Source organism: Lepidochelys olivacea (genome assembly GCF_965140295.1).
Source record: "Lepidochelys olivacea isolate rLepOli2 genome assembly, chromosome: 12".
Lineage (NCBI taxonomy): Eukaryota > Metazoa > Chordata > Testudines > Cheloniidae > Lepidochelys > Lepidochelys olivacea.
In genome coordinates this window covers 11,323,024-11,395,112 of record NC_140422.1, presented here as the reverse complement: position 1 = coordinate 11,395,112, position 72,089 = coordinate 11,323,024, and the positions used below count along the sequence as shown (strand labels likewise).

General features: G+C 41.4%; 1 protein-coding gene across 1 annotated transcript; it reads left to right on the top strand.

Moving 5' to 3' along the window:
- Positions 1–18,225: 18,225 nt before the first annotated feature.
- On the top strand, positions 18,226–68,743 carry MMP2 (matrix metallopeptidase 2). The gene is made up of 13 exons (XM_084644762.1): positions 18,226–18,570; positions 22,944–23,170; positions 25,110–25,258; positions 27,398–27,526; positions 29,774–29,947; positions 43,400–43,573; positions 48,274–48,447; positions 49,859–50,014; positions 53,268–53,397; positions 59,386–59,522; positions 61,814–61,973; positions 65,884–65,993; positions 67,897–68,743. The coding sequence occupies exons 1-13, from the start codon at positions 18,418–18,420 to the stop codon at positions 67,998–68,000; spliced, it is 1,977 nt and encodes a 658-aa protein (XP_084500888.1). The 5' UTR covers positions 18,226–18,417; the 3' UTR covers positions 68,001–68,743.
- The last annotated feature ends 3,346 nt before the right edge of the window (positions 68,744–72,089 follow it).

The window sequence follows — 72,089 nt, the reverse complement described above, 5'->3', positions numbered from 1 at the left end:
GCAACTTGAGACCAATAGAATAATAGAATATCAGGGTTGGGAGGGACCTCAGGAGGTCATCTAGTCCAACCCCCTGCTCAATGACAACAAGACCGTACCCACCCAAACTACTGGGAGCAAAATTCCACCCAGTTATTTCACCACAGTTTAACACTTTATCACCAATTCCTGGTCAGAACAAAAGTGGGTTGTTTGTCCATCCTGGAGTACTAATAATTCTGAGGTTCTTATTCGTCAATGGGCAATAACGAGGCAGGAAAGGCAGATTCTATAGAGCTGACAATAATGAATGCAAACATTTTTTGGCAGGGGGAGCCACACAGGTAATCCTATAGAGAAAACTTAGCAAACATCCACTGTCTGGATCTTGTTACAAAAGAGAGAAAGCAAACAGGTAATAGTTTTGGCCTGAAGGAGATTGTAAAGATAGCTGTGTCACTAGTGGTATGGAGGGAGCTACTGCAGATATTTCAGAGTGTGGTGTCTCTTCTAAAAATATGGTGCCACATAACTAACTGAGGACAGGATCCAGTAACCTACCTGACAATTCCTATTGAACCCTATTATGGGGGTCATGAGGCATATTACACCCACTTTTCTCCCCTTTTCACGTCTTCCCATTATCCAGAGTTTTATTACAGAAACGTATTGATATCGAACAAGCTGACTTGGCCAGCCTGGCTTTTACTGTACATTAGAAGTGAAATGCAGAGTGAAGGCAATAAACATTACATCCAGAGGCAGTATCACAAAAGAGAAAAACAAAAACTCTGTATCAAAAGAAGCTCTGAAAGAGGGAAACAAGTGTAACCATCACTACATGGAATAGCTTTTTAAAAATGACTCCCCCCTCCACCTCCAATAGAATGACAAAGCCTGTAAATTATATGCTGTGTAAATAATTTAACAGTTGGGGTGAGCACTAGTCGCATGACCGTCAAGTCAAGATTCAGTTCCTAGGCCACTGAGTCATTTGGATAAGTCACTTAATGGTTCCATGCCTCAGTTTCCTCATCTGAGAATAATATTTAATTTAACTCACAGGGGTGTTGTAAGGGTTAATCATTTACATGTGTACAGAATTTTGTGCTCCTGGGATGAAAAGTGTTATGTTAGTCTTGTGACCCTACGACCCCCTTGATGCCAACTGGCAAAGGCTTCACTGCTCTGTAACAGAAGCGCCTATCAGGCCTGACAAACTCACTACACCTAAAACTTTTCTGTCTAGCATTTATTTATAAAGACTGTCATGTGAGATTTTCAATGAAAGTCAGGATCGTGGGATTATTATCATTGTAAATGTATGTACTGATTATATTTTAAAAGTTGTGTTTATATAATCTACATTGTGAAAATATGTCTTTATCGTTTGTATCAAGGGGTTACTCCCCAGCAGAGGCAAAGAACTGGTTTTGCCAGACAAAGGGATGTATATTCATGTCTGCCCCAGTTCACATGTAGATTTAGCATTGCAAGGCAAACACAATGGGAGCTACATTTACATTTCAAGTCAACAGAAGGATGTGAAGACAACTTAGAGCCATCATAGTGGAGAACAAACAACAAGGGGCCATCCTCACTTTGGCATCATAACAATGAGGTTTGGGAAATATAAGGAAAAGCAAAAAGCCATTTGGTATCTATTTACTGAAGAAACCCCTTGTAGGGTGTGGGGTACTCATGAAAACTTGGACCAATAACCAATAGCTGTGTCAAAGACTGAATCCTGGGGAGAAAAACTACTTTATAAAATAGAAAAGATAACCATTAATAAGTGTAGACCTGGGATTGTATTTTATATTTTGTTTTATATCTGTAACCAGCTCTGTTTTCACTGATTATCCGTTCTAAGTTTCTCTTAAATCTTAATCTTTGTTAATAAATTTATAATAAATGTATCATATTAATAAATTGTTCTCACTATAAATATATTTGGTGATGTGCTGTTAGAAAGGACCTGATCCTGAATTGTACCACTCAGGCTGTGTGTACACTGTCTCTCTGGGGACAGCTTACTTAGTAATTATTGTGTCCAGTGGCAGTGGCTAGCTACCACAGGGAGTGTTTCAAGGACTCAGGGGTTGGTGTGTACTTAGCACTAGGCTGCACAAAAAGGGTGAGGTTGTCTGCGGAGAGTTGGAAGTTAGTGCTTGGGGGACAAAGGCTGTTGGTTGTGGGGAGCTGAATGCAGGCAGAGCCTTTTCACACTAAGGGCAAGTAGTGGCAAGGTCTCTCACAACCCAAGTACTCCTGGGGAGTATCACAAGTATAAAATGTTGTTTTTCTTACTCATGTGGCCTAAGAGGTGTCTTCTTCCCGCTTCATGCTACTTACACGCAGGGCTATTTACGTGACTGAACTTCACCTATTAAAGCTCATCATAGGGAGTGGAATTTACTCTTTCAGCTATGACAAATATATTTTCTTTTCCTCAAGCAATAGACCCCAGTCCAGTAAAGCTTGTATGTATATAAGTAGTCCTCTTGGCTTGAATAGGACTATTCATGTCTTTAAAGTGTAGCACATGCTGAAGGTATGCAGAAGCCAGGCCTGCTTTCAGCCACTGGCTTCTCCCTCTCCCCACACAACGGGAGCAGATGTATAGGAGGTTCCCCTTTTGGTTCAGCCAATCACCGTTTAGGCCCATCTGGTAGTTCCTGCACACTTGCCAAAATAAAGTAAACTCATTCCCATGGCAGAGGAACACTGGAGTTTGAAAGAATGTTTAACCCGGCTTCGTTGGAGAAACTGTGCACGAGCAGTTTACCATTACATAGCATTGTCCAGAAACAGGGGTGGGGTGGGGTTGGGTGTGTACAATCAGCTTGTCGTGGCTCTGTCACTGCCATTCTCAAAGGGTAACCACCTTTCTGTATACAGAACTATAAAATCCCTCTTGGCCAGAGGCAAAGCCCTTTCACCTGTAAAGGGTTAAGAAGCTAGGATAACCTTGCTGGCACCTGACCAAAATGACCAATGAGGAGACAAGTTACTTTCAAAGCTGGGGGTGGGGCAGGGGTGAAACAAAGGGTCTGTTTGTCTGCGTGATGCTTTTGTCGGGAACAGAAAAGGAATGGAGTCTTAGAACTTAGTGAGTAATCTAGGTAGATATGCATTAGATTTCTGTTTTGTTTAAATGGCTGGTAAAATAGCTGTGCTGAATGGAATGTATATTCCTGGTTTTGTAACTTAAGGTTTTGCCTAGAGGGAATCTCTATGTTTTGAATCTAATTATCCTGTAAGGTATTTACCATCCTGATTACAGAGGTGATTCTTTTACTTTTTCTTTAATTAAAATTCTTCTTTTAAGAACCTGATTGCTTTTTCATTGTTCTTAAGATCCAAGGGTTTGGGTCTGTGTTCACCTATGCAAATTGGTGAGGATTTTTATCAAGCCTCCCCCAGGAAAGGGGGTGTAGGGCTTGGGGGGATATTTTGCAGGGAAGATATCTCCAAGTGGGCTCTTTCCCTGTTCTTTGTTTAACACGCTTGGTGGTGACAGCATAAGGTCCAAGGACAAAAGGTAAAAGTTTGTACCTTGAGGAAGTTTTAACCTAAGCTGGTAGGAATAAGCTTAGGCGGTCTTTCATGCAGGTCCCCACATCTGTACCCTAGAGTTCAGAGTGGGGAAGGAACCTTGACAGGTGGGGTGTGTATAATCAGCTTGTCGTGGCTCTGGCACTGCCATTCTCATAGCAACCATTGTCAGATGAATAGGTTAACATGATGCCGTGCTGAAATCACATAGTGTACCCTCTGTTGTCTTGTGCAACTCTAGTAGATTGTCACATAAAAAGAAACATCAGGATTTCAGTGTCCTGTATCCAAATGTAATTTTTTCTAAAAAAAGGGTATTTTCAAATTGGGGAGCAGGGATTATTTTTTCCCCTGGGGGTTATTGGCTGAAATCATGGCAGATTAGCTCCCTTTTTGGCACTGGGTATTTAAGACAGGCTGGGTGTCTGTCTCATATTGATGGCCTGAATCGAAGTCAATAGGAGGCTTGACATTGACTTTAGTGTGCAATCAAGTAGAACCCTAACAGTGCACAGTCTTATTTTTGTCTGGTCATCGGGTTAATTAATTCATACATCGAGCGCTTTCCTTTTTCTGCCCTTCAAACACATCTTTCATCCTCACCCTTTCCCCATATGGATACTATGATGGATACTACCAAGACAAAGAGAATCTGGTTTCTTCAAAGACAACTTTTAATATGTAGCACACCAACCAACACACTAAACAGTAGTTACTCCCCACGTACACAGTACAGGAGGCAAAGTTAAGAAACAGAAAAGGAAACTTACTGTACTTAGACAAACCAATGTTGCTGTATCAACAGAACAGGCTGGATGTTTTCACTCTGCTTTTTTATCTATCATAGGGCACATATGTGCACAGAGAAGAGTACCCATTACTTGTTTTACTCTTAACAGAAAACATGGATTGATCTGGTCATGATCACACTTGCCCAACCAACTCCTTTTGCCCAGCTATTCAATTTCTCTACAGCATCAAGAAAGGGCGAGATGAAAGACAGACATCTAGGCAAAGTAAATCTTCATTTAGATTCCTAGCTAAACCCTTAGACATTTTATTCTTTGGAACAGAAAAATTGGTGTGATCCAGAGCTGCCACAGGCTTAAAATCAGAAAACAATTCAGTTTGAATCAGTGGAGTTAAGCCAATGTAAAACTGGTGCCCGGGAGACTAGACTCAGGCCCACTAACTGGAAAACATAGAAGTAGTGTAAGGCTGATCAAGTTGCCTTTGGAAGCAGTTTAGCCATTTATTGGTCCTGTATTAATAATAGTCAAGTATGAAAGAAATTAACAGCTCATAAAAAGCATAGGAAGGGCAATAAAAATGTTGATAGACAAAACACTGGAATTTAATCTTTTTACAGACACATTCTCATTGGCCATTTAAATGCTGCCTTTATTCAACTGTTCCTGTTAACAACTAACACAAGGCATCTGAAGAAATGCAGGTGGTGCCACTGGTTCACATTTTCCTTCTAATGGATGGTTTCTTTTGAACTCAATACCTCTGAAGGCTGTTAGGCTTTAACCAGCTACTCCCCTTTGGGATTCCCATTGCTTCCCTATAGTTTTCCCCTCTACTGGCTTCCAAAGGTCATAGTTCTATCACGTCTGCCTCCTAGAACTAAGACCTATAATGATACAGGTCTTGCTCATGCTGCCTTATTGGTCTAGTTAAAAGGAAACATGCTGAATGTTACAGATAATAATACAGAAAAGAAAGTCACTAAATAAAATTAAGAGACCAATTTTTCAATTGCATTCACAAATTGGGTAATTGCATAGAATCATAGAAATGATGACCTATTCCAGTCTTTTCTAGTCCTACTAGTCCAATCCCCTGAACTGAGGCAGGACTGCATATGTTCAAACAGGGAGTTTCTTGTGTGTATACAGTTACTTCAATTGCTTGCAAAATCTTGGTACTTCTGCACACAAATTGCACCTGCAATTGCACATGGCTAATTTTGAAAGTAACCCAAATTGCCTGAAATGTAAGGACTGCTAATCAGACAGGAAGACCCCATAAAAATTTATTTTATTTAAATTTAATTTTTAAAAAAATCCATGCAGAACTCTAAATGCCCTGATAATAACTAGCCTTGTTAATACTAATACACAAATACATTAAGTCTGTCAGGCAAGCAGCCTTAAATAATCAAACTGATGTAACAGTTTACTTTACCCAGCTGATAAAAAAAAAAGTGGAAAAACTCTAGAAAAGCCTCTCACCCCAAGATCATGCCCACTTGTTAAGACACTTCTCAATTTTTAGTTTTAACAGCTGGTTGAATTACTATGTGAAAAGTTGGTAATATAAAGCAGGCACACTTTGTAACTCTCTCCAAGATTTATTAATATCTTGAATACCCACTCTTGCTATTCTCTCTTTTCCAGGGAAGTTATTTTTTATATGAAATAAGCTAGAATTTACTACTTGGATATAGGTAAAGATGGCAACTACGGCTGGTTGAATGTTATTCAAAAATAGTTTAATAAATACACTTTCCGTCAGCTATTGAATAAATGATTTGCAAATAAAATTTTTCCATTTCTGTGGCTAGTAAATAAACTCTTCCTGAATTTGCCAACATAAAGTAATTTCCCCTCACTATTCAATCACCTGTAAAAGCTGGCCTACACTGTTAAAGACCATCTCTGCCTTATTTTGACTTATTATCCAATTTTCCTGAGCTCTGGTAAATTGTAACGTGTTTAACTTGCTAGCTTTTGTAAGTTTACGGGTTTGAGTATGTTTGTTTGTTTGAGGGAGAAATAACAGAAATAGGTTTCTCTATGTAGTGGGGAGAATTTAGCAAAAATAAATGACTGTACATCAAGTAAGACACAACCAGCCAATTAATAAAAACCAGCAACACCAAAACACCTTTAAAATAATCTGAAATTTTAAAAATCAAACCCACAAATCCTACCCCAAGCAGAGTTTTCGGCCCATAAAAGGGAAGTGGCAGAGAGTCTGTGCAGCCCACTGGGTCTTCACTATTGCTATTGATTTTATGTGGAAGGTGCTCAGATACTGAAGTAATTGAGCAGCAGTACAAATCCCTTAGATAAGAAGTTTCTTAAATTAAGAATTTCTGGTTAAATGGGAGTTTTATTTTGAATAAGAAAGAAGAAAATGAGTGGCAACAAATTAAATGCCTTCAAACAAACACGTTCCCCAGCACAAACTACTGTATTTGAAACAGAGCAATGGAACCTTAATGTTACAATGTTTGCTAAGCTTGGTTATAACATAGCCATCAATAAATATAATTGATTAGCAGTCAGATTGCAGTCTTTAAGTTACTCACCAACTTCCACTCCATCTTCTGGATGAGAATGGTAGCAGTTGAGGCATTCTCAGCTTTGCCTCAGCAGAACGTTGCTGCAAACATCTGAGTCTCAATCAGAGCAAGGCCACATATTGTCATTTGTCCTTAGAAGGGCTGAACTGTTGCAGGGGTGACCTGTTTAGAAATGTTGTTAACATTAATTCCTGAATGACTGTTTGTGGTGGTGTTCAAAATCTGTGTCTATTTAAGGATCCAGCATGGAAAGTAAGTTTGTGCTCATGAGAGAGAGGCAAAAACTCCTGCTGATTTTAATTTGCTTTGGATTGGAGTTCTAAGTAATCCTGGCTTCATTGTCTTCAGCAAGTGACCTCACTCTTGTGTGCCTCAGTTTTAGCATCTGTAAAAGGAGCATTATCTTGCTGATATCTTGCACAGGATTCTTGAGATGATTATTTAGTGCGCTTTCATAGCATTTGCCACCCCAATATTAATATATAAGCGCTAAGCAAACCTGTGCAAATTTCTTTTAGAACAAGCAGACTTTTCACCTGTATGTGAACTCTGTAAAGAAAATAATAGAATCCAATGACTACAGGCTCTCAGTCTTTCCCCTTTCACAAAGAGCATGACAACAGGGACCTCTTTGCTTTAAGAAAAGCACATTCTCTTCTCTGAATCTAGCCTAATTAAAAGTCATTTGCATTCAGGGTATATGCTAGTGGTCAGAGGGAATCACTTTCCCCATCAAAGATTGTGCACTTCAAATCCTTTGCTATTTCAACCACTATGCATTTGATTTTAATTAAAGTTCTGCCATGAATTATAAAAGACCAGATCTCCACAGTCATTAATTAAAGCCCCTTGGTGTCTGCAGACTAACATTATAATGACGAGTGAGATGGACAGTGCCTATCAGCAAGCGGCTCTACAGCAGCGACAGCAAAGCAAGCAGAACTATTATTGTGACATGCTCGGGACTGCGCTTTCCAATTGTGACCGAAAAGACATCTCCCAAGAATATAAACACACCCACAACGGGGAATAGCGACACTTTGGAATGGCACATGGCGGGAAGTACCATGCACATCTTCAGACTAAATAAATAGGTCACTCAGTGATCTACTCCTCAGGGTGAACCTAAGAAATTAGAAAAAGCAAAGTAACAAAGGCCCACATTATGTGGTTGTGTATCTGATCCTGCAAGCACTGGTTGCTAAGTCTAATGCTCACTACTGTAAGTAGCCGTCATTTTAATAGGAGTACAATTGCAATGTGGCTTGCTGGCTAAGGGCTAGATTCTTCCATGCTTACTCACATTTAGGCTTGACTGAATTAGATTAATTTTTAATCATTTTAACAGGTAATAGCAATGTTTATTTGTAAGCATTTTTTTTTCTATTTTTATTCATTTAAATGCTCACACTGGGTCTGAAGCATTTTTAAATTTTATTTATTTAATTTTCAAAGTTGTGGGAAATTTTGGAAGGGGTCCAACAATGGGGAGGTCAGACAATTCATGTTTAACGATGGTAGATGTTGGGATTCAAAAAATTAAAACTTTATAACCATTAACACACAAATTGTAACATCCCATGTCAAAGTGCACAAAGTAAATATCCTGACATCAAACGCCAATAAGTTCTCAAGCAGCGTTTTTCTTACTTTGCCTAGCTGTAGCTTTCATCAGTACTTTTTCATCAGTTTGTGTGTGTATGGTGAAATCAACATTTACTGATAAAAAAAAAACCCTAATATTTCCAAGCCTACTCACATTGAGTAGTACCTTACTCTGTTAGTAGCTCCAATAAGATCAAGGGGATTACTCACAGAAAAAGACATGATTCAATATCAATAAAGGTGGTAGAATCTGCCCCTAATATTATTTATGATTATGCTGTGTTACGCAGGCTTAGGTAAATCTAGTAACGTCAGGACTACATTCTTCTGTCAGGCCTTAGGGGGTGATGTATTTCTTTTTAAGGCAACTGAATTTGTCTTAACATAGAATTTGATTTTAAAGACAGCTGCAATCAGCCAGAAGCTTCTTTCTTTGCCCAGGTTAAGAAGCGGGACTCTTCACAAAGTGTTGCTTAATGTGAGTACAGGACACAGAATCTGGCGTTCAGGTTTCTAGATATTGTTTTCTTATGTTGACGCCAATGAGGCTTTGTGCACTAGTAAGCAGTAATCTCAGTGGTAAGGGTTTGCCTGATCAGGTCTTTAAAAGAAATAGGGCTAGATTACAGCAGAAAATGGTAGTATAAATTGCAGGCACTAATTCCCATGATAAACTTATTTGAATATAGGTTTCAGAGTAACAGCCGTGTTAATTTTCAAGCCTACCCTGCACCCTGGGTACGTATTCTCATTGCTAGCCCATACCTGGGTCCATACTGTCCTAGGTAGCTTATAGGTATACCTACCTGAGCTGAAGTCACAGCTCCAGCTGCACTCGAGAATACCTAAAAACTAAGGCAGGGGTGGCCAAGCTGAGCCTGAGAAGGAGCCAGAATTTACCAATGTGCATTGCCAAAGAGCCACAGTAATACATCAGCAGCCCCCCATCGGCTCCTCCCCTCCCCCCACTCCTAGCGCCCCCTGCCCACTGGCAGCCCCGCCGATCAGCATCTCCCCGTCCCTCCCCACACCTCTCAATCAGCTGTTTCATGGCATGCAGGAGGCTCTGGGGGGAGGGAAAGGAGCGAGGACACAGTGGGCTCAGGCCCATGTTGAAGCCTGTGCTGTCAGGTCTTTACTTTTACTGCTATTTCTGCATGCTAGATTTAAGCTCACCTGGGTATGCCCACCTGAGCTACATCCACCCTTCCCACGGTAGTGTAAACATACCCTTTGTTTCACATAGCAGCTTATCTAGCAGCAAAGTCAGGCTGCTTTTCTTTAAATGAGGGTGCACCTGTATGGTAAAAAGGATTCAATTGCTACCCTGGCTGGATTCTGAGATGACGATGATGTACATATCAATATTCAATCTCACAGTGCTGCGCAGTAGCTGTTCAATTTATTATTTCTTTAATTAATTGTTCTTATAGAAAAACGATTCTTCTGGATAATTTCATAGACTCACCCTTGCGTTGTGTCCCCTTCATGGGGTTTTTGAAAAGTTTCCACCTCACAGACCTCATGATTTAATATTTTTAATAGGCTTTTGCACTTACTGGACTTCTGGGCCATTTGTAAGTAGGGCCTGTCAGCTTATGGTAAGTACGCATCATCGAAGAGACATGATTGCTGTTGCTTCTGTTAATAAATTAATGACCTACTGTGCATAACATCTAAATTATCAACAAAAAGCTCCATGCCCTTTGAACTCCCTGTTGCTTTATCACACTTGTCCATATGATGGCACAGGAGCTACATATCCTGTAAAACAGAGACTTAAACGTAACTCCACCCACCAATAGATCCCTATGGAGGAGGCATGCCCTATGCTTCATAATTAGGGGTTTGACCTGATTTTCTACCCGTTATGGATTTCTACCTCCTTCCCTGGATTTTGCAAACCCTAGCTCAAGACTCCTTCCCATCCAGGATTAACCCTGCTTCTATAGCTCTACCTCTGACCATAGTCGATCCTAAACTGTCAGACCTTCCCCCAGGCCCTTTCCCAGTGAGAGGGAGCACTCTCCTGCCAAACTGAGCTCTTTCAGGTACTTATACCTCCTAGGCCCACCTCCTTAGTCCAGGAGGCAATCAGTTAATCACCTCCCAGTGTGGAGCATCCCTAAGTAGGTTCTCTCTGGCCTTGCAAGTGATGGGGATTAAGCCCTGTCACATACCTCCCCTTCTTCTCCTTACTCAGTCCTCACTGGGCCACATTAACATCCATATTTCAGACTGTTCTGCATTCTCACAAGCTCCTTCTTCATCTGGTCCACTTCCACAAGCAATTGCTCCTTTTCCTCCTGGGCTTTCCATTTGGTGTCTTTCATAGCATCAAGTTCTCTTCACTACTCCTCTGTGGGGAAGGGAAGGAGGCTTCCCATGTCCTCTCCTCTGAAGGCTGCATTTGTGCCCCACCCACAGCTTTGTTCTCCTCCCAAGTTTCAGAAAAGGCCTCCACCACCAACTCCTGTTCACTTAGGATTGCCAATAGAGTCCGCCTAACATCACCTGGATCCTCTCGTGGGCTCTTCACTGTCAGCTCTAGGCGCCCAGGGGTCATTTCCCTGGGCACTGACGCCTCAGGGAGATTTGCATCAGTGGACATAATTATTTCATTCCACTCTCCTTTATCCTTGCCCAGATGGGTTTGCTGAGCACTTGTCATTGTCTCCAGTAACAGCTGTGCTGCAACCTGCCTTCTAGGCATTCATGCCCTCTGCTTCCCCTACATTTCTTCTTTTCAGCATCTCCACCTCTTCAAAGGGCAAAATCTTTTTATGGGGCCCATGTCTCCACAACAAAAGCAATTAAGTCTTGTCTATCTTCCAGCCACTGGCAGAGTTTCTTTGGCTCTTCCCCTGATTCACCTCGGCAACTCACCCCAGCAACTTTTCCCCCTACTTCACCCAAGGGAAGCTCTTCTTAGATGTCCCATCTGTCCATTCCATAACATCTCCTTGGCTGAGTCTCCAGTCCTTTGGGTCCCGCCTGTCTACTCGGTGTGGTAGCCATTGCTGTCTCTTTCCCAGACGATCTGTGAGCCTCACTGAGCTGCTGAAGCTGCTTTACAGTCTCAGTCCTCCCCAGAAATGGGTGTATGAAATTCAGTGTTCGTATCTGTCCCTCTACACACCAAGGAAGAAGGGCAGCAGCACCAAAAAACTTCCTCCTTGTATTCTGATTCTCTCTCTCTTTTCTTCGTTCACGGTCCATCCCTTCTTTCCCCTTATTCCAGGTGCCATTCAGACACCATTTCTGGTACCACGTGTAAATGTATTTCCTGTTCTGGCAGCTGCTTACCCAGTTTCGAGGATAAGGCCCAGTCAATCCCTTCTCTGGACTCCCTTGCTCGGTCTGCTGAGGCTCAGCCTCTGACCAAATCAGACACAATTAAGCCCCCTTCTGGGGTTTGGTCCTAAACCAGAACTTCCTTTGCCCCTCCTGGGTTTGGCTTCACACACACACACGGTCATTCTCCCATCCTGGGCTCACCTCCAAACCCAAACAGTAAATCTTTTGCCCCTCCCTGGCTGGACCCCCTTTTTTAGCTTTCTGGCCACCCAAGCTTTATTCTATCTATTTAGTGATTTCTTATGTGTTCATTGCTGTCACATCTTGGTGAGCAATCTAGACAGAATGCAAAATGGATAATAAATCAAAACATAGGGTGACGCCTTGTCATTGCTGAAGTCAACAGCAAAACTCCCATTGACTTTGGGGGGGCCAGGATTTCAGTCATAATAGAAAAGGCCTTAACCTTTGATTAATTGAATTGCCAAAAATTCATTTCTAATTCAAGGACAAGCTGACAAACTGATTCCATTCTTGTCGTTTGGACCTAAATTCCAGAAACTAAAGGAAAAGAAAAACAGCAACTGCTGTTGCTACTTTAAATGCTGTAAGCCAGATCCGGTGACAACCATTGTCTTTTCCCTCCGGTTTCCAATAGTTTAAAAAAGACTACCTTGTGTGGTAGTCGGAAGCTGCACATTTGCATGTTGGCATATTCAGTACAAAAGCAATGGCTTGAGCCAGTAACAGTGCAGGGAGAAAAGAGTTGCAAATAAGAGGGAAAATGAAGGGATTGAGAAGTTAAGGCTTATTATGTGTTGGAAAGGATCTATCACACAGCAAGCAATACACATTCTGTATTTAGATGAGCTCACTTGGCTTCCGTGTATACTGGTTTTGCTCCAGTTATTTTTTTTAAACTCACATTAGAGCTGCTGTCGCTAATCACTGTCTCCTGGAGGCAGTTCTCCCCTAACAGATAAACTGTTAGTATTAAGTTTTCCTCTGTTGAATATTCCTGTGTCAGCACTTGTCAGCCACAATGAACTTGCATTGTTCCTGTTACACTCAGGATAAAGCGGACTTCAGACATATATTAGGCATCATAGAGACAGCGGCAGTGGGTAGATAGATGGATCATATGCAGCTTGGAGAGGGTGGAGCACTGGGCTGGCAGTTCTCTAGTGGCCCTCTCAGTGCTAGATTCTGGCTGCGCTTTGTGCTAGGCAGTGGAAAAAGAGGTGGTGTACAGAGTGTCGGCTTCTCTTCTCTGCCTCAGTCAGCATCCATGCCTGGCCTTTTCCTCTGGCTCCTTGACTTCCCTGGTCCTTCTGAGCTCCTTCTCCCTGGACAGGGGAAGGAGAAAGAACTGAGGAGCAGGACCAGAAGAAGTTATAGAACATGATCAACATGCAGCAGAAGGAGCCATGTAGCAGCCACAGGGAACAGGGAAAGAGCTCAGGAGCAGGGAAGCTGGTAGCTGGGAAGTGTTCGAGAACACAGTTGAGCGATGCAAGCATGGGGGGAGATTAAGTTGGCAGGGCAGGAGGCAGTTCACTAGTGTAGCTGGACAGGACCCTAGAGGTTCCTCTGCTGCCCAAGAATTGCTAGTCCTGCTTTTCTAGCCTTCCTGCTATTGTTTCCCTAACTGTTCGGGAGCCTCTGTCCTACTAACCGGCTTACCCTGTGTTCCAGGGCATTCCCCTCTCCTTCCCCTATCTACCTGGGAACTTAAACAGCCCTCATTTCTGTTATAAATGAGCATCTCTCAACTAATTACAATGTAACAATTACAAATAAAGTCTCAAATGTTGCTCCTCTTCCTACAGCTTCTCCTCCTAGTCCCAGTCCAATCTAGGCAGCTTTCCCAGTCCAGCCCCTTAAAAGAAGAGGGCCTGCCACTGTCAGAAGCCTCCCGCACACATATCTACCCTGTTCCCAGCATTGCCTGCCTCACTGTGACTTGGATTTCTCCCCACTCAGAGCTATTTCTTCCTGGAGGAATAGGATCGGCCCCAGAATCCTGGATCTGAGAAGTGGAGCCACCTGGTGCAGGGGGAGAGGAGGAAAAGGGAAATACAGGATTTACTCTCCCCACTACCCTAAATGTATGATTTACCTGAAAGGATATTGCGGCTAGTGTTTTGTTACTTTGCTTCCCAGGAGCCTCCCATATTTTAAAAAATATGGTGAGAGGATAGGAACCACAGAAGTGGGGTGAGGTGAACCCTACTTGTGATTTATAATGAGGCACAATGGGATGAGCTGAGATAGGAGCATCCACCTAAACATCGTGTTTCCTTGTTCTTCTCAGCAAGTTTCACCATATTCAGTTCAGGCAATACTGAGGTTCCACCAAGTTCATCTCTGGTGTTACCCCACTGATTCCAGTGGTTTTAAGAAAGGGATGGATTTGGCCCACTCTACAAAAGAGAAGGGTGCTGCCATAAATAACTATTTACTATAAATGCAACCATTTTAACATTCTGATTTTTGAATTATGTGGGCCCATAAAACACAAACTTTTAAAAACCACAACACATTCCTAGGTTCCAAGGCCAGAAGGGACAATTGTGATCATCCAGTCTGACCACTTGCTAAGGAAGTTAGATTGGAATTTAAGGAGGCCAGAAATAAACAAACAAGTGGGAATTTGGCCAGAATATGGCAAACACTTGTTGAAAAGCATTGCCATAGGATTTTTAACAACAAAAGTGGCTTTTGTCTTACAGCAGTTCTTACAACATAGCGAGTGCCCTTTCACACTATTCTGGATCACTACTGATTTCATACTGACTTAGAAGGAAGAATGTCATTCACTGAAACATTAGCATCATCTCCAAATACCCAGTATTCTTCTGTTTATTAAGGTTCCTAATTTAACATAAGTTGCTGAACAGCTCACCAGCTGAAGTGGTGAAATGTATCTGTTCAACTAATGTCAAAGGTTAGAAGCAACATTTCAGAACAAAGTCTGTGACATCTTTGTTGCCATGTTAATTCAAAGAGGGATTATATAGGGGAATTCATTTCAGTGGGAACCTTCAGCAACACCTGTTGTCAGTGCTGTTGGGAAACAAAAGGGATTTTTCAAACTGCAAGGGATCTCACATTACACTCATGAGTTTCCTCATTCCTTTCTGATGCTATATTAATCAAAATGCAATGAGAATGCCTGAGCACTCATGTTTCAATGAGGGTTATGAGGGCAACTAGAATGTGCCAGGAAATATTCAGTTTTAAATGGCTGGCGTTACAATACCCTTAGAAAATGAAATACACTAAGCTATATTAAATTAATGTTAAGGGTTCCATGAAAGTCAGAAAATCCTTATGTAATAAGACTATCATAACACCCGACCTATTGCAAAATGTATCTGTAGATGGAGGATCTCATAATCCTGAATCACGGATCCTAAAATTTCTACCAACTTAATTAGGGACAAATTAGCAAATGTAACTTGGGATTTCTTAGTTGTTGTTCTTTTATAACTGCATAAGGCCAGATATAAATAGGACCTGCCATTACAAACAGAAGACAAAAGCTGCCCTCCTCAATTTAGCATAGGGCTGTGGAAAATGGGTCCATATTTTTTGTATTGGTGTTTGTGCAGAGTTTAGTGACATGTCCTTGGAGAATGTGGGCATTCAAGGAAAAGTTAAACTGGGAGGTGTAGTTCCAAACTGGACCAGTGGAGGGAACCGTTCATTGTAACTCCTGTGTGGCAGACCAACTGCAAGGCATACGGAAGCATGAGAGGAAATGAAATGAAGAGGGTGTGGAAGATGTAGAGAGGCAAGTGGCCCTCTCAGCATGGCTGGAGGACATCTCCTGAATTGGGTAAATTGTTGGACAGTCAGAGAAGCCCTGTCCAAAGGAGAATTAGGGCAAATCAAGATTCAGAAGAGCTCTGTATAGAAAGGGGAGCTCCAGTACCCACTCTCAGATATTAGCAGGCTATGCAGGGATCTCCTCCCCTCAGCCCTGCTCCACAAAGACCACATGGCAGCAGCTCCTGGACTGCCCTTCCCCTTGTGGTGGTTCAGCACTTCCTCCTATGCTTCTATTCCTCCAATGGCTGCTCAGCTCCTGAAGTTTGGTTTTTCCTGAGGGAAACTAAGCTCATTTCATGACAGTAGCACTCACTGAGACAGAAGCTCCTTCTATGGATTTCACATGGAACCCCATGACCACAGTGAGATACACATGGCAATTTCCTGCATATCCTTGGGAGACCTTATTGAATTAAGTTTAAGTATATTTGGGGTCCATTGTATTCAATGCAAAAGTTATGTATTATTGTGGGCCAGGATTTCACATAACTTTTCTAGGGGGAGATGTGATGTGAGGTCTGTGAGTTCAAAGACTATACTAAAAATATGCCAGAGCAGAATGGACTTTTGAGACACTAAATGTGAAGTGGATTACCTGAGGACTACCCAGGGAGAGATTAATGCAAATTCCCCACCTGTGGTTATACAAAAACTCAGCCTTTCGAAGCTACACCCTGAAGAGTGGGTCATTGTCTGCTGATCAATGGCCAAGATCAAAGGCCTGAGCTGTATAAAGAAACAGCTGCTTCGTCCAGCCTTTGTTTTGGCTCTGAATATAAGGTCGTTATGAACTTGTAACTACAAGGAAACCACGTGGGTTTTGGAGGACTGGCATCTGCCAGAACCTGAGGTTGGAGTTGGGATGACCTCTGGCAAGCTTATTATTGTGTCTACAGGTTATTTTATTGTTTTAATATGTTTTCTCTGTAATGCTTTCACCTTAAGAATAAATGTGCTTGCTTAGGAAGAGCTATGTGGTGACCTGTGCCTGCAGGCAATACACTGGGCATAAACTCTGGAGAGAAGAGAAAGTGCACAGCTGGGAATATCACAATGTAAAGCAGGAAACTCTGCAGCCTGGAAAACCCCTGTATCGTAGGGAGAGAGTTGCAAGTCTTGGCCCAAGAGAGGTGGCAGCTGGCCACAGGAAGCCTGAGAGTGGGTGCCATTGGTGAACCACAGAGGGCAAGTATAGGTGCAGTTGCCCTGAAACTGTGGCCCGATTATAAGAGGGTTGTGTTCAGAGACATGGTAAAAGCCCCTTATTCTTTCTGTTGGCATGCAGTTAGCACAATGGCTTGGCAATAGAGCAGATACAAAATGTCCAATACAAAAACTTTTTGTGAACAAATTCCCATTTTTCAAACAGCTGCACTTGGCAAAAAACACAAGTTCCAGGACATCCTGCAAAAATTGCATTCAGTCGTAATTAGTATGATGCCAATGCAATCTCTGTGGTGCCATTTGGATCACAGGAGCACTGGTGAACACTTTGCAGGCTGTTTCACATTGAACAGAACATATTTTGCGGTTTTCTGTTGATTAGAGTGCACACGGTATGCAGTATTACCAAACCCAGGCATTCAGCATCATGAGTCAGGCCCCAGAAGCCATGAGATTAAAAAAAACCTCACGATTTTTAAACCAAATTATGGGTTCTTTTAGGTTTTTTTATTCCGAGCCTTTAGAGGACACTTGGGTCACATCTTCAAGTTTTTCTCTGCAAGCATGAGGCCTAGAAATTTATTTTTATTTTAAATAAAAGCTGAGATTCACACCTAAGCCTGTCACTCCAGGAGCTGGGTCTTTAAGAAAATCGTTGAATATCATGAGACTTGTGATAAAACCATGAGAGTTGGCCGCACTGTGCATGAGATAAAAATGAAAAGTACCCAGGAGTGTGGCCAAGTGAGGTTGCACTGGTAGAGTTACACCGATGGATAAAATCCCTAGCATAGACAAGGTCTGGATCCCACTGCATCCACATGAGATTGCTATTGTATCTGCAAAATCAGCCTGAGTGTAACTGTACTGAGAGGAGGAGAGAATGTACTTTGCTTTCAGCGGACAAAGCCACATGTCGGTTATACAGGTTATCCCAAAGGAGTGTTGATCAAAATTTTATATCACATACTATGTGTTCTGTACATGCCAGAGAGGGAGTCCCAATGAGTCCTGTGTGCATAGATCCATGGTTCATGTAGCCTGACCAGGAGTGTAACAAGACTTCTCTCTCCTGTGTTGGTGTACAATCTAACTCCAAATGTAGCCCAAAATGTTTACTAAAATGCACCCTAATGTATTGAGACACACAGGACTGAAGCATGTTTGGGGCAAGAAAATAGTTTGAACAAAATGATGCAAATACCAAACTTTAAAAAAAATCCTTAGGCTTTTATTTTTAAAATTTACTAACCATGCATATGATACCTCATCAGCAATTAATCTTCAGTCAGATTTTGTTCCCAGTTGCACTTGGGCAAACCTAGGGCTTGAATGTAATTAAATGAGGGCAGAATTTGGCCTTTTGTCTCTTTCAGCCTAAATCACTATATCTGCCTGTGGCTACCTTAAAATCACAGCAAATCACATCTGGTAACTGCCCTTTTTCTCATGTTTCCACTGGTTTTCAGACTTCCTCTTGTGGTAGCTTGAGACTGCGCATCTGGATGTTTTAAACATACAAAGGAATTGCTAGAGCAAGCAAAAGGGGAAACGGTGCAGAGAGTTAAGATGTGCCGATAAGCAACTGGTGGACTGTGCAGCTAAAGTGACCGACAGTCCGTGAGGAGAAATCTCTTTGCAAAGAGGGTAACTCGAGTTCAGGCAAAATGAAGACTCACATTGTTTTTAGCCTTTTTGCCTTCATTTTTAAAGTACTCGTGCTCCAGTTATATTTTTTTCACCAAATTTTAGCTGCACCTTCCCCAATCATTAAGTTTCCTGGAGACAGCTCCCCCAAAACAGACAAAGAACTAGCAGTGGTAAGTTTTGGTTTTTGCTTCAGATTGATATTGTTGTTCTCCATAGCAGATGTTTCTTTCTGGTTTCAGCTGAGACTAGGGAGTGACTGACTGTAGCCTTTTCTCTCTAGAGTCTCTGGAAGGGAGAGCTGGTTAACAAGGATATCAGCTTTCATATGCAAAAGCTAGAGCCAAATAATGTTTCCTCTCTTAAAATTTTTAAAGCCAGAATGGAGAGTCTTTTTTCCCCCACTCTGAAGTCTGAATATGTCAGAAGAATACTTTCATTAATTGCTGTGACTTTCACTAAAGTGGTAAAAGGAGGGGAGGGGGGAGGGAAATAGATAAATTTAAATTCAAAGTAAATAAAATGGAATAGAAAAATATAGGAAAACACTTACATAAACCTGAACTTATTGTTTGCAGTTTCCACAGCTTTTCAAAAGTTTGTTTTCCCTGTTGTTTACTATGCGTTGCATAAGCACAGCTTTAAGGGACAATTATAGCTAAAAGCTGTTCTGAGCTTCAAAGAAGATAATGACTAGTTCTAACTTTGCAATATACTTTCCTAAGCCAAATTCAATCCAGAACAAAGGAAAGAGTTTGGGATTTCTGAATTTGACACTAGCAAGTTATGGATATGTAGGATTGTATCCTAACCTTATTGTAACCCTGTGGACCTTCTTAAAATGATATAATGGGGAAATCCATTTTCGGGGAGACTGAGATAGATTATCCTTATTTTAGCATATAAATTATAGACATTTCTCTTCTTCAACAGTAAATCCATTTTAAGGAAGATTGAGATAGATTATCCTTATTTTAGCATGTAAATGATAGAAAGTTGGTCCCTCTTTCTTTAGGAGTTGATGTGCATCTCAGGGAAACTTGCCAGGCAGAAGGGAGGTTTGGGGACAAGGGGTGGAGAATTTCCAAAAGGGGGTGGAGATGTTAGCAAAAGCAAGCTAACTGACCCAAAATAGCAATTTCCAGTCTTGGCTCTCACAGGACAAATCACCAAAGGTTTTACTGACCTTGGCAGCATGACAATGGGTCATATATTTCTAACGGTACCTCAACTGTTCTTAAATACTCTCTCCATTTTGTTAGACACAGTCAGGCTTTTATTGAATAACGGTAATCATCTCATCTGCATTTCATTCAGCAAACTGATTTATTGTGTATATTCCAAGGAAAATCACCGGCTGCTTGAATGTGTGAGTTCTTCTTGGTTTCTCTTGTAGTATTCCTAGATAATGCTACATGACTAGGTTTTCCTTGGGCCTTGGATCTGAGTAAACTTACAGCTCAGAATCAGAACCTAGATCAATATTTTGCAGCTGGACTCTGTTTCTATGATGGCCTGAATCAAAACCCCAGAGAACCACACTTCCCTCCTGACTTTGAGAGAGGTGAATTTTGTAGCTCAGGCCAAGATATAATTTACATTACTAAAAGCCTGTTCTCATAGAGAAGCTGGCTGTGTTCATTTCTCTTCAACCCTAACTCCATTGTAGGGAAGATTGATATGGGTTATCCTGATTTATATTTTAGCTAGTAAATATTTTTATTGTGCCTCTTTGGTCTTATTGTTCAGCTATGTCCCAAACTATAGTATATGGGAACAGAAGCACCCTGCCCCTTCAGACTGCCTATAAACTTTTGCCCCATACACCCTAGTTTAGAGACCATGGCACATATTTGAGAGTTAAGGACAGAGGCATGATCAGGATATTTACATGCCAATATGAAAATCAGGATAACCTATCCCAAGTGCTGATATGGGTAAAATGTGGTGTTGAACCATTTCACATGAAGCTAATAGGCCCCATTAACTATGCTCTGGTGGAAGGAACCTCATGGTGGCAGAACAGCATGAAGAATTTGCATAAGATTTGTTTGTTAATTTATATGCTGATGCAATGGTCTCCAGAGCAAAAATGCCACCTCAGACTTGTGTCTCATCAAATCTTATAGCTAAGCAGGGTCAAACCTGGTCAGTACTTGAATGAAGCATCTTCAGAGGAACCCAAGTTGTTGCACAAAGTTAGTATATTGCAACCTTCCTTCTGAGTCAACAGTGAACTATTTCCTTGGCACGGTGATATGGGGTGCTGAGTTGGTGGACGTGCCAGCTTTCTGATGAGGTCCAGGCCCTGACCACTTTTAGTCATTAAAAAATCCCTTGCTACTTTTTACTGTTGTAGGGATGTTTGCCCTGGTATCTTGTTTAAACTCAATTAGAATAACTGTATTCTAGCTGCCATGTTTTCTGTTGGTTTAGGATGGTTCTTCACTTTTTGAATACAGCACATACCCTGCCTTCCATTCTACAATGTGTGTCAGGAATGGCTGAAATGATCCTTTTATACACGCACACAGAACCTGCACAGGGATTTGCAGACAACAGACTTCAACATGGAGTTCCACTGAAGTCAATGAGTCTGTTTCTACACAAAAGTAAAGGTTCCCCAAGGATCACTTTGTGAGATCAGGGCGATTAGTTTGTAGCTAGTTTGTCAAGGCATTTGGGATCTTTGGATGAAAGTTATGGTCTAAATATCAATTAGTCATTATTATTATTACAGATGTACCCAAACCAATATCCTCAATATGTATCTGAACACCATCAAACTTTAATAGGGATATCCATTCCCAAATTGGAACATAGTACCTAATCCAAATCTCATAGTTGGTCCAGTTTCTGTTATAAGCCAAACCAGTCCCCCAGGTCTGAACACCTTGAGCTGTGAAGATTAGGTAGGGCTTTTGAAATCGATCTCTGGATCCAAATTTTGAAGCTAAGCCCTCTAATTATAATTTAAATTAACAGCCTTTTGTGTACCCACTTCTGTTTGCTTTGCATCCTATAATAGCGTGCACTGTATGTATTAGAAATAGTTTAAAGTCTTCTAAAAGCTCCAGGGGGGGAAAGGAGAGTATTTTGAAAGGGGAAATGAAGGATCAAGTTTTGAAACTCAGAATAGGACTGCTACACAATGTTTTATGTATTATTTTATGGCAGCTTCCACAATATGGTAGGTGATTTCCAGACATTCAAACAGGGATGGTCTCTGCCCCAAGAAGCTCACAGTGAGACAGACCAGGAAATTATGGGTTAGGGTAAGGGAAGCATAAAATAGGGATTTGCTTTTTTGGTTGGTAGGTTGGTTAGTTAATTCTATGCATATACACATTTGGGGGAGAAAAACACATACCTTAAAAGGATAATCATAACAACGATGGTATGCCTAATTCTTGTGTTAAACAGAAGTATCCAGTTAATCAGCATACAGATGAATGGTAGGACTTCTTAACTGGGATGATTGCTAGGAAACAGACTGAGTGTAATACACGTCAGTGATTAGACACAACAGGCCACAAAAGGCATGCCCTCATCCATTTTAAATGGAAAGTTATTTCCAAGTGATAAGCGAAGCAAACCAGTACCTTACATGCCTTTTTGTTCTCTTCATGTGTTTTAACCGTACAAGGGCTGATGAATGAATCAAATTTATGAAAATAGAGTTGTTTCTATAGAACAATGTAGAGGAAACACAGTGAGAAGGAAAAATGGGTAAGTGCTGCCCTTTGTGTTTCTTTACAATTCATCATGAAGCCTGAATGTTGTTTCTTAAAGAAAGACTACTCTGTGGCCTGTTTGTTACCATGGACCTATCGGGAAGGTCAAGGTTAGTCTTTCCTTGTTCTGTTAGAGGAGGTTTCAGAGATGTGGATTGTGCGCTTCTCATATTTGATTGTATGGGGGGAACAGTAAGTGAAGCTTTAGCAGACTTCTTTTCTTCTAACTGTTTCTCAAGCATTTGAGTTAAACAGAGGAACAAAAAACAAATCTAAAACCCCAGTCAGTTCTAACAGTCTGAATAAAAAGCACTTTCCCTCTTAATTAATATGGTTCCATTGGTTCCCATTGATATCATGACCTCAGAGTTCTTCAATCATCCATAGACTCTTCCAGGAAAAAAAGGATAGACTAAACCTGAAACTCTAAAGTATAAAACAAGCAGGTTTATACACAATAAAGAAACCCATAAAAGATGAACCCATCATTTCCTTTGTAGTTCATTTTTAATGCTTTGTGCTCTGCTTTTTATAAAGCAATTCATGAAATAAAGACAACAAAGTGTTCCAATATATTTCTAATAACTGGAACGACTGCTTAATTTAGCAGTATTTTGTGTCCCAGGAGGTCTGTGTCAACTAAGAAGATTATCTGATGTTGGTTGTTAACATAGTAATTTTAAAAAAACCTTACAAAGTATAGACAGAAAAGTTAACATGCAGTGTCAATAATTGTAGGGATGTCTCTCCGGTTGCAGAGTTTTGAAATCTTTGTTACTCTGTGTGTTTTTTTTCCTTTTCCTTTTTTAAAGCAATACCTGAATACATACTATGGGTGCCCAAAAGACAACTGCAATTTATTCGTGCTGAAAGATACTTTGAAGAAAATGCAGAAATTCTTTGGGCTGCCTGAAACAGGAGATCTGGATCAAAACACTATTGAGACGATGAAGAAGCCCCGCTGTGGTAATCCAGATGTGGCTAATTATAACTTTTTTCCAAGAAAGCCAAAATGGGAAAAAAATCAGATAACGTACAGGTAATGCCTTAGCAATATTGCTTTTTCACAAACTTAGGATGCCTTGAGAATTGAAGTGCTGCAATGTGGCATTTAGAAATGGAGGAATTTTCTGGTGGCCTGAGCTCCAGACTTTGAACCAGGGATCTCCAAATTATAATCCCTTTGTGTGTGGACAACCACTGGAAAATGTCTGTGAATCCCCAGAATTTAAAGTTTAATGAACATTCATCCAAAATGTGTGCCATAAATTCAAGGAGAGAAAGGATTGTCTTGTTGTTAAAGTGGAGGAAATCTGAGTTTTATTTTGTTCTGCTGCAAACTTCCTCTGAAATTTTGGGCAAGTCATTTAATCTCACCTCTGTCTGTACAATAGGCATAATAGTATTCCTGACTGCACTGGATAATTATGGGGATAAACCCAACAGTGTTCAGAAACTATGGCAATGAAGACCAGAAGCTACTAAAACAAAGGCATTAAAATTATTTCCTTTTTACTGCTCTTTAGTGTCTAATCTTAAGATTTTTCATCCAGTCAGGGACCTGAAGGAATACCATGTGACTTTAGTAACTCATCGTAAATAAGGAATAATGAGTAGTCAATAGTGGAAGTGAACAGTTTTCAAACAACATGGAGGCTGAACATTTTTCACCCAAGTGTGAATACTTATGAATGACAAGGCCCTTACAGATCCAGACTGGTTCATGAAAAACTTGCAAAGGTGAGGGAAAGAGGGAGAAAGGATTAATATTCCTCACAACAATTTGACCAGCTTTATTTATGACTGTGAGGCATTCTGTCTAAGAAGCAGCAAACGTATTTCATGGATGATAAAACCACAAAGAATTACGGTCCGATCCTGCTCCTGTTTAAATCAATGGCCAAACTCCCACTGACTTCAGTTGTCCAAGATGAGGCTCTTAATGAGGGGATCAGAAATCCTCACAGATTCCTCCTAGCTGCTTTTCTGTGTTCATCCTTCTTTGGCTGGGGGCGGGGTGGGTGGGTGTCAGAGCATCCTTCATAGTGTGAGTAGCCCAGCGAACTCTGGAGAACATTGTGGTAGATTTGCAGGCCTTCTTTTGCTGTTGTGCTCCAGATGATATCATCCCACTGCAGTAATCCCAGACACAAAGCCAATCCAGTAACCACAAGAAGCCGCACAGTGTTGGAAGCTTTTCTTTAGCAGGAAGATCATTGTCTGAAATGAGATGCATGAATAAGTCCCGGTCAGCATAAATCAAGATGAAGAAAGAGGTGCACTTGTGAGCTGTCCCTCTATTTTATGTGCTTGTGTCTCCCCTTCTCAGTCTTCTCGGTCTGTACCGCATCCCTGATGGCAGGGTTGCTGGGCATACCGGCAAGGAATTAACTATCATTTAGTCGACCCAGAACATGACTAAAAACAATAAGGTGATTTTTAAGCTTAAGGGGCAAAGTACCCATTTTTGGAGCTCCAAATTGCTTCTGGTAGTTAGGAGGCTCCCAAAATTCTGATGACTCAGTGCGTGCTTGTGTACACATATGTCTAATAGGATGATATGACTGGAAGGACCTTTAATTCTAGTGACGCAAAATATTGTCAGCTATGGCTCTTCCAGTATGCCAGCTCTGATATACAATTCATATTCTTAGTTCAGAGTGCATTAAAAATGTAAGTACTGCAGACACAGGTCAAATCACCGCTTATGTATGATGCTGTTTCCTGCAGTGTCCTCATTCTTAAAGGAAATATCAGTAACTCTCTGGCAGATTATTAGAGATTGTTCCCAACAAATTCTCAATACCCCTGAGCGTGGGGAATGTCCCCATCTTTTTTGCACAGTTGGCACCTCCCTTTACCAAAGGACTTAATTTCACTGGTACTTTCAATACTTTAGACAGCAAGCTGTAAAGATCAACACATTTATGTGTCGTTTAATTTCTGAGACGGTGATTTTTTTTCCTTTTACCTTTAAGGATTTTAGGGTATACACCGGATTTGGACTCTGAAACAGTAGACGATGCCTTTGCCCGAGCCTTTAAAGTCTGGAGCGATGTCACACCACTGTCATTTTCCCGAATTAATGATGGAGAAGCGGACATTATGATTAATTTTGGACGATGGGGTATATTTTCTATTTTTACATATGCCTTTGGTTTTCTTCCTTCCATTAATCCTCAGTATTGGAATGACCTACCTTCAAGTGAGCACTCCAATGAGCTTTTCTGGCAAACCATGACCTAGTTTCCACTTGGTTTGTACAGACTATGTCAGATTTCACAAAGGGGCGTGCGTGTGTGTGTGCATACACATACACCTTTGATTTAGCTGTTACAAGAGAATTGCTAGGGGACAAAAAGTATTTCTTAATTTAAACTATCAGTAATAGAAACTGGGAAATATTGGGCCAGATCCTTAGCGGATGTGAATTGGCATAGGTCCACTGAAGTGAATGGAATGATATTATACTGTTAATTTATAGATCTCTGCTAGGTTTTCAAACGTCTTCAAAGGTTATTTGCAGAGGGTAGACTATTCTAATACTCCTAGACACTACAGATGAATTGGGACATGGCATCTGAACTTCACACTTAGCCTCTATTTACTTTTATGGGCTGAACTGAGGCCCTTAATCCAAACATAGTTAGCTTTGGGGAGTTCCGAAATCTAGATCTGAACAGCAAGTTGATCCAGACTTGCTCCAGTTTGATTTGTTAATTTTACTTCACACAGAAAGAGCCTGGGTTTCATAAGGGACCTCTGGCATTTTAACCAACAAGCTGTAGAGAGCCATATACTTTTTAATAAATATATTCACATGTTCAGTATTTTGGGAGACGGCATTTGGAACCAAAGGGAACAGCTCATGGAAAAGCTAAACTCTCTGAGGAGGTCTGTGTTTCAAGCTTGTTTTCTTTGCTTAAGTTAGTGATGGGTTAACCTCAGAAGGCTCAGAGATGGATAAGCACCCAAAATTTCTGATTCTTACCAGGCCTGTTTGGTCCACAAAACTGAAGTCTCACAAAATCCAGAGTGCTCATGCTGATTTTAGTACCTCTTGATTACAGCAGCCCAGAAATAGCACAAGAATTGCTTCCCCTATAGTATTTTATACTTAAGTATACAATATAGACATGTTTCAGTTCTTTGTAATCACTGTTCACGCCCCTGTGTGTCAGAGTCAAACTGGTGGGGACCCTATACAGCATTTTGTTGTTGTTGTTCACAAGTTTTCTCAAACCAAGTCTTTACTGATGAAGACTAATGCCTGATACTTGGGAATATTGGGGAGAAGAAACTCCATTAATGTCAATGGAGTGAGGCCAGCACAAAATAGGTACAATGGAATAGAAACTCCAGCCTGCGTATTTAGGGCTTCTGTCAAATGGCAACACATCAGACCAAAAGGCTTTTAGTGATGTAACTGGAGACACTGGCAGCTTCGGTGGTCAGGTCACTGTGGTGAGAGAGCTGTGAATAACAGGGTTATGCCCTTGCCAGCTTGCGTTACCCAAGGTGGTGAGCTTCCAAGAAAAGCCTTCAGTGTAGTAACAGGAGAACTACTGAAAAGGCAGTTGCCCGGCAAGCGGGCTGAGGCTAGACATGGTTGATGTGGAAGTAGGATGGACTAACCACAGACATCGGGACACTGAATAGGAGTCAGCTTTTCAGGGATTCGCTACTGAGAAAAATGAAGCTAATTTGCCTTCCTGTGAGCAGCACTGGTAGCCTGTGCAAAGAGAAGGGGACATACAGGGGAAGATAGCAGAGTACATTGTAAATTAATAGCTTGCTGTGTAACTGACTAAAGGAGCCTGCAAAGACAAATAGGTCCTCATGTCTGATGCTGTCAGTTGCAGACTGACAAGGACAGTTATATTCCTCTGAAAATATCACTTAACTACAATGTATATTTTACTGTTCTCACCAGTCAAAATCAAGAACATATCATGGATGTGTATAGCACAGTGTAATGTGTAAGTATCTCACAGAGCTTCACTAACTCCGGAGTACCTTCCAAATATCCTTAGTGCATATAAAGAAACATGCTGTAATACACACACTAATCTTGTGTGCTTTCTTTTTTATATGAAACAGTTTCCTCTCCTAGGGTCCAATCCTGCAAACTTTCTGCATGTGATGTATTCCCAGTGATGTCTTCATTGGGAATACCCATGTGACTATCTTTACTCATGACTGTGTTTGCAGGGTTGGGCCCATTATAACTTGTAAGTGCTACTCTTCTGTGTTCTTTCTTGTGCAGAGCATGGTGATGGATATCCATTTGATGGCAAGGATGGCCTCCTAGCTCATGCTTTTGCACCTGGGCCAGGTGTTGGAGGTGACTCCCATTTTGATGATGATGAACAGTGGACTCTGGGAGAGGGACAAGGTACCCAAACATTTTAATGTTTCAAAGCATTTGCAATATAGACTGCAGTGTCTTAAATGGTGGCCAGAGATCTGTTACTGAAATGACTTAAGCAGTAAATGCTAGAACAGAACTATGACTCTGGAAGCTGATGGTTATGCATTTTAATAATTTGAAATTCTGCTTTTATTGAAAGTTTATATAATTTTTTAGAAAAAGTTGAATATTTCTCCCCAAAATTAGAATTAATTATGGACCTGATCCTGCAAACCTTTACTCATGTGAGCAGAGAGAAGTGAGTAAAGAGCCCTCAAAGCAGAAGGGCCAGGCCATGATTTTCAAGAGTGACTAGGGATTTTGAGTGCTTCCATTTTTGGGTCCCAACCACTGAGATACCTTTAAAGGGGCTTCCTTTTTAGAGGAAGAGAGCTCAGTGCTTTCTGAAAACTGGGCCTCTCTAAGTTGGACACCACAAATTAGTGATCACTTTTGAAAATGTTGCCCCATTATCTTCAGTGGGACCATTCAGATGAGTAAGGATTTGTCGGTTCATGTAATCTGTCAAAAGCTTCTGAGTTCTGAGCTCTGCAGGTTTATGACTTGAATTGAAATATAGATCCATATCAGGGCTGAGAAAAAACGGGACTTAGAGATGTCTGCAAGTTTGTCTTTTGGAGAATTGGGGGATGTTTTCTTTATGCAAACTATTGACCAAATACTGTTTGCCTTATACCTTGTGAACCAAACTCTGATCTCAATAAAATACTCACCTGAGGCATGCATGATTTGGCCATTTCTTTCACCTTTTAGAAGTAAATATTACTGATGTTTATTGTCATTTTTTCACTTTAATTTGACAAAAATAATAGTCTACTGATTATAATTCTTTGTGCCAGAAATTTAACAGGAATGGAAGCTCACAAAAGCAGAATTTAAAATGCATACTTATTTCTTTATTTCACTTCAAATTCAAAATTTCTGAAGTAATTTGTTCATTGGAAAAATAATTGAATCCTTATATCCTGGTAGTCAAGTTCCATCTCTTTTGGCTTTCTTCAAACTTTAGCAGAAGCAATAGATTTGTGGCTGTCATTATTTGACTGAATATTTGCCTAAGAGTAACAATGAACAGGAAACAATGAACAGGAAACTGTATTTGGATTTATTCTACAAATGGTCAATTTGTGATTGAGGTCTATAAAATTATGACTGGTATAGAGAAAGTAGATAAGGAAGTGTTGTTTACTACTTCTCATAACACAAGAACGAGGGGTCACCAAATGAAAATAATAGACAGCAGGTTTAAAACAAACAAAAGGAAGTATTTCTTCACACAATGCACATTCAACCTGTGGAACTCCTTGCCAGAGGATGTTGTGAAGGCCAAGACCATAACAGAGCTCAAAAAAAGAACTAGATACATTCACAGAGGATAGGTCCATTAATGGCTATTAGCCAGGATGGGCAGGAATGGTGTCCCTAGCCTCTGTTTGCCAGAAGCTGGGAATGAGTGACAGGGGATGGATCATTTGATAATTACGTGTTCTGTTCATTCCTTCTGGGGAACCTGGCCACTGTCGGAAGAGAGGATACTGGGCTAGATGGCCCCTGAGTCTGACCCAGTAGGGCTATTCTTATTTTCTTAATTAGTTCTTCATATTGAGAAATCACTAAGGGAAACTAGGTCAAATGCACTTTAAAATAAGTTACCATGTCAGTGTTGTATTCTTAAGGAAAGTTTCTATATATTACAATCTCCTGAAATAAAAACCAGGTTTGGGGATGTATGCATGAATGTATCCACTAGCACAGCAGTAGATCAGATTAAATTCTGACTGAAAATGCCAAAATGGATTAAGAGGCATGTTAAGATTACGCTGAAACTACTCCCTGGAACCTTTTGAATTATCGTGCACATTTTAGATTATGCTATTAAAGGATCTAAATTACTAAACAAATTAACAGCTTTGGTATAAATTTGCATTGTTATAGCAACTACTATAATTATCTTTCTGGGCCCTTCAACACAAATAATATCCATGCTTTTTTTTCAAAATTACTTGTTACAGTTTCAGCTTTGGTCATCATGCCAATTGGGAAACCAGCAGAATTTATTAGTTCAAAGTGTAAATGCACCTGAAATTTCTACACCAATGTCCCTTATAACTAAAGTTTCACTGCAGAAAAGAAACAAACCTGTATGCAGACACCATAGTGAATGAAAACAATTGGTGACGGGATGCACTGTTGTGTTTTCTCCCTTTACAGTTGTTAAGGTGAAGTATGGGAATGCAGATGGCGAATACTGTAAATTTCCCTTCCTGTTCAATGATAAGGAATATAACAGCTGTACTGATGCAGGGCGCAATGATGGATTCCTTTGGTGCTCAACCACATACAACTTTGATTCTGATGGCAAATACGGATTCTGTCCCCATGAATGTAAGTTGAACACTTGGGTTGGAGGATTGTCTCATGACTGATTTTAGCCGAGAGGTGTCAGCTGTAGTTATTCTGCATGTAAGGATATCACTGTACCTTTCTACTTTGAATGCTCTAAAGTATGTTGAAACAGATATCGAGACTTCAGTCCCAGGAACAAGTAGCAATATCAGCTCCTTTGTGTCCCTTCCCTTCCCCCTTTCAGTGCACCCAGCAGAGAATCTGGGCCACTATCTTCAGCTCCTGGAATCTAATTATAGCATTGACTTCAACGGGAGCACAGTCAGTCCTTATTAACTACATGAAAAAAAAATCAAAAAAAGGAATTACGAGGAGGATGTCAACAGAAAACACTAGCCAAACAACTCCCCACCATCTCCTTCTTGGCATCACAGAGGAAATTTGTGCTCAGGTCAGGTGAACTGAATAAAGTAAATGATCTGCCTGCTTAGTAAGAAATCCTCCTCTTTTTTCAGTCCTGTCAGTTGGCCCCCTCCAAAGAAAGGTCCACATAACAGGGGAGCAATGGAAAGGACTAGCATTTGGTTTTTGACTTCAGTGGGACCAGGATTTGGCCCAAACTGGGCATGCAGCCATTGCAAGGGTAAGCACTCACATTTTAACGAGCAGATTAGCATTTTCCCCCACACAGCACAAGTGAGCCTTGCAAGGAACTAATCTTGATTTATACAGGTCCTAAGTTTCCAAATGTCTTATGGCGCATCGAGGTCAGCTGAGGAAATCACAGGCTTTTCCACTGGATAACAGTCCCACTAAGGGTGTGGTGTAATTGCAAAGAGAATGAGAACAGATAAAAGAAAGATTTTTTTCACTTGATTCACCATGCCTAGATTTTTAACTTGCTTGATATTAAATATCACCAATATAGGACCAGGTTGAACCTGCTGCTCAGCAGGAGGAGATAGCACAAGAAGCCTTCTGTGCGCTTGTTTCTTGACACCCAGCAGCCAAGTACAAGCACACTCCCCAAGCTCCCTGAATCATAGGGTCAGCTTCTCCTAGCAAGATGGGGCCAGATTCAGAGAGGGGAGTGTGCTGCAGTTATCTACGCATTGGGGCAGCAAATCTTTCCCCTTGAACACCATGCCGCTCCAGCAGGAATTGTAGCTCCCACAAAAGCAACAACTGAGACCACTGTTTGTGAAACTCACAAGGTGAAGGCAGAAAGAGTCAGAGGGCCAGAACCTCTGTACCTCCATTGACGTCACTGAAGCTCTGTCAATTCATACAGCTGAGGATCTAGCCCATTGTCTTCTGTTACAATCCAAGCCCCCCTTCTCTGCAATGGAATACATTGTTACATCACATTACATTACACTGAAATGCTCTGACTCCTTTACAGAATTCTGATGGTTGGAAATAAATGTTATGAAGTGTGACAAAGTTCCTGCTCTATCTTGGCAGGTCGTGCGCTTATTGGCAGATTTGCTCGTCTTGGAACTTCACAGCAGCCCTCAGCTTGGCCGTTTTTCTGAATTCACAGTCCAGGTCGACTCCTCCTGTGTCTGACCAAAAGTTGGGAGGATTTGGGGGGGGAACCCGGGCCCGCCCTCTACTCCAGATTCCAGCCCAGGGCCCTGTGGAATGCAGCTGTCTAGAATGCCTCCTGGAACAGCTGTGCAACAGCTACAACTCCCTGGGCTACTTCCCCATGGCCCCCTCCCCACACCTTCTTTATCCTCACCACAGGACCTTCCTCTTGGTGTCTGATAATGCTTGTCCTCCAATGGTCCGCGTTCTCACTCTCAGCTCCTAGTGCCTCTTGCTCCCAGCTCCTCACACGCACACCACAAACTGAAGTGAGCTCCTTTTTAAAACCCAGGTGCCCTGATTAGCCTGCCTTAATTGATTCTAGCAGTTTCTTGATTGACTGCAGGTGTTCTAATCAGCCTGTCTTAATTGTCTCCAAAAAGTTCCTGATTGTTCTGGAACCTTCCCTGTTACCTTACCCAGGGAAAAGGGGCCTTCTTAGCCTGGGGCTAATGTATCTGCCTTCTATTACTCTCCTATAGCCATCTGGCCCGACCCTGTCACATATCCCCCCCTCTGCTCAACACTGCGGGGATGGGCAACTTGGGACGTCAGGCAGCGTACTCATGACAAGCCATTTACATTGCCATGGTGGCTTCCAGCCCGGTGTTGTATGGTGAATTGGGAAGGTTGTAGGGACAGGAACCATCTGGTCATCCTTGTGTTCTTCTCTTTATTTCGCTGCATCCACTAGAGGGGTGCATGGTCGGTCACAAGGGTAAACCGTCGTCCCAGAAGGTAATAACGTAGTGTTTCCATGGCCCATTTCACAGCTAGGCACTCTCTTTCAACCACGGCATACTTCTGCTCTCTTGGGAGGAGTTTCCTGCTGAGGTAGAGGATTGGGTGTTCTTCATCTCTGACCATCTGCGATAGGACAGCTCCCAATCCTACTTCAGATGCATCTGTTTGTAAAATGAATTATTTGTTGAAGTCTGGGCTATAAGCATGGGATTTTGTAAGCTGTTTGTAGATCCATGAATGCTTTCTCTGCAGCATCTGTCCACTTCACCATGGCTGCACCCCGGGCTTTTATCAGGTCTGTCAGGGGACTCACTCTGGTAGCAAAATGGGGAATAAATCGTTGGTAGTACCCCACCACATCCAGGAGTGCCCAGACTTGCTTTTTCCGATTCGGCCGGGGCCAATTTTGGATAGCCTCTAGTTTGTTTAGCCTCTAGTTGGGGCTTGACCATGCCCCTTCCTACAATGTAGACAAGGTATTTAGCCTTGGTTAGCCCTATAGCATGCTTGGCTGGGTTGGCTGTGAGGCCAGCCTATCTTAGCGTGTCCAGAACCGCTTCCACCTTTCCTAAGTGGGTTTCCCAGTCGGGGGTCTGAATAATCACATCATCCAGGTATGCCGCTGCATAACTGGTATGGGGCCGTAGGAGCTTGTCCATAAGATGTTGGAAGGTGGTAGGTGCCCCATGCAGTCCAAAAGGAAGAACAGTATATTGAAACAGACCCTCTGGTATAGAGAATGCTGTCTTTTCTTTCGCATCTTTGGCAAGGGGAATCTGCCAGTATCCCTTTGTTAAATCAAGGGTGGTCAAAAATCAGGCATTGCCCAGGCAGTCAACTAACTCATTGATATGGGGTATGGGGTATGCATTGAATTTGGATATCTCATTCAGCCAGCGAAAGTCATTAAAAAACCTAGTGGTGTCATCGGGTTTGGGCACCAACACAATCGGGCTTGACCACTGACTGTGGGACTCTTTGATGACTCTTCCAACATCCTTTTTACCACTGCCTTGATCTCCTCCCTTTTTGCCGCTGGGACCTGATAGGGCCTTAAAGTTACCTTTGCCCCAGGGTGTGTGATAATGTGGTGATAAGCTTTGGTGTTCCAGACTGGTTAGGTTGAAAACGTGTCCTGGTATCGGTTGATCATCTCAGTTACTTCCTTCTTCTGGTTTGGTGTCAGATCAGTGGATATCCTGATCTGCTCCTGCATATTACTTCCCTGGATCGGGGTCTCTTGGGCCACTACACACGCCTCTCATTTGGTGCCAAGGCTTTAAGAGGTTAACGTGATAAATTTCCGGCGTCCTGGCTGCCGCACCTTGTAGGTTACTTCCCCCGCAGGTTCAACCACCTCATAGGGCCCCTGCCATTGGGCCAAAAGCTTGCTTTCTGCCGTGGGCACCAACACCATCACCTGATCCCCTGATTGGAACTGTTGGACTTTTGCCTGGCAATTGTAATGGGTTCGCTGGGCCTCCTGCGCCTTGTCCAAATGTTCCCGCACAATAGGGGTGACCCGGGCTATCTGTTCTCGCATCTGCAACACATGGTCAATTATATTTCTCCCCTCATTGGGTTCCTCTTCCCAGATTTCTTTTGCAATATCTAGTGTGCCACAGGGGTGGCGTCCGTATAATAATTCAAAGGGGGGGAAACCCCAGTTGAGGCCTGAGGTACCTCCCAGATTGCAAACATAAGGTAGGGTAGTAGAGTGTCCCAATCCTTCCTGTCTCGACTTACCACTTTCCTTATCATTGTCTGGAGGGTTCGGTTAAACCTTTGTACCAGCCCATCGGTCTGCGGATGATAGACTGAAATTCTCAGGGTATGTATATGGAGCAGAGTACAGAGGTCTTCATTAGCTTTGACATAAATGGGGTACCTTGATCTGTTAATATCTCCTTTGGTAGCCCCACTTGAGCAAAGATCCTCACCAACTCTTTAGCTATCGTTTTAGAGGCCGTGTTCCGCAGGGGGGCGGCTTCTGAGTAGCGAGTAGCATAATCCAGAATGACAAGTACATATTGGTGGCCCCGGGCTGTCTTCTCCAGGGGTCCCACTAGGTCCATGGCTATTTGCTTGAAGGGGACCTCTATGATGGGAAGGGGTACTAAAGGTGCCCTCAAGTGGGGACGGGGACTGTGAAGCTGACACTCTGGGCAGGACTCACAGTACCTCTGCACTTCTTCATATACTCCGGGCCAGAAGAATCATTGCAGGACCCGTGCCAGAGTCTTCTCTACCCCCAAATGCCCCCCAAAAAGATGACTATGGGCCAGACTTAATACAGCATTCTGGTGTTTTTGAGGTACTAGGATCTGCTGTACCTTCTGCCCCTGTACTGGTGCAACCCGGTATAAGAGATTCTTCTTCATTATGAAGTAGGGTCCTGGTCCCTGGATTTTCCCTTCCACGGGGACCCCATCTATTTCGGTAACCTCCTTCCTAATGTTGTCGTACCTTGGGTCTTCAGCCTGGTCCCGTCCAAAATTTCCTCTCCCAGGGCTAATCTGCCCAAGATCTAGAGGGCTAGTCTCTGTTGCCTCTACTGGTTCAGAGGCATTAAGGTGTGGGTTAGACTCGGGTGCTTCTCCCTCCTGGGTGGCCTCCTTTTCAGCTGCTCAGGTCTGCCTACCTACGAGAGCGACCCTCTGGCTTTGGGCCAGTATTCGGGTTCCCAAGGCCGTAGTGCCCTTCTTTCCCTTTTCATCTTTCTACGCTGTCTGGGAGTGGAGAACAAATCTGGGGATATTTCAGAGAAGGTTGGGGGTTGACAGTCTACTGTGGATGCCTCACTACTTTCAGGGCTTCCCCCTTTCTCCAATTCCCCTACCGGGAGTAAGTGTCCAAACCCTGGGAAGTCCCTCCCTATGAGCACTGGGTATGGGAGTTTAGGGACTACACCTGCTGCTACCTCAGTAGTGTTCCCCTGAATCTCGATTTTTACTGAGATGGTGGGATAATAATCAACTGTCCCAGGGACGCATGTTATCCCCATACGCTTAGCCCATGGCAGCTGACTATGCTTCACAAGCTTCCCCGAGACAAGCGTGATAGCACTCCCTGATCAACCAGTGCTGTGGTCTCTACCCCATTTAGCTTCACTGGTCTAGTGTACATATGTGGGGTTAGTGACACCCCCACAAGGTGGATTAGGGAGCATGGGTCTGCCCAGTTCCCCAGGTTACACTGCATAGGCTCCTTGGCATTGGACACTGTGCAGCTCTGTGTCCCCACTCCCCGCAGGCGTAACATCTGTCTGGAGCCCTAGGCATTCCCTGGTCTCTTGGTTTGGGTAGTCTAACATCACAATCCTCTTCCCCCTCAGTGCTCCGACTCTTTGCGGCTTCTGGTGGGCCTTCAGCCCCTCTCTTTTTCCACCTGGGTTCTCCTGGTGGCCCAGTCACCCGAGCTCTAGGGCTTGGTGCTGCTAGTGTAACCTGGGGTGCTTCTTCCTTAACCGGTCAGGTCAGCTCCCTCACCGTCCTTTGCCTTTCTACCAGCGCGACAACCTCGTCGTAGGTGGAGGGTTCATTCTGGCTTACCCAGGCACGAAGGTGTGGCGGTAGTCCTCTCATGTACTGGTCGATGACCAGAACCTCTAGTATCTCCTCCGGACTCTGGGACTCAGTTTGTAACCACTTTCGTGCGAGATGGATGAGGTCATATAATTGGGACCGCGAGGTTTTGTTTTCCTGGTACCTCCACTCATGATATTGCTGGGCCCGCACTGCAGTCGTTACCCCAGATCTGGCCAGGATCTCTGCTTTCAGCTGGGGGTAGTCTGCCACAGCCTCTTCAGGCAAATCATAGTAGGCCTTCTGGGCCTCCCCACACAGGAATGGAGCGAGGATGCCAGACCACTGTTCTCGGGGCCAAGCCTCCCACAGGCCAGGAGGTATGCCTCTACATCATCCTCCCGCGTCGTTTTCTGCAGCCAATTGCTAGCCCGCATGATCTGCGTCCCCTCATGACTGCGGTTCAGCTCTGTAAGGGCCTTTACCTGGTTTACCAGTTCCCGCAACATAGCCCAGTCTTGAGCAGCCTGGTCCATCAGCAGGCGATTAGTCTCTTGCTGCAGCTGCACTGCCTCCTGTTGGGCGGCTGCCTGGACACGAGTAGCCTCCTGCTGGGCAGCCATGGCTTGTATCAGTGCCTGCACTACCTCCTCCATTGTGGTGAAAAATAATAAAAATAGACCCTCTTCCCTTTTTTTTTTTTTCCTTCCAAACACCCTCCTTCTTCCGCCGCACTGTGGACACCAGATCCCACTGCTGATACCAGTTGTGACAAAGTTCCTGCTCTACCTTGGTGGGTCTTGTGCTTATTGGTGGATTTGCTCACCTTGGAGCTTCACGGCAGCCCTCAGCTTGGCTGTTTTTCTGAATTCACAGTCCACGTCGACTCCTCCCGTGTCCAACCAGGAGTTGGGAGGTTTGGGGGGAACCCGGGCCCACCCTCTACTCCGGGTTCCAGCCCAGGGCCCTATGGAATGCAGCTGTCTAGAGTGCCTCCTGGAACAACTGTGTGACAGCTACAACTCCCTGGGCTACTTCCCCATGGCCTCCTCCCCACACCTTCTTTATCCTCACCATAGGACCTTCCTCTTGGTGTCTGATAATGCTTGTACTCCTCAGTCTTTCAACAGTCCGCGTTCTCACTCTCAGCTCCTAGTGCCTCTTGCTCCCACCTCCTCACATGCACACCACAAACTGAAGTGAGCTCCTTTTTAAAACCCAGGTGTCCTGATTAGCCTGCCTTAATTGATTCTAGCAGCTTCTTGATTGACTGCAGGTGTTCTAATCAGCCTGTCTTAATTGTCTCCAGAAAGTTCCTGATTGTTCTGGAACCTTTCCTGTTACCTTACCCAGGGAAAAGGGACCTACTTAGCCTGGGGCTAATATATCTGCCTTCTATTACTCTCCTATAGCCATCTGGCCCGACCCTGTCACAGAAGTTATATAGTTAATGGTATATTGCAAAATGCTAGTCAGGTAAGTGAGCATGCTTTTAGAATTAGGTTTTTATTGTTAACAAATGCCAAATGAGTCTTTTATTTAAAAAGTACTTTCAATTTCCTAGTGCAGACAGAGGAATGACACTGAGTATTTCAGAAACCATATATTAGAAACCATATTAATGGAAAAATTCTAGTGGGTTTTGAAAAACTGAGATCATATGTAGGGTATTTTTATTAAGCTTTTTGAATTGTGAACAGAGCGCTAGGACTCACAGATAATTTGGAACTTTTTTTAGGAAAGATCATATACAGATGAAATAATTTGTATAACAATTTCATTCATTCAGCAATTTTTGCACATATACGTAATGTGGTGATTGTTTTTAAAGTAACACTAATTTGGTGAACATTTTTCCCTTCATACAGTTTTAATATGTCCATGGTTTAAAACTTGAGGGTCAGTCTGCAAAGTAGAAGATTACAGAAAACTCTTATGTTATGTGAACTTTAATTTGATGTAATGGATGTCAAACTGCAGGAAATATTCTGGAGAGGAAGTGTGGCCCTGTGAGTAGGGCTGGGGCCTACAGCTCAAGATAACTGGGTTCTATTTCCAACTCTGCAACTGACCTACTGTGTGACCTTGACCAAGTCATTTTACCTCTACATCCCCCTTCCATTCTTTTTCTACTTGGATTGTAAGATCTTGGAGTCAGGAACTGATGTGCTGGGGGGAATCGATCTGAGTTACACAACTTCAGCTACGTGAATAACGTAGCTGAAGTCAATGTACTTAGATTGACTTACCATGGTGTCTTCACTGCAGTGAGTCGACTGCTGCTGCTCCCCCGTCAACTCTGCCTGCTCCTCTCGTGGCGGTGGAGTACAGTAGTTGACGGGAGAGTGCTCGGGGGTCGATTTATCACGTCTAGACTAGATGTGATAAATCGATCCCTGCTGGATCGATCGCTGCCCACCACTGACATACCCTCAATGTTGCTCACAGCTGTACGCATGTTGTGTATCATTGGCAGGGGCACCAATTGGGGGACAGAGCTGCCCAGAACAGGGGGAAAAAGGGGCCCTATTTGGGAGGGCCCCCAAACTGAGTGGCATTGCAACCTGCCATACAGGATCATGGCATCACTCAGATTTCACCCGGCAGCCCCTTGACAGAGGGTCTGCTGGGATAATGAGTTGTGCTGAGACCCCACGCTCCAGGTCGCAAGCGCTGCTCACTGAAATTTGGCCCATCAGCCCCTCTGTCATGATTTTTAAGTTAAAGTGAGAGTGGTTCAGCTGTGCACAGCATATGAAAAATTTCTGGAGGGTGTCCCTGGTGTATTTTATACTGTGCCCAGAACAATGGGCTCACAATCCCATTGGAAGTCTCCAGGTTCTACTGTAATACAATAGTTAATTATATAATAATGAGTCAGAAAGGAATGATTGAATGAAATATATTGGAGGTTTTGTTTGAAACCAAAAGTTGTTGGAATTATGCTGTTCCTCCCTGGAACACTTGAAGTGCACCTATTTGCAAGGTTGAGGCTGGAGTATATCTAGACTGTAGATTGTATTGGGAAAGGGAGTGCATCTTAATAAACATCTTATCCAGTGCTTTAAAATAAAGCTAATAAAACCAGATATGCTCAGTATCTTGCAGGATCAAGCCCATGCCAGCCCAGTCTAACAACCCTAACTACCATGTAACATATACTGCGGAGATCAGCAGTGGCTCACATAAAACAACTGCCCACATGGGTATTTCTATTTATATATTTATCAGTCCAGCAGCCATAATTTTTGAGACAATAATAGCTGTTGTGTAGAAAAAGGTTTTCTCATACCCTCCTTTTCAATGCTTTCCTGCTTGTCTTCTTGTCCTACGAGTGATCAGAGGCAATCATCATCTGAGGTGTTTCTTGGGCTCCCTTTTCAGAACAGGAGGTTTTCACTATTAGCAAAATGAACCAGGGTTTTTCAGAGTCATCAGTAGTTTCAGGTATAGTGGCACATACTTCATTATTCCAACCCTGAGGTGACAGAAGGGGGTCCTTCATTTCTGAGGGCATGTCAATATTGCAAAGCACTCTGAGGTGCTGTGTTCTAATTGCCCCAAGTAAACCCTGCTGGTGCACTCAGAGAGGTACCGAGTTCACATCATCTTAGTGCGCACTAGGTACTCTTGGAGTAGGTCAGCAGTTACACTGGGCAGTTCGAGCTCAGCTCATTAGAGCATTCTAGAAATCACACTGCTGTGGGGCACTTTGCTTCACCCATGTCAGCAAGCCCTCAGTCTTTCCGCCAACTTCCCCACCTCCCCGAAATCACTCCCTTATAAACTCATCAAGTTACTTTTCCTTCAAGCTGGAAAGGAGGAGTAGCGAGAACTTACGGTTGTTACTTCTTTAAAATACTAGAGGTGCTTAGATACTGCAGGGACGATGGTTAGGTAGGTAGGTGGACAGATAGACATTCATGTATCTTGGGCTATTTCTGGGCCTAAAATTACATGGGTTAGAGAATTTAAACAGTCTCTTCAAATGTCAAAGGGAGTTATGATTCTGAATGACCAAAATGCTGGTGTCAATGTTTTGAAACTGAATTGGTGGTTTTGAGCTGTTTGTTTGTGATGTAATTGTTTTGCAAGATCCTTGAACAGCTATGCACAGATGTTTCTTGTTAAACACATGGTATTGTGCACTTATTATTCCAAGACACCATTTTCTAAAACCTAGGAATACATTCAAATACGGCAGGATTGGGGATTTACATCATGGAGTCTGTTGGGTCAGGAAAGATTTCTAATTGGCAGTAGGTTGCTCTTTTATTTCTGAAGTCAGTGTCTTTAGTTTTCCTGTAACATTATATAACCAGAGAATACATGTGAAATGATTAAAAGAACTGTTTAAGCCCTGAATATGCACTGAAGGCTTTTTTAAAGCTATTCTGCCCAGAAGAAGTATAGGTATTTTAAACACTATACGTGCACCTTTCAGAACACCAACCCAGCTATCAACTAACATATATAAGTCAGGTTTCAGAGTAGCAGCCGTGTTAGTCTGTATCCGCAAAAAGAAAAGGAGTACTTGTGGCACCTTAGAGACTAACAAATGTATTTGAGCATAAGCTTTCGTGAGCTACAGCTCACTGCTGAGAACATATGGCCTTGGTTCTCATTTACACTGAAGTCCTTCGACAACATTCTGGTAGTGTAACAGGGCCTAGGGTATAACCCACTTGCAGGCCCCTTTATACTGCCTAAGTGGTGTAAAAGGCCCTCTGTGTAAAGGATAATCAAACTCAAAGGTTTGTTTTGTGCAGTGGGCAGGATAGGAGTAGAGAACCTTTATCTCATTTTATGGGGCCCATGTGAAGCCCGAACTGCATCGCAGACCTGGTGCTCCGGGGAGTAGAGGGACCGTGGGAAAGCCATGCCTCAGTCCCACACACACCAGCCAGCTGAGAAATGTTCAGGGTTGAATGACCTTCCTCAAAGAGTTGAGGGTGCTGCACCCCTCACAAGTTCGATACTTAATTGAGGGCTGGAAATACTGGACCTGATTGTACTCTGACATTAGTGTAACTTTGCGTTAGCGTTACTCCTGATTTACCCTGCTTTAACATCAAAATCAGGCCCTGGATGATGGCTTGATGATAAGTAACTGCACCTTTATTTCAGTTCTCTGAGCAAGTGATACTTTTATTTTTCATTTACAATAAAACTCAAAGAGGTTTAAGTTTAAAAAAACTTGTAACCCTGTAAGAACTTTGTTGGAATGAGGGACTTTTAGCATCACATGTCATTACCTGTGGGTAAATTGAAGAACCTTATTTTGACTGTGTCTTAATATTGTACTGAAATGATTTTGCAATGTATCCCTAGAATCATAGAATATCAGGGTTAGAAGGGACCTCAGGAGGTCATCTAGTCCAACCCCCTTCTCAAAGCAGGACCAATCCCCAATTTTTGCCCCAGATCCCTAAATGGCCCCCTCAAGGATTGAACTCACAACCCTGGGTTTAGCAGGCCAATGCTTAAACCACTGAGCTATCCCTCCCTCCATTCCTCCCTGTTCAAACCAATGAAAAATTCTACTCATAGACCGAGGCTGCCAGATCTGTACCTGGAAGCCGAATATGGCAGCAAATGAGTCATCCAAACAACTCAATTTTGTTTTGCTTTCCAAGTGTCTTTTCTCTTAAAAATCTTTCACCAATCAAAATAAAGACAGCACTGTTTAATGTATGTGTCCTGACTAACTCACCACCAGAATCTGAGACATAAATACTGAGTCAGACACTTGTCTCCGGCTCTGTCACTTTTGCCCTGCTCCCCCAGCATAGGGGCCATATGTTTGGACATTGCCAGAGCGTCTCGAGATCCAGAGGTCCCTGAAGGATGCAGTGCCCCCTAGAGATAGGATCCTATTGTGGCCGATCGCAGGATCAGTGAAGCATAAATATGGCGTTAAGCCTCACTCTCCTGGATCCTGTGCAGAGGATAGCTTGGCCAGACCAGAAGACCATGCTTGCTACATTTAAGCAATAACTTGTTCTTTTATAATTTCTGACCCAGTCCTGGAAGGTACCGAACACCCTCCCCCCAATGGGACCAAAGCACGCTAACTGGAAAGATTGGATCCTTAATGCCCTAGTCAGTACATACTTTAACTTGGAAAGGCAGTCATCTGTGTCACAATATTTCCCTATTCAGCAGTGATGCCACTCAGTTCTGTTAGCCCATAGAGCTAGAAGGTGGTTTTCCCCCTAAAAAAAGCAAATCAAGCCAAGAAACAATGGATTTGTAAATACAGCCATCTTGCTGCTTACATAACAGATTAAGCCCAGGGAAAAACTAATCCCACAAATACAAAGTGCCTGTGATAATTTTTCAGTAGTCAGAACTGGCTGAAATATAGACTTAAAAGTAACATACACCTTAAAGGAAAGATACCGTGTCCTAGGTGCAACTTTCTTACCCCCTAGATTTTGATGCTCCCTTTAGATGGATACCAGGTCATTATCACACACATACATTACTCATTTTCACACCTATTTTTGAAAATCAGGCCAAGACCATTTAATTGCCCTTTCCTGGGCCACACAGGATGTCTGTGGCAGACCTAAGGAGATAACCCAGATCTCCAGCCATAGAGTTAGTTCTTTGGCTTCACTTCAAGACCCTTCTTCCCCATTTATGTGATAGAAGGAGTCATGATTCTCAGGGACTATAGAAATCTTGGGAATGTTCATAAGTCATGAGGCTTGTTTATGTGTGGGTGGGTGAGAGGGAGGATGCAAACCTGAACTTCTTGAAGAGGAGCATCTCATGTCCAAAACTATTAACTGGGAGGGAACTCAGGAGGCATGCCCATCTGTCCCTCTTTGTCAGAGGAGTGAAGTTCAGTCTATCTAGCTTGGATGTTTATAGAGTGTCAATCACTGCAGCATCAAGTGACTGTTGTGTGGGCATTCAGAAAAGTAAAGCAGAGCTATTGAGAAGTTAAAGGAAAGAAAAGTGAGATAGTAAAAACGCCAGGGTATGGTCTCCCCTGCTTGTATCTTCTATTGCAGTCTGCAGACTAAACAAACAGAGGAATGTCACATAACATGCTCATTAGGAAAACTGTCATCTAAAGTGACAGCGGCAGGCTACAAACCTGTCTACATGTTTAAGATGCTATTTTAGCAACCTCTGTAGCACAGTGTAAATTAATTAGCAAAACACTAAGGAAAATAGATGGCTTCCTGGAACACTCCCTCAAAGCCTTGTTTGAAGCAGAAGTATTAGCTACAAATAGGCAGTAATATATTATGAGGCAGGGTATAAAAGATATATTGCCATAAACTCGAGTAGCCCAGTGGACTTCACTTGAGCCATGTTAATAATTATTGTGAACAAGTCACTTAATCTCTCTGTGCCTCAGTTCCTCCATCTGTGAAATGGGGATATTACTTCCTCTCTCCCACCCTTGTCTGTTTAGCTCATGAACTCTCTGGTCTCTTACCATGCGTATGTACAGCACCGAGCACAATGGGCCCCTCATGTTATTTGGGGCCTCTTCATGCTGCCATACTACACATAATTAATCAATAATGTTTTTTCTTACCAATTTCTAGTTATAATGTATACAGTTACTCCTTAAAAATATTCTATTTTTTTTTCTGCTTCACTTTCACTTCAGCTCTTTTCACGATGGGTGGAAATAGTGAAGGGCAGCCATGTAAGTTCCCCTTCAAATTTCAAGGCACATCCTATGACAGCTGTACAACAGAAGGAAGGACAGATGGGTACCGGTGGTGTGGAACTACAGAAGACTACGACAGAGATAAGAAATATGGCTTCTGCCCAGAGACTGGTAAATAGATATTTGTTATGCTGGTCTAGTTTGTCATTGATCTGTATGTCGCACAAGTAATTCTCCATCCTTTAGTTGAAGAGTTACAGGTAGTTGAGTTGGGGGCATATGTGCTGATATTTCCACTTTACTGAAAATCTGCTGATTGTGGCTTCTAGGTACATGCACAATATAACCTATAAATAAGCCCATACATAAACCTACATGAGTTTATATGCAATATAATATTAAACCAAGGCAATGTCAGTTAACAAGAATAAAGAACTACTGAATTCCCATCTGACCCTCCAACCCCCAGGAAGAACAAAAATCCTCCAGTCATTTCTGCATCTCAGGAAAAGTCAGAGAAAATAAAATAGCTGTTCAATATGCCTGGCAGGTAGGGAGCAGTGCTCTGTCAGACCAAAAGGGAAGTGGATTCCAGAATTCTGTCCCCTTTACTGTGTATGCTCTTCCAGCAGGCCCCAGATAAATAAATCTCTGGACTATCAGCCCAAGTACTGGAAAATAGCTAGGGAGAGCTGTGCAGTACAGATCAGAACTAACCCCTTGAATTACACCCAAAAATGAATTGAGGCCTTGGTATGTCTTTTTCCTTCACCACTCTAGTCACCTGACTAGCAGTGAATATATCCATTCAGATGTAATCAGAACCACACTTGGAACATTGGACCAAAGCTCAGAGCTGAAGCTTTCCTGAGGTTTGAAAGAGTTTGCTTGCATTTTTCTAACATAAGTCACAAATAGCAACTTTCCCAGATTCCTTGGCTCTTTCAGCTTCCAGATGGAAATGGAATTACCCACAACAGTCATATATCTGAGGTATACTGCAGGCCAACCAAAGGATGGCCCAAATTTGTAAACCCATATGCATCTAAGGTTGCATGCAATTTTGCATATACCCAATTCAGATGAAAAAATCTTGGATGCATACACACAATCCTAGATAGCTTGCCCATGGACATCAGGAATTTGCACAGCTAAATCAGGAATGAGCATAAGCACACATGTATGTAGGAGCATGCCTTCAAATTTTAGGGATAAATGTCTACCACTACATGGTAAATGTGGGTAGATGATTACTTTTTAATATCCCTGAAACATGAGCCGCAAATGAAAAAAGCAGTACAAAGGAAATGTGAAACTTAAACAGCCAATGACTAATGCTCAACATTTAATTTTTTTCTTTTTTTAAAAGGGTGTTTAGCACAGTCAGATTTAACTCAATAAACATGCCTTTATGAATTTACAACATACTAGGAAACAAATTGAAAATTATCCCTTCACTCCAGAAGAATGATCTTTCTGCTTTCTTGACAATTTTTAATGCTTGTTAACTTCAGTTGTTACTACGTAGCGTGTCACAGGGACAAAATTAGTTTAGAGGATTGTATAACTTGGCAGGGATTGTTTTTCTGAGATACAGACTAACGGCACAGTTACTCATTTAAACTGCCTATGATGGTTCAGAATTCTTGGCACTTAAGGGAGCCAAGGTGAAGCCACCAAATGTAATGAAACCCAAACTAAATGTAAGCCTAACTCTGGAGCAATGGCTGGCTGATGAACAAACAGATTGACTCCATTTCCAGGCTTTTTAAAAAGCCATCTCTGTTTAAAATAGGCACTTGGAGCATTTTGATTGGTTGCTGATTATTTCTGACCCTCTGAGCCACCATTCCTCTTAACAGTAAAAAAGAATGTAAAAGTATCAAACTTTGCATAACTGGTAATGGGGACACAGAAAAATCTAAGTGATAGTTAAATGAGCAGGAGAACACTGGAACTAATATACTGAAATTCTTACACAAAACCTTAACAATAACTAGAAGTAGTTCAAACACTTACCTGTAAGGACCCTCTTTTTGTTTTTTGGACAGTGTCTAGCACGGTGGGGTTCTGCTCCAAGACTGGGGCTCCTATGTGCTCTGGTAATACAAATAATTACTAACTTTTGGGCAGAAGTTACTACATAATCAGACTGTTGTGCTTTGCATTTGTTTATTGTTTATGTCTGGTTTGTGCAAAATACCAGTCTTCTAAGTGGCCTGGTTAGTCCTGATTCCAGCTCTCTATAGATTTACAGCAAATATAGGAGCTCTTTCCAAATTATGGCACAAAGCCCCCTATGCCATTTAAGCCCAGTGATGCCTCGGTACAGTGGGTGTGGAAGTGGAATGACCCTATGGCTTTGGCATAGATTCTGCAAATCCACAAAGCAAACCCCAAATCCTGCCATATTTAACTATCCTATTTTCACAGCATGAAAGTCCGTATGTCCCACATGAATCCTGTACAATCTACATGCGAGCTGGCTAAGCCAGGCTCCTGCACTGTAGCTACTCAATACCCTTCATTCCAACCTTGAGCAACAAATAGGGTGCACTGTTCTTCAGCATCCTTTCCATGAAGGTTCTGACCCCTTGGCCATATTTAAAAGCAGATCCAGCTTCCTCTCTCTTAGTGGCCCGCACTGACCTGGTCAGAGTTGTAATGCAGCCCCTTTCCACAGTTCACAGCAAGACCTTGCCCTGCCTACCCAACTTCCAAGTCGGCGATGCTGGCTTCATGCAGGAGATAGTGACTTTCCCACTGTGTAAAGAAGAGAGTTATGTAAGGCAAGTTTGGGGTTTGCTTGGTGGATTTGTTTGTTCCATGTAGGAATGGCAAAATTAATAACAGCCTAAGGCCCAAGTCTTGAATCCACAAGTGAAAATTCCACTAAACACTGAGGAATAAGGGGAAGAAACATCCGCCCTACAGGCCTATAAAGTTGGGCTGCAGCACACTATAATCGGAATCTAGAGCAGGGGTTCTCAAACTTCATTGCACCATGACCCCCTTCTAGCAATAAAAATTACTACATGACCCCAGGAGGAGGGAATTGAAGCCTGCGCCCACCTGAGGACCACTGCCCCAGGCAGGAGGGCAAAAGCCTGAACCTCACGGTCCTGGGCAGGGAAGCCAAAGACATCACTGTCCCGGGTGGGGTGACCAGAGCCAAAGCCCAAGGGCTTCAGCCCCAGTTGGGCGGCCTGTAACCTGAGCCCTGCCATTCAGGGCTGAAACTCTCAGTCTTCAGACCTGGGCGGTGGGGCTCAGGCTTCAGCTTTGGGCCTGGGCAGTGATCCACTTTGGGGTCCCAACCCACAGTTTGAGAACTGCTGGTCTAGAGGCTGGAATAGCCGTAACAGCCCATGGATAGCCACTAAGCAGTTTTATGGTTCAGTGGATCTGTTCTAGTTTTGGATGCAGTGGCCATTTCTCTGGCCTTCTCCCAATGCAGAGAGCTGTAGAGATGGTCACAAAGGCATGCAAGGGAATATGGTGTCTTTTTGTACTGGGTCTCTGTAGCCCCTGTAAACCTGTTTCACCCACTTCAGTGCTGTAGGTGGAGGATTTGAGCATTAGGACTTTGCTTCATTTGCCTAAGTGCCTTATATATTTTCCTTATGTCCATATAAAACAAATTGTTGATATAAAATTAATGTTACTACTTGCATTAGCTTCTGTTCAGGAACCATTACCACATAAACAACTGACGGGATGTGTCCTAATTAGCATTAAACCTGGACTTAGAAATATTTGTTACTGTGCTGTGTGTATTGTATGCATTATTGAACACTACAAGCTGGAGTTTCATGACTGCAGGAGAATTACATACATTCCACCACTAAATAATTATGTATTTAAATTTCTAAGGCAATGTTCGGCTGCCAACTATCATTTGTATCCTGTACAAGAACAAGTGACTTTACAACAGCTAGCTAGTACTGTACATGTGTTAAAAAGGCAAATGATTTTTTTAATGGGGGGGGGGGTAGGGGGAGTGTATTCTCTGTTTGTGATACTTGCTTTAGAGTATAATTTCTACTTTGGGTACACACAAGTACAACTGTGGTCTTCCTGATGCACTATGCTCAAATAGACATACATGTTTGCACACATAAACATATATACATGTCTCTCTCTCTCTCTGTATGTATGTTTACACATGAGTACCATATGTAAGTGTGGGTGGATATGGTAGAGTAGGAAGACAAAAGTGGTCTCCATGAGTACCAAAGGTAGAAATTTTACCCCACAGCATGTATCACTTATAGCTTATATCCTTTTCATTAGAGTTAGTTTAAAAACTACAGCTTTTAAATTGATCCTTTCTATCAATACACCTCAACTATCTCAGCGTGCAAGATCTGACTTTTTGACTCCTCTAAGATCTTCTTTTGTCCTTAGAAGCTAATTAAACCTCAGTTCAACACTTCACAATCTGCTGATATATAACAAAATGATAAAGTTTCTATCAATACATCTACTTGTGGAAGACACGTGAAAGCATTATCAGAAAAGATCTTATTAATTAGGCTGATACCAGGTCATTTGTTAATCAGTTCCCTCTCCAATTGCACATGCCATTGAGCTGCCGTAGAGTAACTGCTTCTTTTAAGTGGTTGCCAGTTGCAGTTTTTGTCTTTAGCTTCAGTGGCTTTAGCAGGAACAGTTAGACTTTATCTCTCTTTTCCTCTGTTGCAGGCAATTTCCTTTTCAAACTGTCATTTTCAGTCACAGTTTCCCTGTTTGTTACAACAGTTCAGATTTTCCAGTTGCTTTCTGGGCTTAGGTATGATTTAAGAGAAGTTTTATGTCACAAAAGCTGGTTGATTCTCTACTTATTGTATTTAAATATTATTTCCCCATAGCAATGTCAACGGTTGGTGGAAATTCAGAAGGAGCTCCTTGTGTATTTCCTTTCATTTTCCTTGGCAATAAGTATGAATCCTGCACAAGTGCTGGACGTAGTGATGGCAAAATGTGGTGTGCTTCCAGTGGTAACTATGATGATGACCGCAAATGGGGCTTTTGTCCAGATCAAGGTAACACAGTTTCTTGAAATACTTGAAACCCTTTAACAATGTGTATTACTCCCGCCTCTGTCTCAGGCTAACCACAGATAGAAGAACATTGACCAAAATGCTGTGAGTAATGGATGTAATTGGCATGACATCCTGGATAAGTTTGGGCCCATATTTATAATTCATGTACACTTGCATGACTTTCCCTAAAAATTTGGGAATGCATATTTTACTTTTGAAAATAAAAGAACACTCTCTGAGTACATCAGGCACCCAAAGTTAGGTTTTGGAAAAAGCTTGTCAAAATAAATACATACAAATGTTCGCATGATATTTTTAAAAGACAACAAAGGAAACAGGTTTTTTAATCATAAATGTTCCCTTAAAGCAGTGGTGGGCAACCTGTGGCCCGTGGGCCGCAGGTTGCCCACCACTGCCCTAAAGGCTAGTAGAAAAAAACGCCCAAAGCCCCCCAAAAACCCACATCTCTTGAAAATGTGGGGAAAAGATTTTTTTAAATAAATTCTTTTCATTTTAATAATCTTTGGTGTTATTTGTAAATAAATTAGAGATCTTTTTAAATGCAGTATTTGCAACTTTTACCAACAATTGCTAAATTTGGGTATCTGATATACAGAAGCATTTTCCATTTTCTTAGAACAGGAAATAACTGCTATATTCAGACACTGTGATTTGGTAACTGTTGGTAAAATGCTGCCCTTTTGCAATATGGATGATTTTTCACCTATCGGTAGTACTTTAACAGTACTGAATCAATGCCCTTCTGTACTAATAAAGATTATGGAGGTGACAACGTGGTGTTGACAAATATGTACTAGACTCTAAGATGGCAAACAAAATTACTAGTGACCTAAGGTAGGTTTTAAACTCAGAAATCCACAGGTGAAAGGCTACTGCACTAATCCTAGGCCTCCTCCCACCTCATCTTATTTTCAACTCAAGCAAGACAAATAATGAAAACAGCTATTTTGTTAAAATAAAATAAAAAAAAACAGTAGATCTGTATATCCCCTGGATGGTTTTTAATGATTGAAAGCAAGATTCAAGGTCCAGATTAATTCTTCCATGCTAAATAAATCAAACGTTTCACTTAAACTACTTCCTTCCTTCTCAGAAGTACTAAGTTAATGTTCAAGGGCACTTTACATGGGAGACAGTGAAAGTATATGCACGTGTCAACTGTACAATAGGATTTAAAAGAAATCTTTCTGTAGAATGAAATTTCCTAAGACTTGGCAACATGCATGGCATGTTTATTATTATTATATGAAATTCCACATCAAGCAATATTTATTATGGGAATCTTTTAGTGGAGTGAGGAGTGGTGGCAATTTTATGGGACTAGCATAATAGAGGTAGTATATCTTTATTTGGATACAATCAACCTGTGTTGACTCATTGTGTTGTTCAGGTTACAGTCTTTTCTTGGTTGCTGCTCATGAATTTGGCCATGCCATGGGACTAGAGCACTCCGAGGACCCAGGAGCTCTAATGGCTCCAATCTACACATTTACCAAGAACTTCAGACTATCTCAGGATGATATTAAAGGAATCCAGGAACTTTATGGTAAAGTATTCAGCATCTATCAAAAGTACAGGCTGCTCTATTGTTTTCAGATGCTATTGTAAATAATGTGCACTTCTGACCAATTAGGGATGCAAATTTCCATTTCCTCGCCTGCCTCACTCAAGATATTGTTAGTGTTCCTACTTCCCATTAATGGTACAATTCAGTCACAAGTGGCCACTTAAGCTTCTGAGCTGTGAAAGCCCCAGAGCTGCATAGGTTAATCCCAAATCTTTAGGTGGAACTTTCAAAGGCCCTCTCTCTCTTTGGCTGTGAAACGCCATACTGGGAATTGTGGGCTACTTGTTCTCTAACATGGAGTCCTTAACTCAGGAGTCATGACCAGGTGTCAGGGGATCATAATCTCCTTGCCCTACATATTGCTAAATGGGGTGGTCTGTCTTGACTAAATGGCAGAGGGCAGTACAAGGGTCCTGGTATGGACCCTCCCCACTCTCCCCATGGGCCGCAGCCCTGGGGGAGAGGAGCTCTTTCTTTCTCCCTGCTGAGGAGTTCTGCGTCCTGCACCATGCCCCACCCCCAGTGCAGGAGGAGCTCACTCTGCAGCCCCGGGGGGGGAGAAGCTCTCTGCCCCCCCTCCCCTTTTTTTCTATTATGGTATTTCCTCCTAACATGCAGTGCACAAACTCAGTGAGTCATACACGTATCCCCATAACGTGAGGTTATGGATGTACGTACACCTACTTGGTTTGCACATGTTCCCCCCATATGGTTAAGGAGCCCGTATTAGAAGTGGATTAAAGATACAGTTCATTGAAATAGTGAATACGCAGCTGTTTATTTCTTTGCATATGATGCATGTGTTGATATGGTTTAATGTGTATAATGTGTGTGTGTTTAATGTGCTCCCCCCAGCAAGAGGTAACATTTAAATTCCTGCCCACACCCCTGTTTCTATGGGAGATGTGCATGCACAGTTCCGGGCAGAACCTGGGCCTAACATGGGGGTAGACATTTCCCAAGGACAGTGTACTACCTACCATCAGCCAGAGAAAACTTCATGCCAGATATTCAGCTCTTCATTTAGTCTCCTTAAAGCAATGGGGTGATAAAGGTTAATGGCTGGGTATACACTTTTCTTCTTCTGACACCAACCAGGGAGGTCACTCTTTTAGCCTGTAAAGGACATTTAAGTCTGTACTCCAAGGGCCTTTTTCGTCGAAAAGCAATGCAAAGAGGGTAAAGCTATTTCACAGATGGAGACACACACGTCATCTTCATCCTCATACAATTGTTTTCAAAGATGGATGCTTCAGAAGATGAGCAATTCTACCTTGTTCATTAAGGAGTCACTCCCTAGACTTAGATACTAGTGATTGTTGGTGGTGGTTAAAATGAAAATAAATTGTGCTGGAGGGACAAGTTGCTTTTCATGAGTTTCTTGTCTCCACTCTGCTCAATTTAGTGATTATTCTCCACATGATAGATGTTTCTTGTTATTTCCTGATAAGTTGCAGAACGATATGTGAATAATAAACCTCCTCACCTGATTGATTTATTGATGATGGACCAGAATTTGCTTGTATAATGTGCAGTCTGTTACCTCTATCACAGTCCTATCAATCAGCCAACGATTTAGGCCGTACAACAGAAAAAACAACATGTGTAGATAATGTGTGGAAGGTGATATCTGTATATACAAGATGTTTCTTGTGGTTTCTGTGGGGAAGAAGGGGATATCAGATATTTGTATTCTGCATTCATCTTTAATATTAATTTATTTTTCTCCAGAGATCATTTTAGCTTATAGTTCATGGTGGTGGTTTCATGACTTTGATCAGTTAAAATCCATTCAGTCTGTACACTTGGTAAACTACTGTGTAGGGTTGCAAATACCTCTGAATAGAAGGCTGCTGATCAGTTTGAAAGGATCATATCATTTCTCTAGCCAGGCTTCTCACTTTTCTACCTGCATCACTTCTTAATTACTGGTGCCTTGATTCTGTAGTTCTGGACACCTTAGAAATGCTAATAATAATACCAAATAACCACCAGACATAAGTTCTTTATTCAAAAACCTGACTTGGATCTTCATTCTTTCCAATTCCTGGGCTCTTTAATTACAATTATTTAATCATTTGTGTAAAGTCTGGAGAGCCCAACCAAGATTGGACCTCATTGTGCAAGGTGCTGCACATAAACAGAAAAAGTATCCCTGCTTGGAATATTTTACAATCTAAATAGACAAGACAAAGGGATGAAAGCAGAAAAGGATGCAGCATACTACCAAAAGATTGGGAAGTGAGGCACACTAAGGTTAAGTGGTATTCAAAGTTCATAGAAAAAAGGCTCTGGAAGAGCTCAGAATTTAACCCAACTCTCTTAAGTCACAGGTCTAAGCCTTAACCAGAAGACCATCCTTCCTGCCTCTTTAAGTAACTGAAGTAATACTTTAACTCAAAGAACTTTTCATTTCTGCAAACAAACTTGTATTTTGCTTTTGGGATTATATTCATTACACATTTCCTAGCATTATTCAGAGCTACATAAAATCAGCCGGAGTCACATTTTGTTTAATGATGTAAAACCACCTGATTGCTAAGGAGCAGCCAGATGCTACACCAGGCAATGCAGCTGCGGCCAAATAACAAAACAAAATAAAATCCAACAGATGGCAAAGTGCATGTTTTGAAGAGAACATTTTGATTCTTAATAAGGGGAGAAAGGCTATAAATGGCTCAAAATGGGTATTTATGACTTGCAAACTATTAGCAGGCTGGAAAAACTGCAGTACAAAAAGCTGGTATGTATAGTACTCCTTATTCAGAATTATCTGCACATCAGCTCAGATACCACGGCATAAACTTTAGTTTGTTATATTTTAAACTACGCCATCACTGAGAAAAAAATTCTCAAAATTAATAATTGCAAATTGCTACCAAAAATTGTCAGCCCTGAAAATCTTCCAGACTAAATAGACAAGATCAACTATGAGTAGGAGGGGAAATACAGTCACATAGAAGTGACGTGTCTTGACAAAGGTCACACAGCAGGTTAGTGGCAGTGCTTGGAATAGACTCCTTCTGCCCCAAGACCTTCTGAGTCCTAATCTAGTGCGCTGTCCACTGAAGTACACAGCCTCTGAAACATTTTCTAATTTCTATCAAATATACCCTCCAGACAACTGAAGTGATTGCTTCCCTTAAATGATTTATAGCAGTTGGGGGGTCTTCACATTACTAGAACAACAATACACTCAAACATTACAGTATAAATCTGTTCTTCATTGTAGGAGGATCCACTGATTTTGGGCCAGATCCAGCTCCAACACTTGGACCAGTCACCCCAGTGTTATGCAAACAAGACATTGTATTTGATGGTATCTCCCAAATTAGAGGAGAAACGTTTTTCTTCAAAGACAGGTAAGTGAGAGAAATTGCTTAGTGATAAGAGGCTGCCATAAAAAAGATGGAGAAAAGTTGTTCTCTCTTGCCACAGAGGGCAGGACAAGAGGCAACGGGTTCAAACTACAGCACAGAAGATTTAGATTAAATCTCAGGACACTAGTCCTAACTGGAAGAACAGTAGGACAATGGAGCAGACTGCCTAGGGAGGTTGTGGAAGCTCCTTTACTGGAGGTTTTCAAAAGAAGGCTGGAGCATCTGTGGATCTTTAGACTAGATGACCCTTGTGGTCCCTTTGAACCCTGTGATTCTATGATTACTTGGAGCAGAAGGAAAGTTTGTGCTATACTGTCAAAGCAATTCTGTAAAATTCTGGTCGAAAACTGGAATTTCCATCCAAGAGAAAATTCAAAATTCTGAACAAACCGAATGTTCTGTTTCAGAACAAAGTGGAAATGGTGAAATTTCCAGTGGAAGGGAAATCGGGAGGAGGGGGTGATTTAGAAATAATCTTGTTTGTTTGTTTAAATGACAGAGAGCCAGGAACCTAGAAGTCCTAGGAGCCTCAGATTTTCAGGGCTTCCAGGCTCTCCTCTGCAGGTTTGGGAGGTTTGTCTAGAGCTGGAGCTGCCAAGGGCTTCCAGGCTCCCATCTCTGCAGTACCTTGGGATCTGCCACAGGGAGCCTGGAAGCTCTGGGGTCCCCAACTCAGAGACGGTCTGAATGGCAGGGGTGCTCCAAGAGCCACTGGCCTTGGGAGCCTGGACTTCCCAGCAGCACGCCAGGTAAGGTGGCAGGAAACCAGGCAGGGTTCCATTGGAACCCACTTATGTTTTGCCAGAAGTTCATTGAAATAAATATGTTTCTGCAAAATAGTTCAGTTTTGATGAATCAGTCATGAAAAAACATTTAGTCAGAAAATTCCCAACCAGCTCTAGTTGGGGGGAGTGTAAACAGCACCTTTGTGCTCCCCACCCCACATTGCTTATTTACACCAAGCATTTGCTGGCTATAGCTAAGGTTCTGGCCATGTGCATATAGAGTGTGTGTGTGTGTGAAACTCAAACACAACAGCTCAGATTTAGGACTATAAATTGAACCTGGCCAAACTATCCAATGGAACTGACCCATCCAATTTAGTGTCTGCGAGTTGCAAAAAGTAACACAAAATAAAAGAGTGAAAAGTACATTCATTGTTCCAATAATCCAATGTTTTATTATTGCCACAAAAACAGACAACTCTGTTATACAGGAGAGTAGACTAAATAATCATAAAGGCTCTTTCTGGCTTTAAATCTATGAACTCAGCTTATGTGTTTATGTACATGATATGTGTGGGGGAGTATATATGTATGCACATTCACACTCATTTGTGCTTGAGTAAATTCATTTTAGAAATTATGCTTTTTAATAATAGCTAAAAATGTAAAAACGAATCTCACTTGTTTAAAAGAAGCAGACTCCCTTGTTTAAAACTGCTTATGCAGTGCTGTAAAATATGAAATTGGCATGAATCAGAATGTCAATGGTTATATTATTGTCCCAGATAAACAGGCACAAAGGCCATTTTTCCAGCAGTACTGGAAACCACAACAGCTATGTGCTCGGCTGAAACACAAGAGACTTGGATGCACTGAACAGAATTAAATAACCAACTGGGCATCCTCACAAAATATCTGCAGTGGAGCTTCCGATCTCAGGCCATTCAATAATCATTTGTGCCTGATGGTGTTGTATGCCCAGAAATCTCCTCCACGTTTAATTTGCAGCTGGAACACTTTTGATTTTCTGCAAAATAATTGTGCCTAAGCCATGTTCTTTGATCATCCTTTCGGAGAAAAAGATAGAGCAGAAGGGAGAAGCAAGCTCTTGGGGCCTGATTCACCACTATGTAACTCCACTGGTATAACACCAATAATTTAATGGATTTACTCCCACTTTACATGCATGTGAGATCAGAATCAAGGGCCAAGGTTCGGAAGATTTAACTTTTTTTCTGTTACTGGGTTTCTGGTCGAGTAACAGAGACTGGGGTGACAGATGGAGGAGAGAGGAACACAATAAAGAAACTATGAAGACAACTCTTGCTGAAGCTCCTTTGTGTTGCTATCGGTATAAGGGGCCTCAGAAGATTTCCCTTGGGAAGGAATCTCTGCTGGCACTGGGGCACATAGAAGTTCCTGTGCTATTCCTTTCAGCCCCCAAAAAAGTAGGTGTGGGCAGGGTTTCCCTACAATCTGGTGATGTGCAGCTGCCAGAATGGTCCCTTGTGGTCTGTGGGCGGTTGCACAAGCAGTCCATGGATGGCAAACATTGCAGAAAGCCACCTTTGGACCATTCCATGCTGCAAAGGGCTGGACCCCAGGACCTGAACCACTTCCTGTTTACCATACATATGGCACACACTTCTGCTAGCCTCGATATTTGAGGGCAACCCTCAGCTCAGGCTTCCTTTTAGCTAAACACATGGCCTTTCAATAAAGTCGATCACTTTTAAACAAAACAACAACAAACTTTAAATGCAGGGGGGAAATAATCTGTGGAGGCAAATTTGTTTCATTGCACAAAAGTAACTTGAGACGTTTGCAAAACCTGCCTGACTGGCGGCTAGCTCACACCATTTCTGAATTGTGGTATTAAAATTGGTACTCCAATGCCACACGTATCATTTTTAGCACTGAATTGTCAGCCAGGCCCCAAGCCAGCCTCCATTTTTGCCAGTGGAATATTGCTGGTGTAAATGGGTAGTCATTTAGGCCCAGATTTGTCAAGGTATTCATGTGTTCAGCATTGCAACACCTAACTGACTTAACAGTGTAAGTACCATTTTCAAAAGTGATTTAAGCATTTAGATTCTAAGCCCCTTTGACTTTCAGATCCTGATTCAGGAAAGCACCTTAGTACTGCACTGGATATTAACATTGCACAAAAATACAGCCATAATTATTTTCTGGTACAAATGGAGTTCACAAATAGAGGCCATCTCTGAAAACAGATCCTACTAAAAACAGTTTCCCAGCCTTTAAAATCCAAGATTCCTGAAGAAATCTCCACTCAATCTCCTGGGAAAGAGAGAGAGGAGGCTGGCAGGTGTATAAATACGCCATACTTAGTTTCCTAATGTAGGGCACCTCTGCTGAGCCCAGCAACAGCCTCTTGCAGTTCCTCTCCAACTCTCTCCCCTCCTTCCTTTGTTTGGCAGCTGCTAGTGGTAATGCAGGTCATAGCATTAGTGTAATCAGCAATTGCCTAGCTTTAATCAACTATATTATTCACATAGGTCTCTTACACTTGAAACTCACGGGCAAGTATGAATGTGTATATATGAGGCATCAGCTGTGCCAGGTCAACATTTTATAAGATACAAAATCATAGGGAAATATGAAATTCAACATGCAGTCAGTATAATTTAGTTGTTCCAAGAACAATATAAAAGACTAAAACAAATTGTTCAAACTGATTCATACTTTATCTAACATTCAGCAAAGACAGGGTGTGACTACTTATTTGTTTTACTTTGGAATTCATTTGCCTATCAGTCTCCTGGATTTCCCAACATTAGGGAGAGAAGGCAGAAAACAACCTTGTGATCCATTTCTGGAATTAAGAAATAACCCTGAATCATGGGGCCTGTGACTTTTATGACTCACCCACCTTAATAATAAAATTTACCAAAGAATCCAATTTTTATATCACACAGATAGAAGACTGAGAGAGGACTAAAGAGAAAGACTAGATGAGCTCTTCAAAACAAAGGGTTTTGTTTTTGTTTTTCCTCTCCATACAAATGTATGTAGAATCAAGAAATGAGGGAAGGGAAATACTGTGCATATGTGCTACTCTACATAAGCAAGAGGTCTGGTATTAAAAGACCTGCCAGCCCTTCCAGTGAGGATGTATGAAGCAATCTTATGAATCAGTAGAGCTGGGAAGAAATTGGAATTTGTGTTCAGTGAGAAATTCCAGCATTTAGAAATGTTTTTTCATTCAATTGGAACAAAAAAAACATATTCAAAATTTCCTGCAAAATGAAAAGTCCAAAAAATTTAAATTCAGAGCCACTGAATCATTTTGTTTCACTAATGTAAAAACATAATATATTGTATGCATTATATGTATATGTAATATACACTATTAAATTAATATTTCATGTAAAAGTCTAAACAAAATGTTTCAACATTATTGAAATGAAACAAGAAAGTTCATTTCTCCTTTTTTGCCATTGAATTTTTTTGCTGGAATCAACACGTAACCACAAAATGTATCAATTTTGACTAAATTGCATTTTCCAACAGCAAACTGTTGTGTCAAAAATGTGGACTCCATTCATTAGAAAGGGGCTTTCAAACCCTTCTGGGCTCTGGGAGGTTTAGAATCCTAATGTGGATATGGATCCCTGGCCCTTTTCTCTGACTAGAACCTAAATTTGATCCAAACTTAGCAAAGGGGAGCAGAGTCACTAACATGGATCAGAATTCTGCAGTTTAGGCCCTTCTCTAAGGCTAATCATTTATTAAAAGCTATATATGTAGTGGCAGATATGTGTTACATGGAGTTCCTTATGTCACATGTGATCTGCTTTTCTGTGAAAGAAAAGAAACATATAATAGGCAATAGGAAAAGGACTCTTTTCATACAGTGTATCAGTACATTTGCTTTTTTTTTTTGTCGTCCTGCTATAGCTACTCTGATTACTTCATTAAAAATAAAAATGAAATTGATGTTTATACCTGTGGAAAAATAGAACACATTAAGACATCATTATCCCAGTTATTAAGACTGTATCTCAGGTTATATCGAACAAAACTTTTGTAAAAAAAGAGGAAAAGTAATACACATTTAGCCATTTGCTGTCTTGCTCATATCAGCTACTACACCCGATTATCATAATTGTTTAATTTTAGAAATGAGACAAAACCCTGTCGTACTTATAAATACATATTAAAATGCTCTCAACGTGTGTCCTTGCTAGCTCCATTTGTTCATTGTCAGATTTCAGCCGATGGTGGTACAGCAATCTATAAAGGCCAGTTAGGGCCTGATCCTCCAATGTTTAGGCCACCCTGAAATACAATTTCAGACTCTGAGAGTTTCATGAGGAAAGGGTTCCAGGTAGGGGTGAGCAGAACGGGCCCATTTTTTCAGCTCCTACTTTTCAGACTGATGAACGCTGGATTTGACCTGATGATTTGTTTACAAGCTACCAGCTAATGTACGTTGCAAGAGGGATTCAGCTAGCTTGTTGATTTTTCATCTTAAAAAATTGGCAAACTGCTGTAAGCTTTTGTTCTGTTGACGGGGAAAAGGCTGTTCCTTCAGCAGGGGAGGAAAACAGTAGTGCCTTTGTTACTATCAAGTGCCTTCTACAGAATGCCCTGCCACTGAAAGACGATTACAGGTTTTAAAATCATAACTCAAATTGAGGATACCGCTTGTACACAAAATAAGCATTTCTCTAATGAACATTTTTAATGTTTAAGGTTTCTCTTACAGCCAAGCTCCCTTCCCAGCTGCTTGATAGATAGTTCTTCGATTTGAACTTTTCGTCACTACAATAATAATGGCAAGAGCAATTCATGGAATGCAAATGTCTGCATTTGTCAAATGCTTGTCCATCTGCTCCATACACAACAGCAGGATAACTGTAATCATGTCACTGCCTTGTAAATGGTTCTATTTGTACAAGTGAAGCACAGAATACATTTTACTCTGGCGCAAGAAGCCACGTGAGCCCTTTGGCCATCAATCTACTCCATTTCAGTGGGGTTCCGGCGTGCGGCAGATTATGCAGCCATTCCATTAGCATGCGGCAGGAGGATTCATTTAACCTCTCAGGCACCGTTTTGAATGTATAGCCAAGCAGTTATAAGTTTGTGCTGCTGTTGCTAGACCATGTGAGAGCATGTGCGTGTGCTTGCACATAGGTCTTTGCCAGATATGATGAGAAACAGATGTGCTGATGAATCAATTCATTGTAAAGCCTGTGCCATTTTCTGTTCTGTTCAGATTCATGTGGAGGACTGTAAACCCCCGAAATAAACCCACAGGTCCCTTGCTTGTTGCTACATTCTGGCCAGAGGTGCCAGAAAAAATCGATGCTGTCTATGAGGCCCCTCAGGAAGAGAAGACAGTGTTTTTTTCAGGTATTGGTTTCAAGTTGTAAACATAGCTTGTATAAGCGCTGCATTCAAATTCGATCTTTTAAATGCTAAGCTGGATCAGGGACATGTACCTCTGAGGCCATATCAGATCTGTTATGAATGTCAGATTTCAGCCATTCCTTTCCTAGGACTAAAGGTCCAGAACCTGCAAGTTGCTGAGCACCCTCCACTGCCATTAACCCCCTGGGAGCTGAAAGGCTGTTAGCATCTTGAAAGAAAAGCTCAGCAACATGCAGAACCTGGATTACTCAGAGAGGCAGAGAGGATGCATGCGGGCATGCTAGCTAGCTTGATGGGAGAGGATAATAATAGATACAAATCAGTATACTATCCATTTTAACATGGTTGGAGTCATATATATGCTCCAGCTAGCCTAGCCAAACTAGTGCAGCTGGGAGGTTGTTTTCAATGTTTGGAAAACTGAGCCAGCAAAAACTAACCTCCAGAATCCATTGCAACATGACTAAACATCTCCAACCATGGAAAAAACACATGGTTGATGCTGCTGTACATTTTCTGCACAGGAGGGGAAAGTATTGGTAATTTATTCCACGTTTTATTGGCTATTGGATTAAGCTACATGATAAAAAATAAAAACTCAGCACAGTCAAAATGCTTTGATATGCCATCTCCAGTAAATATTATTGTTAGCTGTTGGGGACTTCGGAGATTTATTTTGTTTGGTTTGGTGTGGGGGGTTTTTTTGTTTGCTTGTTTGGTTTTTTTGTTTTGTTTTGCTTTTGGATTTTACATTTTCCAGGGAAATGCAATTGCTTTAGAAGAATTCTAAACAGGAAAGACTAGCAAACACTAAAAGATCAGTAGGAAACTGCCTGTAGCCCAAGTACCCTAAAATCCTTTGTACAGGAGCATCCACATTTTGCTCCTGAAAGGCCACGCTGGTAACTTACAGGATGGAGAAGATTATCCTGGGAAGCTGTGACTATAAAAAGATTTGGGGGTTGTAGTGGATAATCAACTCAACTTTGAGCTCCTACTGTCCTCTGTGGCCAAGATAGCTAATGCAATTCTGAGATGCCTATACAGGGGAATCTGAAGTAGAGCAGAGTCTATGAGTACCTACAAGAGGAACAAATATTTAATAATGGGCTCTAGTCTAGAAAAGAAAGGTAAAACCCGATCCAAGTTCAAGCTAGACACATTCAGACTGGAAATCAGGAGTAAATTTTCAATGGTGAGAATAAGTAACCATTGGAACAATCTAAGCTGGGCAAGGTGGATTCTCCATCACTGACCATTTTAAAATCAAGATTGGATGTTGTTCGAAAAGCTCGGCTCTAGGAATTATTTTGAGTTAGTTCTATGGCCTGTGTTGTACAGGAGGTCAGACGAGATTATCACAATGATCCCTTGTGGCCCTGGAATCTGTGAATCTATGAGTTTGCTAGGAACTTCAGTGTTGCACCTTACACCTTTCTCATGTTATATAACTTACTTCCGGATCCAACTCCCAGTGAAGTCAATGGAAAGCTTTCTGACATTCATAATTATTGTAATATAATTATGGCCAATAGAAATATTCTCTCATGGTGAAAGCTTCCATGGTCACCGGCGGGTAATCTCACTGGCGTCAATGGGAATATTCACTGAGTAAGGTACCAATCAATGTAAAGGTTGCAGAATTTGGCCCTTTGATTTGTATGTATTTTGGGTCATATTAGAAAGTTTTCCTGAATCAAGGACCACAGAATCAGGGCCTTTTAAAATGGAGATATAGACAACCACTTAATATATGATATTCTTGTATCTAACTCGATGGATGAATAGAAATTTCTGAACTAAACAAACCACAGATACATGGAGAGGGTGCGTGTGGGATATGGGCTGCATTTGGCCTTCAGACTACCCTGCTTTAAGACTTCATCATCCAACCAGATTATCATTGTTAATTATTTGTATTACAGTAAACCCAACTGACAGCAAAGCCTATGCATGCTCATAGTCAGAGGCACTCCCTGTCCCCGAAAGCTTACAATCTAAATAGACAAGCCAGATGACAAGCAGGAGGGGAAACAGAGAGGGGAAGCTATATGTCCAAAGCCAAGCATCAGGTCAATGCCAGAACCAGGAACAGAACCATAATTCCTGAGCCTCAGTCCAGTTCTCTGCCTACTGGAACACACCATTTACTAGTAATATAAGCAGGATGATAAAAGATCTTATAAAGTGTCACAAAACAGAAATAGCTTTTTTGGTTAATCCACTTTGTAACAGAGTTAACTACCATGTAACTAAGTGTTTTTCCCACTTAGGAAATGAGTACTGGGTTTATTCAGCCAGTACTCTGGAGAGAGGATATCCAAAGAAACTCACCAGTCTGGGGTTACCTCCTGAGGTACAAAACGTCAATGCAGCTTTTAACTGGAGCAAAAACAAGAAGACATACATTTTTGCAGGAGACAAGTTTTGGAGGTGAGACACATTACAGTTAAGGTGGTGAGCCCTTAACTAAGCTCACAGCTGTTGCGGTGGATCCTTGTTCTCATTTAGGCTCAGGTGTTTGCTGCAAAATGTTTTGCCAGACAAGAGCCTAAAAAGATTATATCCCTTGGCAGCAGAGAAACAAGGTGGTCAGGTGACAAGGCCTGGAATAAATCTCTGAGATTTTCAGAGGCACATACAGCAGCTAGGTAAAAGTCACTGGCAGTTAAGCATCTAACTGCCACCTGTGCCTTTGAAAAATCTCCCCTTAAACCACTATTCCTGAAGGACATTGGACATAAAAATGGGGAAACAAGGGATGATATAAGGCTAGCAAACTTTGGGATAACTGCTTTTCTTGTCACAACAGAAATAACAAAGGGCTAACATATTTGCTTTACTTATCCAGCTGGTGCTGAGGGGAGCTGGGCACATCCTGCCAAAATATATCTGTTAATCGTTTGTCAAATCTTAGTTTGAAATTTATTTTGACAGCATCTTCAATCCTTTTCATATGTTTTCTATGCACAGCGAGGCAAGCACCTTTTGTAAGGATGTCCACAGATACCCAGAAATACTAGCGTGTATATTAATGTACCCTAAGAGTCATGTTGGAAATGCCTGTCAGGGAGTTAAAATAATGTTATGCAACATAAGTAACCAAATGCAGAATTCAAATGTCATATTATTATTTTTGTTATTTATCACATATTATGATGGTGCCTAGAGGTTCTAACAAAGATGGGATCCTTTTATGCTAGGCATAGTAGTTACATATAGTAAATGACAGTTCCTGCACCAAAGAGCTTATATTTTAAATAAACAAGACAGACAAAGGCTGGGAGAAATTAAGGATTATCCCCATTTTACAGAAAGGCAATTGAAGCACAGAGAGACTTGACTAAAGTCACATAGAAAGTCTGTGGCAAACCTGGGGACTGAAACCAGATTTCCTGAAAATTATTCTTCCTTCCCAAATAATCAAAGTAATACTCAAAGAGTTGCACAGCAGGAAGTTTTGGCTAACTTTGTGCTACAAGGAAAGGACAGCTCCTTCACACCCATCCCTGACTAGAAAGTCTAACTGAGTCCCATGCTAGAAGGAAACGTTTTTAACCGTGAGTCTATGAGTGTGATTAAAATAGTATCAAATATCTTACGTTGTATCTGAAGAAAACTGGACCCATTTTATTTGATTTAGTGGAGTTGCAGGAGTATAACTGTCAGCAGGTTTGGGCACAAAAATAGGTTCTTAAAATTAGTTACCGGTCTGAGTGCTTCACTGAACTGCGGTGACTTACCTAAGGAATACACATCAAGAAAGGAGTAGAGCTGGGAGCAGAATCCAGAGGTCCTGACATCCTGGCTCCTGCTTTAATCTCCAGACAGACCTTTCTCGCACATGGAATTAGGGCAAGGTTTGGTTTTGAGAACACACACTTTACATTCCAGGTAGAAATAAGAGCCAGTCATTAATTGATAATATAGAAAGACGGAAAAATCAGGAAACTCCTACTACAGATGTAATACATTCCAAAAGTTTCAAGTATTCTTTCAGTGAAATGTAAGCTATATCACACATCGAAGGTATATTTAGGGTGTGTGAATCCTTTTTATATGAACAATAATTTCATGTTGTGAACAGAGTAGATGAAGTGTCTTTTTTATATCCTAGTAGCTATGAATTCCTATAAGTACATAAACTATCCTTTCAGAAAGGTTGCCATTTGAAAGACAAGTATGATTAATTACCTTTGAGAATAGCACTCTTCTTTTCCCCATTATCTGAAAATACAGGCATTGATCTTAAAAAGCAAAAGATTGCTTATCACTCACTTTGAAAATATTAACTATGCAGCTGATCATGTTTCATGTTTTCAAGTATTTACAATATAGCTACTTGTAATACTTCAAATTACAGACCGTGAGTTAGCAAAGCCGCTAGTTTGCTCCTGAGCACTCGCTGTTTTGATTAACTGTACATTTGGGTCTCCAAGAAATTTATCACTCTGATCTCAGACACTATTTCAATCAAAGCCCCTTCCTTATCAATTGCAGTCACTGTAGAATGTATAATTTATTGTTAAGCAACTAAACAGCTTAACTGATTTATATCTGTATAAAGAAGATAGCAAGCAATCAAAAAACATTTGGTAAAAGGCAACTGTGTTTAACACAGACATTATAACCGTAAATATGCAGCTGCTTTATTTTATACAAGTACTCTGCCAGACAGAATGAAAATAACTACTTGGCAAAGTCCTTTTCATGCCATTATCACAAGCTTTAAACTGAGGTATAAGAAGGAAGCCCACTGCCTCCCTTTCAGTGTCTTCAGAACAGGATGGTTAAGCCAGGGAGGTTTACTGGGCTGGTGTCTAAACTTTTAAAACTTCATCCCAGGATGGTTTAGCCCCCCCCCCCCCCCCCCGCCCAAAGTAGGTTTTGCTTAACTAGTAATAGAAAAAATAGTCATGATTTTAAATCTCTCTCTGAATATATGGGCTTAATTTTGATCTAAGTTACATCAGTATAAACCAGGGGTAACAGTCAAAATCGAGAGGAGTTTAGGTGTGTAAAACTAGTAAGGGAGAGGAGAATCAGGCTCTATATAGAACAGGAATATAAACACTTCTGTAGACAATTTGTGTGTAGGAAGTGAGGATGACCATAAAGAGATCAGTCCACTATCACAGTTTAAAATGAGGCTCACTGATGCAATCCTGTACTGGGGGCATAGGTACATCCATTGCTACTGTCCCTTGGTAAATCCTGCATACTCTCCTCTCTCCTCCTTCTGGGAATCAGTCTCAGTTACTAGGTCCATGTGAGGTGGCGAGCCAGGCTATAGCCTCCCTGACCCCTTGGGGATATCCTTAGGGTGACCAGATGTCCCGTTTTTAAAGGGACAGACCTGTTTTTTAGGACTTTTTCTTACATAGGTGCCTATTACCCCCCACCCCCTGTCCCGTTTTTTCATAGTTGCTATCTGGTCACCCTAGATATCCTTCATCCCGAGGGTCACAGAATGGGATTTGTCCCTGTGCTCCTATGTGCATAGGGACAGTCACTTGTGGATTAACTGTATGTGGGCTATGAAAATGGGGGAACGGCTTCTTACATCTTTCCTCTCCCTGTGCACAGGCTAGTCTAGAGCGAAGTGCCCAAAGTGAACAAAGCATGAGATCCTCAACTGGTAGAAATCGGCAAAGCTCCAGTCACTTCAAAAGAATGTTGGAAAGTAGATATGAGTTCAGTGGAGCTAAACTGATTTATACTAGCTGAGGATTTGGCCCCAAAAGTATAATGAATGAAAGTAATTGGGATGGTTTAAATTCTCTGTTTTTCCAAGCTAAAGTATTACTGGTAGTTACATATATAAGGAAGTTTAGCTCTTGTAACCTTTTTATCATCACTGGTAGGGCTGTGTGAAAACAGTGAAGATTTGGGGTGAAATTTCATGCAAAACTATTTATAATTTCATGCTGGGTAATTTTTATGGCTCAGAAATGTCGCTTTGAGTGGCCATTATACATCAAACTGTGCCATTTTGAAAAGTTGCTGGTTGCAGAGCTCCTTCATCGGAATTACGTTTTGAAGTTTAAAATATGAATTTTGGGAACTCGATGTCGTTGCTCAGAAAAGATGATCTGTGAGTGAAAGCGAGGTCCATGTTCAGTTCAGAACTGATTGCCTTTTCAAACAGAAAAGCTGAAAAAATTCACAGGATTTTCACAAAATTGGACCAGTTTAGTGAAACTGAAACAGTGTGAAAACAGAGTTACTGAATTTCACATGTGAATGTTTTGTACAGCCACAGTTACTGGTGACTTCCTGAAAGGTAGTGTCAGACGCTACAATTAAATAAAGCCATGTGATTATGGGGCTTTATCTTCTGCAGGTACAATGAAGTAAAGAAGAAAATGGACCCTGGGTTCCCTAAATTAATTGCTGATGCTTGGAATGGAGTTCCAGATAACCTAGATGCGGTGCTGGATCATAGTGGAAGTGGTGAGCGGCAGTCTGTCATAAGTCATTATAGAGCTTCCTTTCAAGAGTGTATTGCCCTTGTCTACTTCTAGACTTCCTGGAGACATTCAATTCTAGTGGTTAATGAACATGCAGCCACTCCGTCATTCTGCTTGGCATGCTGCCAGTTGAAATAAGTTTTTCAGTTAAATATCCCATTGCTCTCAATTTATTCTTTAGGAATTATCAAAAGCTTTAGGAATTATTACATTTCCTGAACGTTTCTGGTTCCTGTAAAAAACAATCATCCTTTCAGATCAGCACCACTTTCATGCAGTACATGTATTTAAAAAGTCTGCTACCATTGATATTGAAAGTATTTAAGCTCCCCTGACACTGGTCCCTTGGAAAGGAAGTCTCTTAGAAATAGGGATTTAGTAGCAAAGGAATCCTTTGATTTTTAGTTCTCATTTTCCCTTTTTAGAAATGGGCAAACCAAATTAGATAACAAGTTCCTCCCCATTCCAAAACCATATTTAAAACAGCCCATTAGAGAACTGGTTGGAGTAGAGATGGGTTTGAACCATATTGTGGAATATGGAATCCTGAGGGGAGTCAGAATCCAAACTTAGGCCAAGAGCCAAATTTTGTCAACTGGAACATATCTCTACTTTGGAGGAGTTTTCTCCACTTGGTTTCCATTGTGGACCGGAAGTGGAAGTAATAATATACCTCAGGAAAGGGTCTTCTTCCAGAATACTTGACCAGAACCAGAATGCCAAAAACCTCATGGGGAAAGAGACTTCTCATGAGAAAGTCGGTGCAATGTTAGATTTTGTCTAAACACCTGAACTTTTGAATTGAATCCAAATTATGAACTGTTGGGGACTTACCCAACATTAACCTCATTGTCAATATAATTTGTATACTGGGTCTTCTTTTTGGCTTTATGTTTTATAAGCCATGTCTTGTCCATGGGTAGCTTGAAGGCCTTAGTTTTTTTTCTGTCACTATGCTCCAGGAGGTTACAAACCTGTTCTATATGTGGAGGAATGTAAAAAAAGAATCAGTCACACACACGCACTATAAATGTGTACGACATAATCCTTAAGGCTTGGACTGGATGTTTGGGTCCACTTTCTCGGCTTTGCACTATTCTGGTGGTTGTGAAGCCTGAAAACCAGATTAGCTGCCTTCCTGTGGATTCTCCTTCTAGTCCAGGATAGGGTCAGCATAAGATCATGCCGCATGGCCTCTGATATAAGAAGTGTTCCAAGAGGAAAGGGCGTGACCAGGAACTCCTTGTGCCCAGGAGATTTCCCCACATGGCTCCTTGGAATCATGGGTGGCCAGTTAGAGTATGTTCCAGCACTGCTCTAATTCTCCCTGGGTCTGAATCAGACCATGGTAAGCTCCAGGACTGGGGGAATATATACAGGTAGCTTGGAGCCACCTTTGCTTCTTCCATCTTTGAATGTATCTCAGCTGCAGCTAAGGACCTAGTCCATGGTTTTCAGAAGTGGCCTGCCATTTTTGCACTGACAACTTCACAGGCACAAATGTTTGTGAGATGTCACGGAGGTGCCTACCTGTTCGCACCTTCATACCACGTGGCTAAATTTTAAAATGACATTAATTGTGCCAGCAAATATTTGTGTGCATAAAACATAGGCTCACAAAATTGGCTTCCTTCAAAATAAGGCCTCTCTTGATAGCCACTCTGGATTTCATATATATATATATATATATATATATATAAGTTATTAATACAAATGTAATTTTAAAAACCCTGTTAAAAACAAGACACAATTTCTTCTAAATATCCTTAGAAAAATTTCTTCTATTCCTATAGGTTTAGCTGAAATAATAAAGAAACAAACAAAAACTATTATCAAGAATTGTGTTTTCCGTAATATATATCCTTCTTTTTTTCCTCTCTTCACAGGGTACAGCTACTTTTTCAAGGACTGGTATTATCTAAAACTGGAAGACACTAGCTTGAAGATTGTTAAAGTCGGCAATGTAAAATCCGATTGGTTGGGTTGCTGAACTGTATAAAATATTAATAACCAAATACTTACTCTGTTTGTTATATGCCTTTTCTGTAACTAGAAATAGACCTGAATGCTAATTAATGGACCAGTCTGGTACTGGTACCAAAACACTAAGTACCAGTACTCTACACTTTCTTTCATCAGATAATTTAAGAGCGTGCACCTCCTAAATATACAAAAGATGTTTACTTACGTATCCCAAAAATAGGGTACCACTTTCCAATTGTCATGATCGTCATAGTGATGCTAGTAGCAGAACATCCATCACCTTTTATTCCCCTGGTGCCTGAATCAAAATCCAGTGAAGTCAATGGAAACTGACGTCTTTGGACCTTGGTTCTGTCTCCTGTAAGGTACCAGTCCCAAATAGGCCCCAGTCAGATGTACCAGCAGTGCACTTTGAGGGTTTTTTTTAATACAACTCTGAATATAGATGGACTTGTCTCAACGCTTGTCACCTTCTTGCAGGTTTTGGTCATCGTTTCCATTTATTTACATAGTAATACAGAAAGACTGTCAAAGGCACAGGTTGCCTCAGGATTTGATTTGTGTTGATGCATGATGGAATCATGGCAAGAAACTGTATTAAAAGTATTGTTTTAAAGTACTTTTTATTTTAATATCTTAGTTAAAATTTAGCAATTTGCTTCATGCACTTTGTTACTACTATCACTTGTGTATATGGACAGAATGACTCGGATTTTTGAGGTCGATGCATTATACATAAAAAGCCAAGTACTAATGTTTAACTTGTTTTATTTTATTTTGTTTTGTTTGTTCTCTATAACATTGCGGGCTTTGTTTGTTTATTTGGTTACCTGCTTGCTTATACATTGGGCGATGGAAAATTTTCAATCTACTGCCTGATGGAATGTTTTTATTCATAAAAAAAAAGAAAATCCCACACACAAAATGCCAATGATACAAATAAAACCAAATGACGCTGTCAGTGATTCTCATAGACATGCTTCCTTGAATTGTTTGAATTTACGAAGCATTTTGGTAGCATGTTAAATTGAGTGTCTGTCAAAGGAAAGACAATATTAACCCACAACAGAAATGCATATCGGAAGCGTTTAGGAACTCAGGTTCAAATGCTCAGTTGGTGACTTCAATAGAGCTGCACCAATTTACACCAATCCAAATATTTCATAGAATCGTATGGTCAGAAGGGACCGCAAGGGTCATTTAGTCTAACCCCCTGCCAAGATGCGGGATTTGTTGTGTCTAAACCATCCAAGATAAACGGCTATCCAGCCTCTTTTTAATAACCTCCAGTGAAGAAGCTTCTACAACCTCCCTAGGCAGTCTGTTCCATTTTCCTACTGTTTTAACAATTAGGAAGTGTTTCCTGAGATTTGATCTAAATCCGCTATGCTGTAGTTTGAACCCATTGCCTCTTGTCCTGCCCTCTGTGGCAAAAGAGAACAACTTATTTCTATCTTTTTTATGGCAGCCTTTCAAGTATCTGAAGTCCTCTCTCATATCCCCCCTTAATCTCCTCTTTTCCAAACTAAAGATATCCAGTTATTTAAGCCTTTGCTCATATGGTTTGCATTCCATCCTCTTGATCATCTTTGTCTCTTGCCTCTGGATCCTTTCCAGTTTCTCTACATCCTTTCTATACATTGGTGACCAAAACTGGACATAGTACTCCAGCTGAGGCCTAACCAGTGCCAAGTAGAGCGGTTCTATCACCTCCTATGACTTGCATGCTATGCCTCTGTTAATGCAACCTAAAATTGCATCTGCTTTTTCTGAAACAGCACCTCATTGCTGACTCCTGTTGAGGTTGTGATTCACAACTCCTCCCAGATTCTTCTCAGTAATGCTGCTGCCAAGCCAGTTTCCCCCTATTCTGTATTTGTGCATTTGGTTTTTCTTCCTTAAGTGTAGCACCTTACATTTGGCCCACAGCTGCAGAAGAGAGCATTGTACTTCAGCATTTAGCTTCCATGTTTTTCCACTGCAGTAGCCTTTCCAGACAGTGCCATTTGTCCATTAGCCATGCCCTTATTCCCTCAATAGCCTCCTATCACCTTGTCTCTTATTGCCATTGGTCTACAACTTACTTCTCTGGTTAAAGGTGTAAGCAGCCTATGGCTGATGATGTAATTCTGGCATCTGTCAGGACATGATTGAATAAGATTGGGTATGGCATCTGAGCAAGAGACAAAACACATTGCTTCTACAATAGATGGCCTTGCTGATCCCAAAGAGTTCTCCATTCACTCCCAAGTCTTGATTCCAGGCCTTCTTCACAGACATAGAAAAACGCAATTGAATAGCAATGCAAAGTCCCCAATCTGAAAAGCAATGTTGGTGGGCCACCAAGAATGTGTAGTGTTTAGTGATTTTAGTTCAAATGGACAAACCCCACGTACTGTTAAAAGAGAACACTGAGAATATACAAAAAAATCATAGGACCAGTTGTTAACATGCGGTCAACTTTATCACAAATTCATCACACACATCTAATTATCTACTGTTGATTTATAATAATGTGATTTTAAAAAATCTCACAAAAGGAAACAAAGTGCAAAAACACATCTTTTCCCAATAATCTGGGGATGTAAAATTGAACTGAAAACTAGAATTAGCACTGCTGTTGGGGACCAAATACTGGCTAGTGTACAGAAAGTGGTTTAGCAACTTCTCAGATTTTTTGGAGGGCCCAGAACGGAGCTCTTATGGTATGTGCACACATCTAGTGTATAAATCCATGATCACAAACAGGACACAAACTGCCAGCTAACTCTCACCCCTTCAGCACTGGGGCTCAAAAATAGCAATTAATCCGAAGACCAGACCTCTACAATTTGAGTAAAGGTGAAGTCTCTGCTAGCTACAGTATGATTAGGGCTATGTCCTCTGTAGACGAGTCACTTGAGGTCTGACATTTTATCCAGGAGAAAGTGATTATACACAGAGCTAGGCAGAAGATTTTAATCTGATATATTTGAGTGTCCGGGAGTTTTTGTTGCCGTGTTTTGCAGGTTTTAAAAAAATTTGGTGCAACCATTTTGTATTGGAAAGTAGTGACTCTAAAAGGAACTTTAGGGTTCATGGCGCATAACCAGCTAAATGTAAGTCCCCAACACAATGTAGTGGCTAAGAGAGCTAATGTGATTTTTGGATGATAAACAAGAGAATATTGAATTGTATTGTAATTGGATAGAACATTAGTGGCACCTTTACTGGAATACTGTGTCTAGTTCTTGTGTCCACACTTTAAAAATAATGTTTTAAAATTAACAAGTGTTCAGAAAACAACTACAAAAATGACCTGAGATTTGGGACACAAGTCTTACAGTCAAAGACTAAAGAAATTACTTGATCACAATCTGTAAGTACTTACATGGGAAGATTTCTGATAGCAGAGGGACCTGTAATCTAGCAAAGACATAACAAGATCCAATGGCTTGCAGCTGAAACTAGACACATTCAGATTAGAAATAAGGTGCAAATTTTTAACTGTAAAGAGAATGAACCATTGGAAAAAACAGACCTAGGAATGTAGTGGATTGTCCATCACTTGAAGTCTTTAAACAAAATGGGATGTCTTTCATTAAGAAGTGATCTAGCTCAATTAGAGTTTATAGCCTGTGTGATGCAGGTGGTCAGAATAGATTATCATAATAGTACCTTCTGGCCTTAAAACCTACGAAAGTTCGTGTCAATGCTTTTTTTCTGCACCCATAGAGGAAAAAATATAAATGGTATGATTATTTTAAAAGGACAAGAAATCACACTATGGACTACAATATTTTCTTTCTTAAACTAAGATGGGAGCAATCATTTATCTAATTAACTCTTAATATAAGTAGAAGTCCAAGAGACAGGATTTTTAAAAACCATATGAAACCTAAATGTTGCTTTTCCTAAAGAATGTCTAATTTGGTCACATTCAATCCATTTAAGTGTGTTTAAACTGAAAAACAGAGGGATCTGACTTAGAAATAGAGTAAGAAACATTAGAAATAAGCATGTACATCTGGAAAATGCTCAAATTGTTGATCGCTAGTATTTGACAATGCTGGCCTGCTCTAGTACAATGGTTCTCAACCAGGGGGCCGCGAGCAGG

Excerpts from the sequence above, each read along its gene's own strand:
- MMP2 (XM_084644762.1), top strand. The coding sequence starts at position 18,418 with ATGAAGACTCACATTGTTTTTAGCCTTTTTGCCTTCATTTTTAAAGTA. Across the intron at positions 18,571-22,943 it reads CAGACAAAGAACTAGCAGTG|CAATACCTGAATACATACTA; the intron begins GTAAGTTTTGGT and ends CCTTTTTTAAAG. Across the intron at positions 27,527-29,773 it reads GACTCTGGGAGAGGGACAAG|TTGTTAAGGTGAAGTATGGG; the intron begins GTACCCAAACAT and ends CTCCCTTTACAG.